Source organism: Arachis ipaensis, chromosome B6 (assembly GCF_059453495.1).
Source record: "Arachis ipaensis isolate K30076 ecotype BB chromosome B6, ASM5945349v1, whole genome shotgun sequence".
NCBI lineage: Eukaryota > Viridiplantae > Streptophyta > Magnoliopsida > Fabales > Fabaceae > Arachis > Arachis ipaensis.
Genome location: NC_142441.1, coordinates 28,825,976 through 28,898,064, shown reverse-complemented (window position 1 = coordinate 28,898,064; position 72,089 = coordinate 28,825,976). Strand labels below are relative to the sequence as shown.

Below are 72,089 nucleotides of genomic sequence, written 5' to 3'. Positions count from 1 at the left end.
AAGCAAAATGGCATAATGTACAACGAACACTGTATACCTAACATGAAGATAATGATAGAAAAAGGAAATGATCTCTTATTCTCTATCGAACACTCTAGAGATCATATGTCAGGGATTTTTGTTTAATTATCAGTTACTCAAATGTGTGATTTCATCCAGAAACAAATTAGTGCAAGAAAAAGAATTCTACTACCTCCTGTGGTGCAGTGTAGAAGATGTAGAAACAGTGATAATTCCTCTATGAGTCTGACAGCTGACAAACACGCGATCTTTCCAGAAGATATGTTCTGATAGTAGCTCCTAAAATTCTTCCCCTCTGATCAAATTAGTGCAAGAAAAAGAATTCTACTACCTCCTGTGGTGCAGTGTAGAACATGTAGAAACAGTGATAATTCCTCTATGAGTCTGACAGCTGACAAACACGCGATCTTTCCAGAAGATATGTTCTGATAGTAGCTCCTAAAATTCTTCCCCTCTGATCAAATTAAATCTCCACAAACTTACCAAAACGACTGCAGAAATCACAAATTATAGTAAGACAGCATGGCATAAAAATAATGCCATCTAACTAAATAAGAAGAAAACTTACTATTATTTTCCACCTTGAATTATTGTTCCTAACCGTCTTTGCATTCCCAAAACTTCAAGAACAGGATTGGGCTATAAATCACAGAAGAGCAAAAATGTTCATGTTTATGTAATTTTTATGAAAACTAGGTACTAGAAATGATTAACAAAGAAATAAATTTACGATATTCAAATCAGCTTGCAAAACTAAACTCATGAAATTTGATTCTCTTACCTACAAGACTTTTTGCTCAACAATTCTACCTTCAGCAGTAGCAATTCTAAACTCAATTGTATAATAAAATTCTTGTGATGAAGATAAGGAAAGGGTTACTATATTTACCGACAAACAATGTAAAGATCACTTTTCGATAGCTCACTAACTAGTATAGATTTTCCTTGACAAGTATGTGATAAAGGCATTTAGTGAATACAATCTACAGATCAAGATTTCCTCTAACATTGTTTGATTAACAATTCAAGGCTTCTTAGCAGCCAAATCAAAGTAATGCTGAACAATTTGCAATAAAATGAACAATGGTTTCTTAGTGCTTTTTTTATCATAAAATTGGAAGCTCTTTTCTACTAGAAATAATAGAATAATTCAATCAAGCATGAATCATGACTGTAGATTATTCTTTTTCTAATCAATTAATTGGAACTTATTGAAAAACCGATGCTAGATTTTCTGTAATTTGGTAAAAATGTACATTTGATTAAATTTTTACATAAGTACAGAAGCAATAAGACTAAAAATTTCTTTAAGGATCTTTGCATTAAGGTATTAAAAATGATGAATAATTGATGAATCAAATAATTCTTTTAATACAGTAATAATATTGTTACCAAATCTTGCTAATCAACCTTCTATATATTTGCAGAACAAGACAAATATGCTGTTATAACTGAACCAAATCCAATTATATACAAAATTGACAAAAATTTTAGCCTGTAACTCCCAGTCCACGCAATAGTCCTAACATGTCACATCATATCCAAGTGATGTTTTTTTGTTCTAGTTACTAACTGCTAACATTTTGTTTTCTAGTGCAAAAAATTGCTACAATAACTAAATGAATTTAGAAAATGAAGCGAGGAAAGAAAAAGAAGTACCTTAGCAACTGGAGATGCAATTCTGGAATCATCAGTGTCTTGCTCGAGACTCCCAAACTTGAATTGAGCATATCTTAACATTAGGAATTCAATTAATTCATGGTCAATAGATCTTAACAAATATATACAAAATGCGTAAGAAGATTTCAAGAATAATAATGAAGCAGTGAAAATTAGAGAAGAAAGAACACGAAAGGAGGTTCTTCTTCTCCTTCTTCATCAGACACACCTCAAAACAGAGAGTAACAAACCCTAGATATGATCGAGAGAGAAAAATAGAGTTTGTTGAAACAAGAGAGAGATTCAAGGAGCGGAGTGCGAGCGAGATTGAAAGCACGATCGAGATCGAGATCAAGAGCGCGAGTGAAATTGAGAGTGAGAGTGCGAAGGAGAGCAAGATTTGGAGTGAGATTTTCTGTGCTAACAGGTTTCCCGATCTTTCTTCTGTCCCAGCCGTTAGGTTAGGTCTCTAATTTTGATTTTCAGAGAAGCGAATGTTCATTTATTTTCATGCCAATAGGAATAGGTAACACTTTTTAAGTTTTTTTTTTAAATTACATGTATTTACTAACATTTCATTATAAATGTTACTTTATATATAATTTTATAATAATTACTAATATTTTAGCAAATGTTAAGAGATAAATGTTAGTAATAAATATTTAAAATGTAGTAATAAAACGAGTTTCTTAGGCCATTCACAGTTTACTATAATAATGCTAACAAGTTAGAGTTTGATAATTAAATCATACTTTAAGGGTTAACCAAGAGTTAAAAAAATGGAAAGAATTATACTTTGTTATTCTTGGATTCTTAGTAAAAATATATTACTTTATACTATCGGGTCGTTAAGGAGTATTATTAAATGCCAATCTTGATTCGTAAATTTAGTAGGACTAATTTATTACCCGCTTAGTGTTGAACCTATGGAGTCACACATTAATGAGTGTTCTGATCTTTGCTAAGAAATTATTTGATTATTATTTTGATTTGATCAAATAAATAATTATATTAATTTAAATAGAATATTATTATATTCTTTGTCAGTAACTAGAATATAATAATAATAATAATAATAATAATAATAATATAATTAAGAATATTAAAATATTTAGTTATTCTATTTCTAAATTTGAATTCTAGGTTTGGATGAGATCCTAATCGATTCTGTTTCAAATTAAATTGTGATATGATATGATTTGTAAGATTTCAATTTGAAATAAAATAAGATAAGATTCAATTTTGAAATCAATAACAAATCTCATACTATATACATAGGATAAACTGGTAAAGTATATTTTTTGTTGAGTAAAGAGACAAAAATATACATAAAAGAATTTGGGATGGAAAAAAGTGCACACCAAAATCCGTAAATATGAAAGTATATTTCCAAAAGATTGATTTTGAAGGACAAAGTACACCCTAAATTTTACAAACTCACTAATGGCACAACACTTTTGTCCATCAAAAATAATCTTTTAGGTGTACTTTGATATTTATAATTTTTTACTTATATTTTTGTCCACTCCAAACTCCTTTATTTGTACTTTTGTTCATTTACTTTTTTTTTCTCTCAAATTTGGTAAATTTTAAAAATATCTTTAGTTTTATTTTATTTCAATTTTGTTTCAAAAGTTTTTTATTTGTATCAAATATACTCTTAACAGCTAAATTTTTAAAAAATTTAAGATTAATCTAATAATTAATAATGTATAAAAATTATGCTTGATTTGCTTATTTTGAAGGTTGTTCTTCTGAAACTATTATTGAATTTGTCCTAATTTTTTTTGAAAAATTAGTTTTCACGGATATATTTGATGCAAGTAAAAATTTTTGGGATAAAATTAAAACAAAGTAAAACTTAGGGATATTTTTGAAAATTTTACCAAACTTCAAGGATAAAAAATATACTTTACCCATATATATATATGACAAGAGCAAAGGAGAAAAAACAACACAAGTTTTTTTTATTCTTTTATCTCTACATACACAAATACATGTGAGCATAATTTTTAGAGAAAAATTTTATGGTGTGCAAAGAATTGCAAAGAGATTTTTTCAATTTAGATCAAATGTCCATTAGTCAAAAAGTTGATAGCAAAGATTAATTTCAATGTGAATATACATAGCACCTTCGTACTATTGAAAAAGAAAATTATTTTAACTAGTGTACACAGTATTTAGATATATGTTACTAAAATAAAATTTAAGTATAAAATAAATCTTTAAAATTATTTTATTACTTTTGCTATATATTATGAACACATAATAATTCTACAGTTTAAATTATTTTTTCATTGATATATTCAACCTCATCCAATTCCTTTATTTTTTACTATTTTGATTAATTTTGTTTCAACTTTTTAAAAAGTGTATGCATGTTGCTAATTAAAAAAATTAAAAATTATTTTATTTATAAAAAATATCCCTAATTTGATTAGTTTCATATTATCCGAAATAAAAGCAATTAGTATTTAAATGTAATAATGCTAAAAAAATAATATTTAAAATTATCTTATATAACATAATCTTCGTAATTTTTTGTTTATTATTGATCTAAGAAATTACATTATTATTTTTTTTTTATGTAATAGCACCTAAGTATACAATGCATATTAATTAAATTCTTAAAATAATAGTGATGATTTAAAATTTGTAGTGAAGCTTTTGTTTTGGAAAATTATCCCGTATGGCACTTGAAATAGCGGAGTATAATATTCCTTTATACTAACAAGTAGCCTTAATTAAATTTATCGTGTAGTGAAATTTGAAGGACAAAACTAACCCTCTTAATGAAAGTAAAATGTGTTAGATGATAAAAAAAGTGTAGCGTGGCCAAAAAAAAATTTGCTAAATACATACGTATTTTTTTATATATTTTCATATATATAATTATATATTGTGAATATATACCTATATTAGCTATTAAACACATTTTAACAATTTATGTAATTATTTCACGTGAATTTTATTATTATGATATGGATAATAAGGTGAGAAATAAACATTTTAAAATTTATTAAAAAATATTAATAATTTAGATAGATTAATGATGATAATAATTTTCATTGAAAAAAATTTAATGTATCTTATTTATTAAATTATACACATATAAATATAATTATTAAATTGACTCACAATATGATCATTATTTATGGTTATGTTTATTAATATTTGTTAATAATAGAATATTTTAATAACAAAATAATACTGAAAATTTTTTTGGCGTCCAACCATTATGAAAATTACTTCATGTTATCATGTCTTTGAGAATTTTTGTTAAATAGTAATTTTAATTGGCAAATTTAGTTTGATTTGTTTACTACTTGTTTAGTGTTTAAAATTTATAAGTTCATATACTAACAAGTATTTTAATATATTTTAAATTATTATTTAATTATTATTTTGATAATTAAATTATAAAATTTGATTTGATCAAATAAATCATCTAAATGGAATTTGAATTTATTTTAAAGATTATTTGAAAGTTAAAACATTCAAATTCTTTTGTTTATATATCAACTAGTATTTTTACTCGTAATAACATTACAGAAATATAATTTTTTTAAGATTATGGTACACTTTGTTTTGATAGTACAGATTATGTATAGCACAAAAGATTTATAAAATCAAACTACTTTTATAAAAAAAAAGTCCTAGATCAACAAAAGTCTCTGGCTAAGTAGACCAATGTATCTGTAGATAAAAAATCAAATAATAAGATTTTTAGTTATTATTTTTATATGAAAAGTCTAATTTTTTATTAATAATTAATTTTAACATTCGTTATCTAAAATTTAAAATAATTTAACGTGTATACTTTTACATTTAATTAGGTGTTAACTGTTAAGTTTGATGCACAAATAAAAATAATTAATTTTTATATTTGTTATTTAAAAATAATATTTTTTTCTCTATGTATATAAAAATATAATTAGATATTAGCATAAAAAAATTATACTGATAGTTATAAAATTAACTCAAAATTAATTTTTTTAAAACAATTGAATCTTGATTCTAACTTTTAATTATAACATTAGTATTCTCTCCAAATTATATGTAATAAATATTTGAAAGAAGAGAAATGAAAATATAGATTAAAAAGATAAGCGGTAAAAATTTAAAACTAAATAAAAAACTAAAAAACTATATATGTATATAATAACACTAATAATAATATTTTTATTTAAATTATATTATTTTGTTCATTTTGTTTTATGTAGAAGAGAAAAATAGAAAAAGTAGAGAATGAGAGAAAAAAGAGAGGAAGATAAAGATGAAAAATAAGAGTGAAAGTGAGAGTTTGTTAATTTTGAAAGAAAAAATATTTATTTTAATTGTAAAAAAATATCGAATGACATATTTTGATTTGTCAAATTACTAATATAAAATATAAATTATATATAGAATAAAATTAGTAGAGAGAAATAGAAAAATGGAGAGAGGTAGATGAGAGAATTTAGGAAGGAAGTTTATTAATTTTGAAAAAAATATTTTCTCTCAATTTTAATAAGAGAGTGTCATGTGACACATTTGATTATTAAATTAGATACTAATATATGATACATAATATAGGTATATTTTAATTTTAATTTTAATGCAATTAAAGAATGTCATGTTGCACATTTTAATTGTCAAATTAGTAATTAGTCATTGATATTGATAGGGGTGGCAATGTGTAGGGTAGGGTAGGATAGAATTTGGATCCAACCCTAACCCTACCCGCGTGTTGAGATTTTTATATAAACTCAACCCTACCCTACCTGCAAGTTGAGAATTTTTCAACCCTAACCCTACCCGCTCTTAACCCGCGGGTACCCGACCCTTTCCGCGGGTTATAAAAAAGATACAATTTTATTATATAATTTGATGATAATTTAAAATATAACTGATTTTTACGTAAAAAAATATTGAATTACCAATTAATAATTTTTTTTAGTGGCTAAGGATATTTTACATTTAGTGAGAGGTATTTGATTCAACATCTACTTAAAACATATTTTTATATAAGTATATAACATATCCATATATATAGAGTGCGGGTTGGTCGAGTAGGGTTGATGCTCAACCCGCACCCTACCCGACCTGCACGAGAACCCTACACGCACCCAACCTTACCCGCTGCGAATCGGGTTGGGTACCCACGGATATGGTACATATTGCCACCACTAGATATTGATAATGATATATAAAATAAATAGAGTGGTTGAAGGAACGAGAGAAATAGAGGAAGGAAGAGGGAGGATAGGAGAATTCTTTAATTTTAGAAGGAAAGATTTGAATTCAATTGCAATGAGATTGGTTGTAAAATTAGTAAGAAGAAGAGGAAAATTTCTTAATTTTGGAGAAAAAAAATTTGATTCTAATTGCAATGAGAGAGTGATATGTAACACATTTTAGTTGTAAAATTAGAGATATATAATAGATAATAGATATTTTGCTATAAAAAAATTTCAAGCCTTTTATAATTTATTTTTTTCACATTAATCAAGCAATCAAAACTCAATATATAAAATTTTACTTTACTTTATTAAATATTTTTTCTTTCTCCTAATTATCTATCTTTGAACAAATCATAAATCGTACGATATTAAAAACTAAAATTTATTAGATATAGTTAGATATCATGTTTTTTTATTTTTAAAATTTTAATTTGAAGGTAATTTTTTTTTATGAAATCACAACTTTTAATACTTAAGAGGCCAAAATAGGTTTAAAATATATAGTATGTTCGAGGGTTATCCAATTTATACATATTTATGTGAATTTATGAAATTTACTCAAATTCATCCTAACTTATTTAAATCTAAATTACTAATTATTAAATTTATTTATTTTATTAATTTAAATTAGTAAACTTGTAAGAATTTAAAAGTTAACTTGAGAATTTAACAATTTTAGTTTTTAAAAAATAAAATCCGTAAAAACAAATTATGAATATATCAAATAAAAGTTTAAAAAAGAAAATTATCAATTTGGTCTCAAAAATAAAAGATTAACAAAATAATATATGAAAAGAATATTATTTAATTGTTAATATTAAATACATACTTTAATTAAGATAGACTCTTTATTTATAGTGAACAAACTTATATGCTAAAAACAAAAATAAAAAAACATATATTACACGATATATATTGAAAATAGTTTTAAACTTGTAAAAAAATCTTAATAATTAATAAAAATTGTGAGAAAGAGTTGAGATTTACAAGGTAAAAAAAATAGTTCAGATAAAAATAAAAAATACATTTAACGTAAAAAACAATTTTTAGTAGTAGGATCCAAAATATTTTTTTTTCTTTGGTTCAGTTTGTGTATATTCACTTATATAGAAGTGAAATATTTAAGTAAAATATTTTTACATATTTTTCATATATAAAATTGTAAAATATGACTAAAATTTTTAATATATATTTTTGCTATTTTGTTAGTGAAATATGAAAATGATATATAAAATAATAAATTTTAAGATTTTTCACAAATTAAAAATTTTTTAGAGAAATAAAAAAAGAGCAAAATTAAATATTCTAACATTATTTTTTATCGATTTTTTAATAAATTTTTAATTCTATAAAATTCATGATAACATATGTATTTAAGAGTTAATTTAAAAAAATAAAAAATAAAGTTTTATTGTTAAAAATGGTTTAGAAAAAAAATGGCTTGACATAATTTATATAAATTATTGACAGATAGGCTCATTGTATATTACCATGAAACAGTTTCAAATTGGGTAGGTTGGACATTTTCATCAATTTCAAACTGAAAAAAGAAAAAATTCGTTGCAGACTTTTTGTAGACCTTTTATTATTGATATGTACAATATTTTTATTCACTAAATTTTAATCACATGTATTATTTAATATATATCTTAATGGTTGTAAAAATTAAAATACCATATTCCAAGCAAATAGAGTGACATATATGAACATTTTCTGTTTGTTTTACACATGGATATAGTATATAGTAGTGTTACATGAATAATCAATTTTAGTTGTTAGTTCATGCTTTCATATACATCTGTTAAAACATATTATTGTTTACTAAAATTTTCTTACATTAACAATTATCACCGTCATATCCAATAATGATTAAATTGAAATAGCTGTCTAAATAAATAACAAAGTTACACATTATATATTTATCTTTGAAAAGATAGAGATGCACATGCTTCTTTAATATCTCAAAGATTGGCTTTAAATCAAACTTGGACGGTTTGTCTTTCAGTTGCTGGAACATCAAATAATCAAACAAGTGGTTATATTATTTATTTCAATTTGACTGGATAACTAGCTAGAGTATCAACTAATTCTGTCAATTTTAATATAAAATTCAATATAATAAGTTCTATTAACACAAAAATACTATCCCACATACTTTTATTTAGACTAATCCTAACTTATCTTTTTATTTAAATGTGATTCAATCACATTACTCTTCTCTTACTTCTAACTACGCTACTGTCAAATTTCACCCAGTCGCATCGTCGTCTTCCATCATGTTCTGGCGACACCACTGCTACACCAAAAAACCGTGCGCTAACTCGACAGTGTCGCGAACATAGCCCTAGGAAGGCACCCTTCGCACGTCGTTGCTGCCTCCGCAGGACCCATCTCACGTGTCATTGATGCCTCATCATCGTACCAGACTTCTCGAGCCATTGTTGCCCTCGCGATCCCATCCCATCGCTGGCATTACGCAACCGATCCTGCAACGCCAACCCTGTGCTGAACGTGCTCTCCATAAAGCCACTTCCTGCATCCTCCGTTGCCGAAGACCATCACAACATGCATGCCAAGGATCGTTGGTAGTCACTTCACCGCCAATTGCAACGAAATCACCTACAAGATAAGTCCCCTTGTAGTTGAATGTTTTTTAATGCGGGCTTGCAGATGTTCTTTCTCTATTGATAGAAGTTTCTTTACTCTTTAAATGGATGTTTTTTTTATAGTATAGATGGATGTTTCTTATTATAGGATTGCGGATGTTCTTTTTATTTGGTGGATATTTTTTTACTTTTAGTTGCATGTATAAAATTTGGGATGTTTTCTTTTTGTTACTGAATGTTTCTTTTTATATTTTTTTGGGCCCTGCGGTGACACGGCAGTGGCACAACACTTGCACGACGCCTGGTTGATGTCAACAGTCTGGCGACGCAATGTGAGAGCTCCCGACATACACGCAGCGATTACTTCTTCGTACGTGTATAGAGAATGGTTATGTGTTTAGAGAAGAATTAAATCTCTAATTCTAATTATTCAAAATTTTATTTTTTAAAATTAAAAGATTAATTGGTTAATAAGTTGTTTAAATTGGTTGGTGGGTGAGTTGCCCCTATACTTTTTTTACTATTTGTTTTTTTTTAGAAAATTGAACTAACCTGTTTCACTGACTGTATTGATATAAAAATTCTCACTTCTTTAGTCTTTATAATTACGTAGTTTGTGTCTTTATTTTTAGAGTTAAACATCAATCAATAATTATCGAAAAAGAAAATATATAGCGGGGTTATTATTTAGTGGTTTTAATTAATTTACTTAACTAATTCTACCTTTAAAAGGCATCTAATCTAATTAAGATAAAAGGAATAAGTAAAAAGGAGTGAGCAAATATCTAAAATTGGCACTTAAATTTATTGGATTTAAAATGGTTTTTAAGATTTTAATTAATTCAATTTAATAAATTATCAAATTTTTATTTATGACTCTTTGTAGTAGTTGGTTTTATCTTCGTTAGTTTGATTTTAAATGTATACTTACGTAGTTAGACAATAACAAAAGTCACATAATAAAAAATTTCAATAATTATCTGACATAGTTAAATTTTTATATTGAATTAATTTAACTCTATCTCATTACGATAAAAATGATTTAAACCCAAATTTGTCTTCCTTATAAGAACCCTTCTGAAATTTGTTATTGTCATTTTGAGCATGTCAAATATATAGTGACAGTCAAATTTTTTAATAGCTTCACTAAGTCTTGGTCATATGGAAAATGAACATAGGACAATCTAATATGATAATTTAGCATGTTGCTAGCGCGCGGAGATACATTCATAGAAAAAATTTTAAGTATTTAAAAAGGCAATTTACATAATAAAATGAGTGGAGCTCAAATTTATTTGATTATAACAATTGAAAATATTTTACACGTGTGTTCAAATTTATATTTATATAAATTTATACTTTATGCAGATTACACATTTATATGTAAACTGTTATATTTTACGATAGTTTACGTTCAATAAAATTAATGCATAATCTGTTTTATTCTGTTGTTGATTATGAAAATGAAAAATTATATATAATTTGTTATATCTCTACCACAGATTATAAATAAATTAAATGTTAAAATCTACTATTAATTATCACAGTTTATAAATAAATTAGACTAATATATAGATTGTCAAATTCACAATATCAAATGAAAAAATTAACCAAAAAAATCATGTCAATTATTTTTTTTGTTAATTTTTTGATGATATTGTACAATTTTATAATTGTTATTTTTTTATTTTTTTTAAATATTTTTTTATATAATATTTTTTCTAGCAGTCTTAGTATTATTTTTTAGTATTTTATAATTTTTTTTACTATTATTATTTATGGTTATTTTTTTGTTTAATTTACTCTACCTCACGGATTAATAATTCATATAATAAAAATATAATAACAATAGACATGATATACAAGAAAAATAATTATAAAATTAAACAATGTGACCAAAAACTTAATAGAAAAAATAAAAAATAATAATAAAAATTTTTCATCTTTAGATTTTTTTTTGTTATTTTTTTGGTTTGATATTGTGAATTTGTCACTCTATATAGTGGTCTCATCTGCTTATAAACCGCACGACTTTCAGCATCTGCTAGTTTGTTTAGTAGATATACACTAAATATAGTTTTTCATCTTCATAATCTGCAATAGAATATAGCAGATTATGCATTGATTTTGTTAAACATAAACTGTTATAGGGTGTAGTTGTTTATGTGTAAATATGTAATTCGTGATAGAGTGTAACGATTTATATAAATATAAATTTACACATGTATATAAAGCATTTCTAATGGTTATAATAACGTAAATTTGAGTTTTAGTCATTTCATTTATATAAATTGTTCTATTTAAAAATATTAATATTTTAATAATTTTAACTGTTAATTTTAATTATAAAATTTACTTAAAATTAAATAGTTAAAATTTAAAAATACTTTAACATCAATATTTATAAAATACCTAAAATTCTTCCAACCCCATAAAATTAGGTCAATTAATTAAGGTTATTTCCATATAGCCATTTAAAATGTGATGCATGACTATAATTAAACTTCTCAACGAAATTATGAACGAAAAGAGTAGCGAATTAAATTATAACACCTAGCTTGCTTTTCCAATCCTACCAATACCAGTGAAAGGTGTTAATAGCTTCAACTAAGCTTCAACTACTTTAGGGTACTCCACTGTGTTATTCTTCAATTCATTTATTATCAATCAATAAATTACCAACTGTTAGTCTGTTACTGTGCTACATATATTATGACTACATATTTATGGGGCTTCCCATTTCTACAGTCACTGTTCACACTCCATCATTACTTACATTTACACGCATCTATTATTTATTAACTTTGAGGGATATTAATACCCCGTTATACTTTCGGGGTTAACTTCCTTTCTTATATTTTCTTCTTTGTCTTCTTGTGGACATATATGCACTTGTATTATTTTATTGATTTTATTTTATTTTATTAAATTAGAGTATTTTCTAAAGATCTAGAGCCTTTATAGAAATTTATAAATCGCTTACTAAAAGAACCTTTAAAATGATTAAAAAAAATTCAAACTGAAATTTTTTAAAACAATTATGTGGTACATACTAAAATTGACTACTAATACAAAATATATATTAAAAGACACAAAATATATTAAAAATAAATTAAATTATATAATTATACATATATTTATATATAAATATATGATTTGTTAATTTTAGTAGTTATTTTTGGTGTACACTTAATATTTTGGGATAAATACTGTTTTGATTCCTAAAATTTAGAGTCAAAATTAAAATCATCTTTAATTTTTTTCTAGTATAAAATAATTCTCAACGTTATATTTAATGTTAAAATCATCCTTTTAAATATAATAATTTTTTAAATAACAAAAATATTCTTTTGAGTTTGTTTTTTAGAAAAAAAGAGGAGTTAAATCTCAAATTCGTCCCTGAAAGATACCCCGATCTCCATATTAGTCCCCGAAAGATAAAGTTAATCAAAAGAGTCCCCGAAAGATACCCAAGTTAATCACGTTTGTCCTTCCGTCAATTCTCTTAGTGACATGGCTAACGTCTGCTGACGTGTTTCGTTAGCTTCCAACGTGGAAGAGGCCAACGTGTCATAACCGATTGCTGACAAGGTAAGTTTGGCAAAATAGTTCAAAAATCAGTCCCTAATTGTTTGAAACCTAATCCTAATTTCGACGATAAATACGTCGTCTTCAGCAATCAGTGGGCCATATGCCTGGGTTAGTGTTGAAATTGCTGGTTTGGGGCGACGATGGAGGCAGCAAATGGAGGCCGTGGTGATGGTGTGTCGTTCTACTACACTATGCCTCTGCCAACCTACATGTCTTCTTCTTCTTGTTCTTCTTGGATATCATCTGAACTTTGGAGATGGCTCAACTTAACTTTTTCCCTTTTTGATTGTGATGAGTCTTCTCTTGCGTCCTCTTCGTTAGCCTTCCTCTTCTCTCTATTACTATTTTCGTCATCCTCATTAGTCTTTGTCTTCTCTCCGTCACCGTTTTCTTCATCGACAGCCACTGCAGGCTGTTTGGCACTTGAATTATCTTCTGATTCCAACGGATGTTTTTGGATCAGACTGTTCAGCTTTATCTTTGTTGCTAGATGCTCTGTTCTTGGCTGATCTTTCGAATTCCTTCAGAAATGAGCGGACTTCTTCATTGTTAGCAAGATCCAAAGGAGTCTTTCCTGCCCTTGTCTTGGCAATAAAACTCGCCCCTTTCTTGGCCAAGTACCTAACAAGCTCCAGATGGGAACCTTGAGCTGCGTAGTGTAATGAATTCATGCCTTTGCGAGTACAAGCCTTGATGGATGCACCAGCTGCAACTAGAGCCTTAACAACTTCCAAATGCCCCTTCTGAGTGGCAAAGTGTATTGCGGCCATGTCATCCATAGCAGAAGCACCAACATCAGCCTTATTCTTGTACAGATAACTTACTATCTCTGCATGTCCAGCAAATGCTGCTAAATGAAGTCTATGGTCCAAAGCTAATTGTCAAAGAAACAAAGTGAAAATTACACATTAAGCACATAACAAAGTACCAAATCATTTTCAGATAAAACATGCAGCACAACTCTGTTCATGCAACAAAAAGATAAAAAGCATAAACAATAAGTCAACAGAGATTCCAATATAATGGTATTAGGGAAGCTAATCCACGATTCGATGCAGATAGGTCAAAAAGGAAAGGGAAGAAAATCACGGTGCAATGGATTCAATTATCATCAGGAAAGAACAAGTTAAACTTCAAAGCAAACGAATTGAATGGAGAATTTACCGTGGGAACCGAACAGAGTGTCAGGGTTCCTTTAGCAATTAGTAGTGATAATAAATGAGAGGAGGATACGGTGTTCTCGAATGCTTGTCTCTGGAATTAACAGCCAAAGGGTTTGAAGTCAAAATCATCTGAACAGCGACGAGATCACCGGACCTTGCCGCCGTATGGAGCTCGTCGCCGGTGCTTCTTCTCTGTGGGTTGCCTTTACCCATCTCCACACGTTCCTCTCTTGCTGCTTCACTTCACACACTTTAAAACCAACCAACCACAAAATCTCCATTCTGCCCACAAAACGACGCCGAATCATGACTATCAGGGCATTCACTCAAAACGGCGTCGTTTTCCTTCTCTGCCAGCGTGGCAGTTAACGTCACATATCAGCAGACGTTAGCCAAGTCATCAAGCGATTTGACAGAAGGACGAACCTGATTTAGTCGTCTATCTTTCAAGGACTCTTTTGATTAACTTTATTTTTCGGGGACTAATATAGAGATCGGAGTATCTTTCAGAGACGAATTTGAGTATTAACTCAAAAAAAGAGAGAAGAAAATTCTGCTTTCGTAAAAATTGAAATCTTTAAACTCTAACTTTATTAAACTCTAATTTCAGAAATCTGAACCCTAATTTGCTGGTGGTGACGGCGATGATGAATTTGCTTGGTGATGGTGGCAGCGAACATGGATGGGTTGCGAAAGAATTGAACAGCACAACACAGCAACAACAGCATTGCATAGAAAGTTGCAGTGAAAGGGAACAACACAGAAGCGGTGGCACAATAATATGAAAAAGCTACAGCAACAGAGGACAACATAGCGGTGGCGTCACAATGAAAAGGGACGGGAGGCGTGGGTGGTGCTGCCAAAAACGCAAAGAGAGTTTGCTAGTGGTGTGATAGGGGAGAAGAGGGAGCCAAACTGAGTTAAAACAAAAAATGGTCCTTGAAATTGGCATCGTGCACTAAAATCGTCCTTGATATTCCAATTGCACCATTACGTCCTTGAGATTGACAAAAATGTACTATGTTAGTCCCTGACCCATTTTCCATTTACGACATGATGACATGGCTTGATGACGTGGGCTGTTAGTGACACGTGTCACTCCATGATTTAGCCACGTGTAATGGTATAATGATGCGTTGACCAGTGACACGTGGCATCTTGATGTGGATGGTTGTGCCACAATGAGAAAAAATTGGTGAAGGGACTAGTTTGGTGCACGACATTCAATTTCAGGGACTAAAATGAGTCACTTAATGTAAAGTGAGGGACTAATTTGGTGCATCTACAATGATAACATAATGGATGACACGTGGACGAATACTATTGCAACACGTGGCATAACCATTCACATCAGCATGCCACATGTTACTAGTCAACACATCATCGTACCATTACATGTGGCCAAATCATGGAGTAACACGTGTCACTAACATCTCACGTCATCAACCCATGTCATCACGTCGTTAATGGAAAATGGGTTAGGGACTAATGTGGTATATTTTTGTCGATTTCAGGGATATAATTGGTACAATCAGAATCTTAGGGACGATTTTAGTTCACAACGCTAATTTTAGAGACTATTTTAGGGTTTAACTCGAGCCAAACTGCATGAAAAGAGCTGGCAAAAGAGAGGAAGGAAGAAATTGCAGAAGGTTTGGTGACGCAGTGGAGATAGCTCTGGCGGCAATATATATGGTGACTTGGAAGGATCGAAAATGTGAAAATATGGTGGAAAAGTGGTGATTTTAGAAGATGATAGAATGATAGATGATGGATGATGATGAAAGATAGAAGGAAGAATTTTTTTTATTTATCAAATTTTATAAAAAATAAAATTATTAAAAGGATGATTTTAAGCTTTTAACATTAAATATAACGTTTAGATCATTTTGAACAAAAAAAACAAAATTGTAGACGTTTTTAATTTTGATTTCGAATTGTAGAGATTAAAAGAATCGTATTTATCTCTAAATTTTTGTTATTAAAAAAAATATATATTATGAACATTCACCATTCATATTAACTTTTTTTTCGGTTCTATTGATTGATTTGATTCTAATTTATTACCTCATCATTGAAGAAATTTTAATCTTTGTCAAGAAATATATATCTTTCTAGTTTCTAAGTCAACAGTCCACCACATATTGGAACAAACCAATCAACCAAACGATAAGGGACTTTCAGAGTACGACACAGTGGAATGGGGAGTTTGGTTTCATAGCCCTTACAGGACCACTACTATGCAGATCCACGATCGCAGCTAATTAACTACGATGAACAAATTGTTTCACCAATTTTGAGAGAGAAAAAAACATATCTCAAAATTTGAGCACACTTAATTATGTCATTTCTCCAATAATATGATATGGGCATGTTCAGAACAACCATCACGATATCATAATCAATCAACATCATCATCAATTTTCCCCCACATGCTTATGGAGTGTTTTCAGCTATGAATTCGTCACAGTAGTCATGGTAGCCAATGACAATTTTGAAGATCAGTCAGCTTTCATAACCAATGAACATAACCAAAATAAGACCACATGGAAAATTAAAAGAAAACAAAAGAAACACAAAAAGAAATAATAAGAAACAAAAGAAAATAATATATAGACACAAAAAAAAAAAAACCAACATGTTAGAATTGAGAATAAACATTTAAATCACTCCTTAAAAAATTTTAAATTGGACACTTTAATTTTAAAAAACTTTTTAGAATAAATACACAAATTGATCTGCAAAAAATTTTTTGAAGATCGAATTGTTTTATAATAAAATTTATTAAGGACTTATTTGTCCAACACACATATAGAATAATTGATTTAAAATGTCTTAAGAATCAATCTATCCGATGATAGTAATTTTCAAAGACTTTTAGAAAATAAAAATTTGTTCGGAACTAAAATGGTTGATAAAAAATTCTATAAAGATTAACATAAGTATTTATTCAAATTTTTGTTATTATAGAGGTCTTTGAGACAAATTGGTCTCTCTGAAAGGAGGACTAATTTGTCTTTATAAATGTATTTGTTAGGAATCTAATTGTCTTATAATAAAATTTGTTAGAAATTTTTTTGTCTAATACGTATATTAAAAATTTGAGTAATTACTCAAATTAGTCCTTAAGATTCTTAAAATTGGACACTTTACTTCGATCTTTAGATTTCAAAATACACAAAATAGTCTCCAACGTTTACTTCTGTTACACACTACAATCCTTCCGTTAGTCACTAACGATAACTAATAACGTGAAATGTTAACTCGTACAAGTGACCGTTAAGTGTTCATAGATGCTATTCGGACAAATCAATCCCTAAGATGAATTATAAAAAAGTTCCCAAAAAGTAGGAAAAAAATCTTAAAAAATCCTGAAAAATTTTAAAAATTCAAAATAATCCTTTTCGATTGATTTATATATAATTATTTTTAAATTAATAAATTTTAATTTCTAAATTTTTAGTCTATTTATTTTAAATTTGATTATTTATATACAAAAACTTTTTATATATTTTAAAATAAATTATAAATTAATTTTGAAAAGACACTATTTTAAATAAAAATGAAATAAATAAACCTATATTTATTTTTGACCATGCAAGATATTAATTTAATTTAATTTATAGATACCATATTCTATGATCATTTTTTAATGATGAAGAAGAGAATAAGCTAGTATTATTTAAAAAGATAAGAGAACTCTCATTTAACATAAACTTTTTTACATAAACAATTGGAATATTTATGGAAATGTTTACGAAGTCATCACTTTAGAACTTGCATGAAATGGAACCAAGTCATCTATGAAGTTAAATTTGTAAATTTTAGTCAACCACAAGGTCAACATGGATAATTTACAAAATTTCAATGTAAAGCTCCTAATAATTTGCAACGCTTAAAGAATAAATGTCTTTGCAAATCCACGTGTTCTGTTCATATTTTTTAGAAAATTTTGAGATTAACTGGTTATAATATTGTACAAAATAGATATACAATTAAAGTTGTTTGTGCTACTACAGACTACAGTTAGCAATTATGCCACGAAAAAAAAAGATTTTTTTATTTAAAAATATTTTTCTAAGTTTATTTGATATCAATATCTTAGGAGTTTAGGTATATAAATAATGACTTTCATAATTCAATGACATCTTAAATTTAGTTGTTATATTATGATTTCTATATCATCTTGATGTAGGTATCATAGGTTGATGATTAAATAATATAATTTTTTATGACATTTTAATATTAATTAATAAAATTATTTTTAGTATATTTTTTATTATTTTTTGAATTCTTTATTTAATATTTTATTATTTTAATTAATAAAAATATTATAAGATGTTGATTTTTGAAAAAAATTAAAAATATTCAAAGGGATTGTTTTGGAATTTTTAAGATTTTTAGGGACTGTTTTGTTGATTTTTGAAACTCTTCGGAGACTATTTTGTATTTTACTTCGGGACTGAATTGTCCAAATCACACACATGGATACTTAACTTCTATATGTGCAAGTTAATGTTCTACACTAGTAGTCACTATTAGCGACTAATAGAGGGAATTGTATTATCTAACGGAAGTAAATGTTGAGGACTATTTTTTGTATTTTAAAATCTAAGGGATTAAAATGATCAATTTTAAAAATCTCAAGAATTGATTTGGGTAATTACTCTAAAAGGTTTATTAAAAATGATAGAGGGACCAATATGTTGAGTTTAGCGAACTAAACTATGATTAAGATGATGACTAAACATTATTAGGATTATTATTAAATTGTTTGTATGATGTGTTTGTTTAAGTATGCAGAAATTAAATTAAACTGATTCAGGCCAAGAAACATAAACAAGGCCCAATATGGATTCAATAAAGATATTATACTATAAGTCTTAATCCAAAGGCCAAGTGTTGAACCATGTGAAAGAAAGAAACAAATTGGCCCAAACTGAGACCATATCCATCTTAAACCCATTCGATGGTCCAACACCCAAATCCATCCACTTTATTAATTTGGCACCATCATATGAAATTTTATTTCATTTGAATCTATTCTCACATCCACCGAACCAACAAACTCTCTCTTCTCTCTCTTATCTTTTCTTTCTTATCACGTCAATATCTAAAACAAGAAGAAAGGAATAGAAAAGTTCTAGAGCTAGGGCAAAAAGAAGAACAAAAAGGTAGTTTTCAAATTTAAGTAAGAAGAAAAAAATTTATGGGCTACAACAAAAGGGAAGATATCATTCGAATAGAGGATTACAAAAAGGTGACTTCCTCATTTGTGCTTCAACGAAAAGCCGTGAAAAAATCCTCTGTGTCTCAAGTATCGTTCAAGAAACTATGAAAGTTGTGAAGTCAACGATGCTCAGAGGTTCATCAACGGCCAACAAACAAACTTGGGGCCAAAGAAAGAAAGCACGGTCCAGATTCAAGAAGTTTGAAGAAAAAGGATGAAAGAGAAAAGTATGGTTGCATGTCAGTGCTTCTGTCTTCTCTCTATTCTCTGTGAACACCACTGCTGACTCTGATCTTGGGAGAAGAAAAATCAACATATGTTGAAGCAAGGTTTTAACCCTAGGAAGCTTCACTCTTCTATAATAAGGGTGAATGGCCAATGATTGAAGTAAGAGAGAAAGAGCACTAGTTTCGGTCCTCATAGTTCCCTGAGATATTCTTGTTCTTCTCATTCATGGTTTTCATTTTTTAATTCTTTTTCTCGATTTTATCTGTCTGATTTAATCTTTTTCATCGCTCGAATCTCTTCCAAGTTTTCATCTTATTTTAATCGCAATCTGAATTCTTTTCTCGGACAAACTAATGCTGATTTTGATTGAAATCTGAATCGCGCTCTAGTTATCAGATACGAGTTCCTTAATCTCCCTCTCAATTCTGATTCTTGTGCTTCCAATTTGTGTTCTATCATGACCTAGTACTTTTTCCCAATTCTTTTTGGTTCAATATACATTACTGAAATTCAATTGTCACTATTATTTTGGAATATTTATTTGATAGGATGAATTAGGATTATTAGAATACGAAATTGAGCTTGGCAATATCTGGTTTCACTTTTATGCTTCAATCTTTGTAAATAGGTAGAACAATTAGACCATTAATTAACCCTGAAAACCTCTAACAATTTGACGCGTGCACAGATCTGGATCAAGGGTTTAGTGTTGGAAGTGTTGGTGTTTGCTCTTGCCTTCGTATTTGCCTCTGCAGATGATGTTGTTTGCTCAGCGAAGATAACTTTGAGAAGGAGGTTGGTTAGGACAGAAGAGCACTTGTTGAGTTCTATGCTCCTTGGTAATAAAATAATCACCAATCCATTTTTGGTTCCTTTGTTGATTCAATTTTTACCTTATCTAGGGTTTAGTTCAGTATACAGTTCACATAGAATATATTATTGTCCTTTATCTCTTTGATTTTGTAGATTAATAGATGTTTAACTTTATATTCTTTGATTTGATTCCTTTAATATAAGTTATTAGATGATAAGATCTCTGTATAATTGACACTAGAGAGAGTGAGGGTACAAACGATACTTTTTTTGTGCCAATTGAAGGGTAATTCATCATGGCGATCTAGCAAAGATAAGATGCACTTTTTTTCTAATTCTCGATCTGTGTTTTTCATACCACTTTTTTGTTACCATAGGTGTGGACACTGTAAAAAGCTTGCCCCTGAATATGAAAAACTCGGTTCCAGCTTCAAGAAAGCCAAATCTGTTTTAATTGGCAAGGTAAGCAAGAACAAGTGGCGTTTCTCACTTTCTCTATATTCAACACCTTTTTATAAAATACTAGGAACTGTGTATAATTCCTCTGTTCCCCTTACAAATTATTCATACTCAATTAGTCCTTTAAATCATGCTATATCTATAGGGTTGTGGGTGGGACGTTTGAGCAGTCAAGATGTCATTAGCAATCTGTACTATATCTATAGGGTAGCAAGGAAATAAGAGAGCATCAGGCTTACTGCAGGATCATGCTTAGTGCGCTTAGTTTGGTTTAACCCTCCTAGCATTCAGTTGGTTGGGAAAAACTGTCATTCAAGGACCTTGCTTCATCCCTTATCAAGGTTAGTCCAAAAGAGCAGCAAGTCAACCTAAATCTCCTTAACATGACAATGCTTGGAAGTCACGTGTTGACAAATATTAGAAGATATCTCATACCTCTTGCAGAGGACAAAAATTTGATCTTAAGTTTTTTGTCTCTTATTGAGCAGAGTAGTGAAATTTTAAAAGGAAAGACACTTTTTTGTGGCTCTACTTTGTAAGCATAGTTGGAGGTGGCTTCCACACTTCTTAGTAGTTCATTATTTAAACACAAATTGGTTACAATTCACGTCTTACGGCAGCTGGCCAATCTATATAAACCCATTAAAACATCGTTTCAGGTTAGTGACACAACCATTGTCGTCGTTATCCTTTTAATGATATGTTTTATTGTTTAATTGTTTTCATGGACCTTGACTCGTTGCTTGTTAAAAAATAAAATGAAAGTGTTTGGCTGACTAACCACAGTCACTAATTTAGTCATAAATTGATTTGCTGATATGTACTTGTTATTCTGAAAACATGAGATTTTGGTCTTAAAAACCTTCTATATATCTCTCGATCAAATCAAATTAACAAATTCTTAAATTTGATGTCAATTTTTGACATATTGTTTGATTAATTAGTATCTCATTAAATGATTGCTTGATCAGCTTGACAATATTTATTGAGGGGCTAATGTTATGGTGTAGATTTCAAATTTTATCGAGTTAAGCCTCAGAGTGGTCCCTGAAGTTACACTCGTGCTTCATAGTAGTCCCTGAATTTAATAGTTACCTACATTTGTCCCTGAAGTTATACGCCGGGACTCAGTCTCGTCCTTCCGACATATTTCTTCCAGCTGGCATTACCAGAAAGCTGATCTGGATAACTGGGTGACACGCTGGCTACGCTAACGGCTAGCTAACGTGGATGAATAAACTTTGTTGAGTTAATTTGATCCCTAATTTGAAGTTAAAAACCCTAATTCCCAAATGTTCAATCTCCAGTGCCCATTCTCTTCTCTTCTGGTCTCTTCCCTTGGATTGTCTTCAGCATCTTCATAGCCAGACGACAATGGCTAGCACGAGCAACGCAGCTGGGAACTCCAACAACCCACTATCGTTTGGAAGCATTATGAGGAGAATGAACAGAAACAGGGATTCGCATTTGCCAGAATGGTGTGGGTGCGGGTCGAGACCAGTGCTGTGATGGTCAGCGACGGATTCTATTCCAGGGAGACCATTCGTGGGTTGCCCAAACTACAATGTAAGTGGTTGTTGTTATTGTTTGCTGTAATTCTGGATATAAACTTGGTTGATTCACTTTCTTGGGTGCAGACTGTAGGTAAGATGTGGTGTGAGTTGTTTCTGTGGGTAGATAAAATTCTTGGAGAAGATGTGATAACATGTGATGGTAGAACAAGCCCTTCAATTGACAATAAAGAATGGAAGATGAAGATTGTTTGGAAATTTGAAAGGTCAGAGTCTGAAGTTAGGGTTCTAAAAGTAGGTGGAGTTTTGGTATTTGTATTTATGTTGCTGATTACATTAGCTGTTCTTCTCTTAAAGTTAGATAGACAATTTGGCCAATTGTATCTAGCAAGAAACAAATGACATACATATATTGTTTCTGTAGTTGTACCTGTTAGTTTGTTTGAAAGAAATACAAATTAAAGTGTTTGATACTACTGCTTGCATATTTTGGAAATTGGAGAAACAATATGAACTACTAATATATTCATCCAAAATATAATTCTTGTAAATAAAATAAAAATAGACAGTGTTTGGAATGCATCTTAATTGCATATAAGAGGACAAAATAAAACTAAAATTCTGACAGATCAATTCAAGAAAGTTATAATTCATGTTTCATAATGTAAAAAATACATCCAAAATAAGGCATTATAAAACCAAAACAATAGTCCCCAAGTATATCATAGTTGTCAAAACACAAGTCTCATGAGTTTCCAATACTAAAATCCCCCACACTGGGATACTAATTAAGAAAGCATACAGAGTAAATTACTTCAAAACAGATAAACAAAGACACCATCTGTCCCTAAAGATAATAATCTAAGTCATTAATTCTTGGTCTTGGGTAGCTTGAATCCAGGATTAGGCACAAATCTCATTATGCTTGCTGGTAGAGTGCTTGCAGATGGAATGCTTGCAGGTTGAGTGCTTGCTGGTAGAGTGCTTGCAGATGGAATGCTTCCAGATGGAGTGCTTGCAGGTGGGGTGTTGGTTGGTTGGGTGGTAGCAGCTGGTGTACTTGTTGATGGAGTGTTCTTTTTGGGTGTGGACAACTTTTTCTTAGGAGCTAGTTTGGTTAGTCAACAGAAGGGGGTTGCACCTATGTATAAAACATGAAACATTTGAAGTGACTAAGAAAATTTAAAAGAGTATATATATATATATATATATATATATATGGGTAAGTAATAATATGAACCTGTTAAGAGTCATCAGTTTCTGACAAGACAGGCTGACTAAGATCAAGCTGAATCTCAACCTGAGCCTGTGGCACAAGTGGGGCATCACCACCATTTATAGCAATAGTTGGAGCAGAATTATTGACCTCACTTCCATTAGCATCAGTATCAGTAGCTGCTTCTTCGTCAATAGCTCTCTTACGTCAATTCCTCTTGGTGTGACCTATTTCACCACAATAGCGACAATAATGTCCTATTTTATAAACTATTTTCATGGAGGTATTCTGTTTGTTGCCTCTACTTGGCTCCTCATCAGCATCCTTTCTTCTTTTCTTCTTAATTGGCTCTGGTTTCTTCTTGAACTTTGGTGCTTGAGGTCTATTATGTGGTGATTTCTCCCACAGTGTCTGACCAGGAAGTGGATTTATATGGAAGACATAGGTGTTGTTGTATGCTTTCATAGTCAACCAGTGATGACAGAATTCATCTGGCTTTTTATCAGCCTTGGCCAATGCGACACATGCATGCACACATGGCATCCCTACATAGAAATTCACAGCCATACATAAACAAAATTTCAACTATAAATCATGAATAAAATAATAAAAAAATATGCATAAAAAGCTAGTACAATTATGGAATTCGAACATTTGGGAACACATCCTGAACTGCATGGATAAGTCCCTGCATAACCAAAAAGCCAGTACAAAAGTTTATAATCGAGCCTCAAAAAGGTCCCTCATATTGTATTAATGAACTCAGACTGGTCCTTAAAGTTGTGTAAGTGACATCAAAATTGGCCCCTCGACAGAGTAAATAGATACTACCCGTATATAGCAACCATCAACTATGTAGCATCCAATTTATGCAACAACTACTCAGTTGTTCTAAATAGCAGTAAATAGATTTACTACTCAGGACACATATATTAAGATATCTAACAATAAACAACACTAAAGGGATTTACTAATCAGCAGTTATATCTCATAATCTTCGATTACTACCATTAATTAAGATATCTAGCAATAAACAACAAAAATACCTTTTGCATGTCTGAAATAAAACACCAATCATGTTGTTTGTAATCATCCAAGTCTTGATGCAGCAATTTCAGAAACCATCACAAATTCTCCATGTTTTTTATGGATACAATTGCATAAGCAATCACATAAATGTGAATTTTTGCGTCTTGACCAATGGTAGAGAGGATTTGACCACCATGTTGTGTTTTTAGAAATGCTCTATCCAAACCTATAAGTGGTCTGCAACTTTTCTTGAACCCTCTTTTACACCCATCAAGACAAATGTACATCCTATCAAAAGTTGGATCTTCATCAGGATTGGGATGAGGTCTTACACCAATACTAACAGTTGAGCCAGTATTACTTTTCAGCAATGTCAACCCATAATCCCTAACAATACCATACTGGGCAGTAGCATCTCTGTACACTATGGCCCTAGCATCCCCTAGATCCCTTGTTAGTGAAGACTTGTTCAGGTCCAAGTTACACTTGCTCTTAAAGTATTGTGCAACTTCAGAATGTTTAAGATTGGGATATTTTCTTAATTTTCTAACCAGTTTGCAACCTAGCCACTTCCAATTAGCTAGCCACTTCCTGTTAGCTAGCCTGTTCTTAGTCTCTTTAGGACAAGTGTGATCGTCCATAAAGGTCTTGATCTGCCAACAATTACCCTCACTATCCCGGGAAGCATATACAAAGCCAGCTATAGTCCTCTCCCTTACACACAGTCCTCATCCTTACTCTATCATTCTTCTTAAACCAGATCCACTTTTCCTCCTGGATACAGTACTTACAAACAGCCTCCTTAAATTCCATATTTGAATTAAATTTCATTCCAACCTCTAGTTTAAGCTCACTAAACCTTCCTCCTTCCCTAAACACAGGAAACACCTCATTTGAATCAACCTCCTCCAACTCATCCTCAGAATTCAGAGGAGTCTTCATTTTTTCAGAGTGCCAAGACTCTCCACCATCAAAATCATCATAACCTCCATCTTGAGCATCAAAATATGGTGCCATTTCACCAACCTTATAAATTGGTCCAAAAAATAATTCATCATCTTTAGACCTTGAGTCTACACACACAAGACCATCATCCTCAAGTATAACATCTCTCTTTTCTTTAACTTCTTTCTTATCTGTTGTAGTCCTCTTTTTAACATCACTCTTCTTTCCAACTGATCTCTTCACAATCACTTCTTCTTCCTCACTAGAGACCTCATCACCAGCAGGCCTATATGGTTCGTCCTCTACGCTGTTATAACTGTCATGGCTATCTGAGGATTCCTCCTCACTGGACAAGCTCACAAACACAGCTTAGGACTCCTTTCCCTTAACAGATGCTCTTCTAAAAGTTTTAGTTGCAGCTGATCTTGTCAAAGGCCTCCTTACATGTGATGCTGCATTTTTGACTTTTTGAGGACCTTTCTTTTTTAGATTAGACCTTTTGATTTCTTTAAATTTAAATTTGGACCTAGTTAGAGGTTTTGAAGTGGGCTGGGCCATTGATTTTGGTGGTGGGTTAGGCTTGGTACTAGGAGCAGCAGTAGATTGGCTATTATTTTTGGTGGTGGGTTGGGCTTAGTACTAGGAGCAGTTGTAGGGTGTGCCATTGTTTTTGGTGGTGGGGTGGGATTAGTACTGGGAGCAGTTGTGGGGTGTGCCATTATTTTTGGTGGTGGGGTGGGCTTAGTAGTAGGAGCAGCAGTGGGTGCTGCCATTCTTTTTTGTGGTGATTTGGAATTACTAACAGAAGTTGCAGTAGGTTGAGTCTTATGTTTTGGTCCTAAAATACCTTTACCAGCAAGCTTAGTTATGGGGGATTGTTATTGGAGTAGAAATAGTAGTGTGTATTGGGTTTGAAATTGGAATTGGTGGTGATGTCATGGGAATTATTTTGGGACTAGTGGTGTGAGTTGGCTTTGAAATTGGAGTTGATGGTGATGTGGTGAAAATTGTATTGGTTGTGACATTGATGGTGGGGTATGGATGTGGAATAAGTTCTTGTAGCACCATTAGCTCCTTGCCTTTGGATGATGCTGGTTCTGCTTCCTCATTAAACACAGGTTTAGAGACTCCATGTTCATAGTACACATGGATAACTCTCTTGTTCTTCTGAGCAAGGTAACACATCTCCATGAGCTCTTTGTCATGTGTCACAACTCTAAGACCAGTTTGCAATGGCCTATTAAGCACCAGCCACCAACAGTAAGTCACATTGTCATACCCAATCTTCTTGTAGTAGTCTCGGACAAAAAATACATCCAGTGTGTCTTTGTCAAATCTCGGTAACTCAAAAATATGTCCACCATTGTAATTCACACTTCCATCACGCTCTATGATAAATGACCCTCCATGGTGAAATATGATGGTAATCAAAGGATCATTCATTAGAAATTTAAAAAGAAAATTTCATGATCGAACTCATCATCTTCAACCACGTTAACAAATTAGAAACTTCACAACTAAAACATAAATCATATTTTCAACTGTAAATGCAGTAAACCCTAATAGATAAGAAACAAGTTTCCACCATGACAAACAACCCTTATCCAGTCAACAATTTCATTAGCCTAACCATTTAAAAAGTTAGTTACGATCAAACCCTAGCAAACATTGCGAAACACAAATATGCATATCCACACATTACACTCCAAAAATTGTTTCTAACTACTGAAGATATTAAACTAACAACAATACCAAAAAACAGAGCATTCCTATTATCACATAATTTTTTTTCTTTTTTTCCTTACCTCTGTCAGAGAAACCAGCCTTCGGTACAGTCTTTGTCTAATGTAGATGACGAAACCGATCCTCCAGAGCAGTCATCTTCCAACGTAATCGCTGCAGTTACAGCCTTCACACCACCGCCATTGATGAGAAGAAAAGACTATGTTTGTGTTATATTTTGAGTGGGGGGAGACAATACGTTACATTAACGTTTGAGGGAGAATTTTTCAAAAGCAATTTTGGAGTAAAACAACATAGTTTTAGGACATTTACGCACCACCAACAATACTACGTCGTTTTAGCGTCGCCAGCGTGTCACCCAGTTCTCCAGATCAATTTTCCGGTAACGCCAGCTGGAGGAAATGTGCCGGAAGGACGAGACTGAGTCCCGGCGTGCAACTTCAGGGACAAATATGGATAACTATTAAATTCAGGACTACTATGAAATATGAGTGTAACTTCAGAGATCACTTTGAGACTTAACTCAATTTTATCTACATATGTAGATGGACAGGTGTTGAAAAAAGAGAACTAAAAAACCTACAAAGATAGACGTAATAAAGCCTGAAGAGTTGGAGCCCACAAAAACTGAACAAATTTATAAATTGTAATAAACTAGTAATGGACCCACGTGTTTTTAGATTTATTTCTAATGATTCTCATCACCATTTTCTAATGAGATTTATTTGCAGTCATATTAAAAAAAAATTAATTGGATATGAATTTTTTTTTTATAAAAAACACTTCGCTTCAATTATGTAAAAAAATTGATGCACTAAAATGTTTAATTTTAGTGATATACTGAAGTCATTTGCCGTTTATTATATTAATTTTGTGTTTAGAATTTTATTATTAGCGAGTATTAGATTTGTACCTTATACAAAATTAGATGATATTATTAGTGAAAAATTAAGTATTAAATATCTATACATTAGTGTTTTTCAATATGAATTAATTATTTCATAGTTTTCTACTGTTATTGTGTTGTTAGCAAAAGAAAAATAATAATATTTCAATAGATTTATAAGTAAATTTTAATCTTAATTAAATAATTTTCTCGATTAGGTTGTGATAAATAAATAAAGTAATATGAGCAGGAAACGACAATATTTTAAGTATAATATATTGTAGATTGGCCTAATTTATATTGTTATTGTAATTTAATTTTTTTAATATAATTGCAAATAAATTTCATTAAAAAATGGTGATGAGAATCATTAGCAACAAATCCAAAACATGTAGGTTCATTATTACAAGCTTTTTTCAATTTTTGTGGACCCAACTCTTTAATCTTTGTTGCGTTTCTTTCTACATTAGATAAAATTTGAAATCTAAACTATTAGTAGGCTATTTTTAAATGTATAATTTTAGATTATTGCTAATACTTGTATTGCTATATTGATGAAATATTGTTATAGGTTTTTAGTATTTTTTGATGTTTAGATTTGTAATATGGTTTATTACTTTCAAAAAGAATTTGTGTATCAATATTTTGAGTTCATTTTGTAATAATTAATTTCAGTATATTTATATTATACATAATAACTATTGTTGGCAAAAATATATACTTAATTCTAGAAAAAAGATAGTTCGTTACTTCTAAGAAAATGAGTATAATATAACTAAAAAAAGTTATAAGATTTTAGTGGCAATAATAATAGTAAATAAAAGTGAATAATATTATAATTTTAGAATTATTTTTAGTGGCCATATAAATTACCGGTAAAAATGGATTTTGGCGGCAATAGTAATGGCTACTAAAAGTGAATAACATTACAATCTTAGAATTACTTTTGGTGGCCATTTAAATTGCCAAGAAAATAGACGCTAAAAGTTATATACTTTTTGCGGCCATTAAAGCGGTCTTTACCGGCAAATGTTATAATTGCTGTTAAAACCTTTTAGCGACAAAGCATAAGACGGCTAATGTCTAATTGTTGGTAAATGTATTAGTGATTATTTTTATTGCCACTAAAAATAAAATAAATGACCGCTAAAAGTGATTTTTCTTGTAGTGCAAGTTGAGTTAGCACTTTGCACTTGAAAATTAGGATGAGTCCTAATCAAGTTCAGGTTGGGTTAGAATCTAGACTTGTCCCAGATAGGATTGGATAGATCTTAAGAAAAATTGGTGATTGTAATCTGTTGAAAAGATAATGAAATTCTATCATAGTTGTGATGGAGAATGGATGTAGGCTACGTTATACTGGATAGCTGAATCAGGATAAATCTGTATTATCTTTTTTTTTGTCTGATTTAAAATATCTACTTAGTAAAAGATTTATATTAATTTTATCGATTTTAATGATATATTATATTGATTATTGAAATTTTTTAGTACTATTAAAAACACTGATTATATACTTATTATTTTAATAGTAAAAATTTTATTACACTAATTCTCGTAAGATTTTTATTCCTTTTTGAGAGTTTTCTCATGATAAAAATTTTAGTGTCAAGTGTTTTAATTTCTATTATTATATTTACTACCTGAAGTATTTTTAATGTTATCTATTTAATTGTATAAATTATAAAAAAAATTATTTTTGATACTTTTATCATTAGACAGATTTTTATCTGGGTTTTAAAAATTTTCAATATTTTTGTATTCTATGTTTTTGTTGCCCTATTGCCCTGACATGTATTTGAGTCAATTGAATAAGTTTCATTGGTTGAAATAAATTCCAGATTAAAATGTTGCAACCGACTCTATATCAATAATTTAATAACGATGTCGGATTTGATAATGTATTCGGAATTAACTATATAAGAATATGAAAGAGTTATTGTCAGTGAAAATAATAGGGAAAAATAAAAAAGACACACAAATGTATCAATGATTTTAGGCTTTTTTTTTTAATGATAATTTTAGGTTGTTTGAAATGTTCTGATTTTTTTACACAAAATATATCTTTCTTAAAATAAACTTTTTGAATTTATTTTTTAGTAGTTTTATAGAGGAAACCTAACCTACTGGAAATATATTTTATTGAATTTGAAATTCCTAATATTTTTTTAAATGAACTAATAAATTCATCACTAAATCAACCAAAGTTAATTACCACTGCCAATTTTTATTTTATAATTTTTTTGGTTTGATACCAAAAGACTCTGCTGTTTCATCTAAGCCAAAAAGTTAACGTTTCCTTGTTTAAAGGCCCAACAAAATTCCACCGTTGGAATTCCCGGAGATTTTGGGCCCGTCACAAATTTTCTTTTCTAAGCCCAGATTTCCCATACGCAACTAGATATGCCAAACTCTCCAATATTTGGTAGGTAAACAAAATTTTTTAAACCCAACAAAATTTCTAAAAGGCTTTTATTGTTGCACCATAGCAATTGTCTTAGTTCATATTACAATTAGTCAATTACAACAAGAGACATGTGAAAAGAATGCGGTCAGTTTACAGTTTGCTGCACTTTGAATTAATAATTGAAAACGAGAAGGGGTTATTCACCTTCACCTAAAGATATGGAAAGGCAGCATTTTGCCACTTTTAATTAACATTGCTCTAGTCATTGCCACTTGAATAAAAAATTATTAACCAATTAATGAAAACGAAAATGGAAGAAACTAAGAACCTGTTTAGTTTGTATTTTTATTTGAATAATTTTTTATTTTTTTCCCTCACAAAAAAGAAAAAAAAAATAGAGAAAAGAAACCATACATATCCCAAAAGTATTAATTAAAGGAGATAAAATAAGATTAACCTAAATTAATAATGCTAATAGGAGGGAAGTGAGTCAGCATCCAAAGTTAACGGTGTCGGTGATTCACGACCCACAGGCCACTCAATCCCAAAATATGTGTCTTCAAAACTCAAAACTCTTCTGAATCTCCGTTTTCCCCTTTTTCCTTTTCCCCACTCTCGTTCATTTCCAATTCCCATTTCTATCGTGCTTTCCGGATCGGATACATAAAAGACATGGCGGCATCGCGGCGGTTGCGGGAACTGCAATCCCAGGCGGCGAACAAGATCTGCGTCGACTGCTCTCAGAAGAACCCACAGTGGGCCTCCGTCTCCTACGGCGTATTCATGTGCCTCGAGTGCTCCGGCAAGCACCGCGGCCTGGGCGTCCACATCTCCTTCGTCAGATCCGTCACCATGGACTCCTGGTCCGAAATCCAGATCAAGAAGATGGAGGCTGGCGGCAACGACGCCCTCAACGCCTTCCTCTCTCAGTACGGTATTCCAAAGGAAACTGATATTGTCACAAAGTACAACACCAACGCCGCCAAAATCTACCGCGACCGCATCCAGGCCCTCGCCGAAGGCCGTCCCTGGCGCGATCCTCCCGTTGTTAAGGAGGATCTCCGCTCCTCTGCCGGGAAACCTCCCTTGTCGCACACCGGCGGTGGCGGTGGTGGTGGAGGTTGGGATAGCTGGGATAACGATGACGGTTTTGGATCTCGCAATGATATGCGGCGGAATCAGTCGACTGGAGATGTTAGACGGTTCTCTGGTGGCGGCGCCGGTGTAGGTGGTGTGCCGGCGAGGTCGAAATCGACGGAGAATATGTACACGCAGTCGGAATTGGAGGCCTCCGCCGCGAACAAGGAGAGCTTCTTTGCTCGGAAGATGGCGGAGAATGACACGAGGCCTGAGGGGCTCCCGCCATCGCAGGGCGGAAAGTACGTCGGGTTCGGATCGAGCCCTGCCCCTTCGCAGAGGAACATAAACCCTCAAAACGACTATCTCTCTGTCGTTTCGCAGGTGGTTCTCGATTGCAGTGAATTGAGTGTGTTGTTTGTTAATTTGTTTATATTTGAATGGAGATGTGTTTCTCTTTGTGATTAGGGGATTGGTAAATTATCATTGGTTGCTGCATCTGCCGCTCAATCTGCTGCTAGTGTTGTTCAGGCAAGCACCAAGGAAATCACTGCTAAGGTAATTTGATTGTGATGTTTCGGTGTTAATTGCTATCTGGGTTTATATATAATAATTTATGTTTTGAGTTCGTTCAATTGGATCAATAATTTGATTCAATTTGATGGTTAAGGTCTTAGTACCCAGTTTGGAAAGAGACTTGTGATGCATTTACACCTGCGTCACTGATCCGGTGGCATCTTATGAATAAAATTGATCAATGACTTGTGTCGGTAAAATTCTCTTATGCTTGTTGCCTGATGATGGTTTTTGTTCTGGTTTTATTGTATAAGTAACGTGCTTGAGATGACATGGAGTGATGACATAAGTTTGTTAGTGAATATTGACTTGCGGTATCTAAAACGGATTAGAGTGTTGAAATGTCATACCATAAGTGCTTTAAGTAAGAAATGCTATTTTCAATGAATTTTATGTCTATATCTATTATTACTCTTGTTTGTGATATAAGTATATTTACTTAAGGTGAGTAGATTGACATTTTGTGAAATGGTAGATAACTTTTTATGCTTTGCAAGGAATCTGAAATAGTATGTTATAAGGCTTTCACAGACATTCATTAATCTTTCTGTGCGTTAGATTTATGAAGGTTTGGTTTTTCAGGCACAACTTTTATGGAAGGAAATGTGGATATGAAATCTCATTTTGTGGTTTATTTCTTTAATTATGTGCTTTTATGGAAATGTGGAAAATGCCAAATCTTCATTGCTTATCATACTCTTGAGCAATTTTGTTGGCACTTGGCAGCTTAGTTTTTCTTTGCTTGATTAAATACATTCATCTTTCCGTTCAGGTAAAGGATGGTGGGTATGATCACAAGGTCAATGAAACTGTCAATGTTGTTACTCAGAAGACATCTGAGATTGGCCAAAGGACATGGGGCATTATGAAAGGTGTCATGGCATTGGCTACACAGAAGGTGGAGGAGTTCGCTAGAGATAACCCAAATTGGAAGCCTGAAAATTGGCAAGCAAATGATATTGATAGAAATGGTTCCTATCAAGAGTACAATCAAGAGAATAGAGGCTGGAATTCTTCTTCTACCAGGGGAGGACAACCATCATCAGGTAGTCAATCTAATAAGTCTAGTTCTTGGGATGATTGGGATGAGCAAGATTCTAGGAAGCAAGTACCAGCTCGTCCATCTTCACGTGAACAATATGCTGGTACCAAAAACACAAGCTCTTGGGATGATTGGGACCAAAATGATACTAGGAAGCAGGGACCAGCTAAGGTATCAGCTTCTCCATCACCAGTTGCACAGTATGGTGGTACTCACAACACAAGCTCTTGGGATGATTGGGACCAAAAAGATACTAGGAAGCAAGAACCAGCTAAAGTATCTGCTTCTCCGTCATCAGTTGGACAGTATGGAGGTACTCAAAACACCCACACCAGCTCCTGGGATGATTGGGACCAAAAAGATACTAGGAAGGAAGAAGCAGCTAAAGGATCAACTCCTCAGAAAAGTGATGGTTGGGCTGGCTGGGATGATTCTAAAGATGATGGATTTGATAATTTCTATGGGAGTTCAGCTAATAATAAAGCTGCTGGTCATAATGGAAAGGCAGATTCAGCCTGGACGGGAGGAGGCTTTCTCTGAGGTGGGTAAAATTATGCAATATTTCCTTGGACATGTAAGGGATAAAAAGAACTTGCTTAATTGAAAGGAACAAGTGAGGTCTTGACGTTTTATTTGGATTCATTTGCCCTTGGGGTTACTTTTATCCTAGTACTACTATTAACTTGAACAAAACCTCATAATCCTCTTGGTGGGCCATTAGATAACAATTGCATGATTGCATCCACCTATGATTGGGCTCTTTTATTTATTCATTTATGATAAGGTTAAAGTTTTTAATCTTTGTAAATTTCATATTTTATTTTTTGGTCCCTTTAGAATTAAAATTGTTTGGCTTTGCTGTCTGCCAATAGTTTGTCCTTGTTAAATGTTGATGTGTCTTGTCTTTTCACGTCAATATTTAACTTGTCATCCTGACGTTTTATTGACGGTAGGGACCCAGACCAAACAATTTGTAGTTTACCAAACCAAAACCTAGAATCACAAATTTTAAAGGGCCTAAACTTCTATGCAAGCCTTCATTTTGTTATTTTAACCTGCAAGACCGGAGAAATAATTGAAGTTGTAATAGGGGTGGTTCTTGTTTTTTACTTTGGGAAACCAGAATGGGTTGCATGAAGAACATGATTATATTGGAAATCATTGTCTTATTATTTTGATATCTGTTAGGTTCTAGCTATGTTTTCAAGAACATATCCTAAAAGGTTGAACTATAAATTGTGACTTATGTTACTCATTCTGGACCAGGTTTGATCCTATCTTTATCAGTTTCTAAATTTTGTCTCAAGTGACAAAAATGTTATAGCTTACTCTTTGCACTGAAGCCAAGCAGCCCAAGCAGGGGTGTTACTGAACATGATGAATGTGACCAGACTCTGTCATCTATGACTTTTTGGGTCACTACAAGGCCTTTGATGTGCAGCAAGATTTTTCTTTTTTTAATTAAAGTTAGTACACTGTCAAGCAAGTCTTTAAATTTTTTTTTTTTTTTTGCAATTTCCATTTTCTGTGTACCTTTTTGGGAACATTTGTATGATTGGAATGGAAGTACATGTAAAAGTTTCCAAAAGAAGGGGTGAATTGCCCAAATTTAAGGGAACTACTTTCCTGGAAGTGTGATGAAACATAACCGTGACATGAAAAATTTCATATTGTTTTGAATTTGTCTCAATTTTTGCAGTCTTACTAGTTACTAGCTCCATGTTGAGCACTGTTTCATTGCCCTTTACTCCTGATTTATTATCAAGAATGGGAATTTAATTCACATCCGCATTGTAAAATAGGGGTTCATACTCGGTATACACTGATGGACCACACTTCATTACTCAAACATATCCAAGTATAAGGGGTTTATTTTTGATACATATTTATAGGAATGATTCGATCCTTCTGTGGATCACAAGACGCTAGCCATCTTTCTGAGTTCAGTTTCATTAGAAGTTACCAATTGCTGGTCTTGTATAACGAGCACAGAACTTGTAATACCCATTGCTGAGGAGGTTAAGAGATTTCCCATGTGCCCCAGCTCAGCATGCTCGAGTCGAGAATCTTCCATGGATGACTCTGGAAGCTGATTTCCTTTCCCCACTATCAGTAGCTCATACTCCTTAGATTTTCCAATTCTTAAGACCTCCTCTGTTATGCTGCTTGCGTCCTTTTCAATGTACGTCACTGACTCCTCCAACTTTGCTTTGAACTCATTCACTGCCACCTCGTCTAGCTCCTGCATAGGACATTCATCAACTCGTTTTTTTTGGGACACTAATTGACGTACATCGAGTCTCAGTAATTAAACATACTAACATACCTTGTCTGTTTCCCAATCCTCTGCTGACATGAATCTCACCAGAGACAACGTTATTGCTGGATGTTGTGCCATTCTTGCACCCAAATTTAAAGCCATACGATCATCCAATCCACCTATGAAAACTATGCAAACCCTCATGGTTGCATCAGTTGCACCTGGTTGAAGCCATGTACCAACTCCACGGTTGACAAGCACCGCCACCGAGCATGGTGCGGTTTGAAGCACCGTTTGGTTGACTTCCCTCCACCCTTGGCCTATCTCAATTGCTTCTTCATCATCTTCATCTTGTTCCCCTCTCCGCCACCTTTTATGGAATGGAATTATGATCATTCCCACTCCATGCTTCTCCGCAACATGACATATGTCCTCTTGCATCGTTGACAGCGCCGACACTGACCTCAAATGACGCAATCTCACTTGGCCTACACCGTGGTAAGCTTTGAAAGCGGCCACAACTTGGTCGTGCATGGAACTTTCTGATCCTTCGGGGAAGCCGTTCCTGCGGCTGCGTTGAACGGTCAAGATGGAGGTGGATCGGTCTGTGAGCTCGACAAGTTTCATAACGTACAATTTGAGATTGGTGGTGGTGGTGGTGTTTGGTCGAATGGATTCAATGAAGCTTATTAGGGAGGGTATGTTGCAAGTGTGGTGGTCGTGGACGCATGCAAGGATGCTAAGGTCGTCTCGCGGTCCTGCCCGGTTTTGTTTGCTGGGACGCGAGGGTGGGTATATTGCTAAGACTATTGGCGTTGTGATGAAGGTGGTGAAAAGAGCCATTAGCACTAGGATGGCAAACACCTCATCGTTAAGTACCTGCATGCAAAAATTCCAGCTACTTTTTCTTGTCAAATTTCAATATCATTCAAATAATTTTCAATTCACATGAAATTCTATATAAATAATGTATACTATATAAGCTCCTAATCCAACAGCAAATTTCATAAAAAATAGATTTTGATAAAAAAATTTAACGGTATAATTTTAGTTTAATAGATATTTGCTTAGATTTTAGTTGATAAGTATCTTGTAAAAAATATAAAAATAGAAAATTCTTATAAAAATAAATATGATTTTATAAAAACTATAGTTTCACTTTTGTATTTGATTTCTTTTTTGAGGTTCTTGATGACGGAGTAGTTTTTTAATTTGTTAAGAGAACTAATATTTGTACCATCTTTTGTTTAGATTTTAACTTTTTCTTTATATAAAAAAATGATGATCCCTAACTTTTTTTTTTTATCAACTACTTTTAATATCAAAGAAAAAAACATGTACACAAAAATAGGATTGAAAACAATAAACTCAAGCGAACTTGATGTATTAACAACTCAATATGCTAAGTTCATAAGCTTTGAATTTATATAGAATTTGACGTTATATATGTATATAGTTATAATTGTATATTAGATATTATAATTATTTATATTAATACATATATTATGTATTATATACTTTTAATTTACAATAATAATAATAATAATAATAATAATAATAATAATAATAATAATATTATTATTATTATTATTATTATTATTATTATTATTATTTGTTAAATATGTGAATGTGTATTGTTTTTTGTTTGAAAAAATTTTATTTTTTTTAAAGATGCTAAAATGATACTTTATTCATCTCTATTTGTAAAATGTACGTTCTCTTCCCTTATAAATTTTAAAAACTCCTCTTTAATTTATTTTAAATTTTTTGTATTAACTAACGTTAACTTTATCCACTCTTTAAAAAAAAATATTTTTTTACAAAAATACCCTTTAATAAAAATTTTATCTTTTGTGATTAAATTTTATTTACCAAAATAACCTTTAACAAATTATTTTTTTATTGATTAAGTTGTATTTTTACCAAAATATTATTTTAAAATTTTTTTAATGATTAAATTATTTTTTTCCTAACATACTCATCAATAATTTTTTAATTATTAAATTATAATTTTACCAAAATTTTCGTTAACAATTATTTTTGTACTTTACTATTAATTTTTCGATATCAATGTTATTATTTTAACATTAAATTAAAAAAAAATCTTATCACCGCTAATATGTATAACAATTATTATTAATAAATAAGTTGTTTTATAGAACTATTGAAAATTCTTAACTTTATCAAAACTTAAAAACAAGTCGAGATGGATAAATCCCAAACTTAAAAAATTAACATCTCATTCTTTCACATCTTTAAAAAGTAAGTTCTTTAATAATTAAAAAAACATATTGAAGGGTATCTTAGAAAAAATAATTTAATCATTAAAAATTTTTTTAAAAATATTTTGAAAAAATACAATTTAATCAATAAAAAAATAATTTATTAAAAAGTATTTTAATAAATAAAATTTAATCAGAAAAAATAAAATTTTTACTATAAAAAATAATTTATTTTAAAATAAATGAAAAAGTTTAACGTTAGTTAACACAAAAAATTTAAAATAGATTACAGAGGAAGTTTTTTAAAAATTATAAAAAAGAAGATGCATGTACATTTTATAAATAAAGGGAATGGGAATATTATTTTAACATCTCTAAAGAAAAGAGAGCAGAATTTTAACATTTTCTCTTTTTATTTTTATCAACCCTAAATTATAATATATATATATATATATATATATATATATATATATATATATATATCATCTGTCGCTATAAATTTTTAAAAGTCATAATATATGTGATTTTGATATATAAAGATCATTATTACCTGTAATCGATAGATATCAATAAATGTAATTGATATTTTTTATTATACATAAATTATAATTTATTTATATAGAACTATAGATTATCTTTCTATTATTTGAGTTGAGTCAAGTTTTATATAAATTTTTAATAGATAAAATTTAATTTTATAAATAAATTTAATTGTTGGTCCAATTATAGTCAGAGATGGCGGGGAACCGGGCAGCTAAAATGGAGATGGCAGGCGGCTGTTTGAAGCATCCTCTGCATCCTGATATCTCAGTGAAGGTGAAGGCAGGGCTTGGTCTATCTAGGAAAGAGGTATGCGAACGTCTTACCAAAGAGACGGGTACAGCAAGGGGGAAGGAAGCCATAGGAGACCGGGTTGGATTCCTCGAAAACGGGAAAGATATACTAGAGGCTGACGCGATGGGGGTTCTTGTAAGGCTTGATGAGGGAAGTGGCGAGAATGGGATGGATGGTGATATTGGAAATGAAACACAGGTTGCTGAAGGCAGGGGTGAGAATGGGGCAAATGTGGATATTGGCTCTGTACAACAAGAGATCTGTGGTGGGAATGCTATGGACAGAGAAGAGCAAATGCTTGAGAATAAAAGGGCATGGAAACTGGCAGTTGAATTCGGAGCAATGTAATACAATGAAGAAGATGATATAATGGCAATTTTGCAAGAACAAAATGAAGCACTAGATCAAAAAAGGAGGTTGGCAAAGCAGAAAGAAAAGGGTCGAAGATGCAGACCAAAAAAATTCAAAAAGGTGTGTAAAAAAGTTTCATTATGATTTTTAGCTCTTGGAATGTTACGGGACTAGGAGGGGTTGGAAAATTGAGTATGGTTAAAGAGCTAAAAAAGAAACAGAAATTGAATATGTTGGGTTTAGTTGAGTCTAAAATGCAAGTTGTGACTAAGTTTGATGTTGTACGAATCTGGGGGAGCGATGCTGTGGGGTGGGAGTTTGTAGGATCAGAAGGCACGTCGGGGGGTCTATTGTTGATGTGGGATGTCTTGCTATTCAGAATAAATAACTGTTACAAAGGAGAAAGATGGTTATGTGTTGAATGAGTCCTTTTGAAAAATGATTTTCGTTGTGCTTTCTGTTTGGTATATGGTGCTCATACTAGAGCAGAAAAACTTGCTGTGTGGGAGGAACTGAGTTTTATAGCTGGCTTATGTCAAGTCCCGATATGTTATATGGGTGACTTTAACGAGGTCACACAGGTTGAAGAGAGGAAAGGTCAGGACAGATTAACAGCTTCAGCAGAAGATTTTAAGAGTTGGATTCAAGATATGCAGTTAGTGGATTTACCTTTGAACGATCGCAAATATACATGGTTTAGAGGCAGCTCTTGCAGTCGTATTGATAGAGTTCTTGTGAGTGTAGAATGGACAGAGGAGTTTCCAGAGGTTTGGTTAAAAGGGGGATCGAGAGGCCTGTCAAATCACTGTCCAATTATAGTTTAGAACACCACTTGCAGAGGTGGTCCGCGTCCATTTCGAAGTTTAGATTCCTGGTTTACACACGAAGGTTTCCTAAGAATGGTCAGAGAGGAATGTAGAAATCTTGGTGAGGTGCAATTCACAGATAAGCTGAAGGCTCTTACAGTACCTTTGGGAAGATGGCATAAGGACAAATTCAGTGACATGGAAAAGAAAATTCAACATTTTGAGGAGGAGATCAGGAAGGTAGATGAGTTGGCAGGAAATGGAGTATATGATAGTACATCGGAGGCTAGAAGGAAGGCTCTAGTAAGCTGTTGCAAGCAGTGGTATGTGAGAAAAGAAATACACTGGAAGCAGATGTCACGCTCCAAGCATGCGAAGGATATGGATAAAAACACTAGGTACTTCCATAACTTGGCGTCGGCAAGAAGGAGGAACAATAGAATTGATGCCCTGATAATTAACGGAAGGTTAGTAAGGAATCAAGCTCGGATCAAGATTGCTATCAGAGATTTCTATAAACATCTGTATCACCAGGAGAGATCACCGGTAGTGGGATTTAGGGACGGACTGGTAAACGGATTGATGAAGAGGAGTCCATAGCTTTGGAGAGATTACCGACATCGGAGGAGATTAGAGAGGCAGTTTGGGATTGCGAATCTTCCAAGGCTCCAGGAAGTGATGGGTATAACATGAATTTCATCAAGAAGTATTGGGATGAGATTGGTGCAGAGTTTACTAAAGCTATTATGGATTTCTTTCGATCTTCAAGGTTGCCTTCTAACTCCAATATTACTTGGGTGTCTCTTGCACCTAAGTTCACAGGAGCCAAGGAGATTAAGGACCTCCGGCCGATAAGCATGGTAGGCTGTGTATACAAAGTGATCTCCAAAGTGATGGTCAGGAGAATGAGATCAGTCATGCCAGGTCTAGTGGGGGAGACGCAGAGCGCTTTTGTGAAGGGTCAGAAAATACACGATGGGGCACTTATTGCTTGCGAAACAGTGCAATGGCTGAAGACGAAAAGAAAGAAAGCGGCAATCATTAAACTAGACTTTCAGAAGGCTTATGATCGGGTTAAATGGAGCTTTGTGGACATCGTGCTACAGAAGATGGGCTTTGGTTGGAGATGGAGGGAATGGGTGAAGGAGTGTGTTGGCACAGCGTCTATGTCAATCCTGTTAAATGGCTCACCATCTAAACCTTTTAAGATGGAGAGGGTTTGAAACAAGGTGATCCTCTATCTCCGTTCCTGTTTGTTCTAGTTGTTGATGTTCTGCATAGGATGGTAGGGGAGGCAGTCAGGAACAGACGTATTATACCGCTGCTAGTTGGTAAGGACAATATAGAGTTGCCACATCTCCAGTTTGCAGATGACACTATATTGTTCTGTCCGCCAGAAGATGAGACCATCAGAAACTATGCTAGGTTGCTAAGGTGCTTTGAGATGATGTCGGGGTTAACCATTAACTTTGATAAATCAAATCTAATCCCGATCAATTGTGAACAGTAGTGGACGTACAACATGTGCAACTTGATGGGGTGCAAGGAGGCTTACCTTCCAGTCAGATACCTTGGCATCCCTTTAGAAGCAAACCCAAGACTGGTTAGGACTTGAAAACCGATAATTGACAAGGTAGAGGAGAAGCTCAGCCTGTGGAAGGCAAAGGTACTCAATAAAGCGGATAAGCTGGTCCTTATTAAGTGTGTGTTAAATAGCTTGCCGGTTTACTACTTGAGCCTGTACAAGATGCCAAAGGCAGTAGCAGAAAAATTGATATCATTGCAGAGAAGATTCTTGTGGAGTAAGGAGGAAGGTAGGAATGGTCTGGCATTAGTTAAGTGGGAGGTGGTTTAAGCCCCTAAAAAGTTGGGGGGATTGGGGGTAGGTGATGCTGTGGTTAGAAACACTGCACTCCTATCAAGTGGTGGTGGCGTTTTTCAAAAGAAGAATGTCCATTATGGAAGAAGGTGGTATGTTCTTGTTACGATTTGAATCCCAGTGTGATACTATCAGCTCAAACATTACCTACTAGAAGGGGTCCATGGAAGGATATCTGCCAACTGCAGTTCACAGATAATACTGTCAAGGATAAGATGATTGCGGGGTTGTCTATGGAGGTGGGTGACGGAAGGAGGACTCGATTCTGGGAAGATGTCTGGCTACAAAGTGGTCCATTAAAGATGAGTTTTCTGAGACTTTTCTCCATTTCAAACCAAAAAGGATCTGTCATAGGGGATTGTGGGTTCTGGGATGGGTTAGAGTGGATTTGGAATTTTCAGTGGAGGCGAGATTTATACCAATGGGAGTTGAAATTAGTGGATCTTTTACATGAGACTTTAAGGCTTATCAAGCTAACACATGATAAGTAAGACAGAATTTTTTGGAAGCTTGAGAAGGAAGGTATATTTTTAACTAACTCTTTTGTGTAGGTGGTACAGTCAGAATCTCTCACGGAGGATATTACCAGCTACAGCTTCACAAGAACACTATGGAAAGGTTTGGTGCCGCCACGGGTGGAGCTATTTATTTGGTTTACCTTGATAGGAAGGGTAAATACTAAAGAAAGACTGTTTAGATTGGGAATTATTAGTCAAAGTGATAACATGTGCGTTTTGTGTAACAAAGAAGTTGAACATATTCACCATTTATTCTTGGGTTGTGAGTTTACTTGGCAGGTGTGGTGTCAATGGCTATCTGAATTTGGGAGATCGTGGTTTGTTCCGGGCTCACTAAAAGAACACTTTGAGAGTTGGACAGGTGTTGCTAACAGGAAGGTAGAGCGTAACAAGTGGCTCATTTTTTTTTTTTTTTTTTTTTCAGTAATTTGGAACGTTTGGCTAGAGAGAAACAGACGGATTTTTAATAACAAGGAGGGGAGTGCAGAGGTGGTATTTCAGCAATCCTTAAACAGTTTTAGAGAATGAAGTAGTTTAGATCTTTTTTGTTGTTAATGGCAATGCCGGAGATGACATTAAAGAGATTTTTGTGTTTATTTACTTGTTCATGTTGTCTTGCTGGCCTTGTTTGTCGCTCCACTTTATTGTGTTTGAGCTCTCTTATTCCAAAAAAAAAAAAAAAAAAACTTAAATTTCGTATAATTCGATTCATAAAGGTGGTACCATATATATGACATTAGACAACTCATGCATTGAAGTTATTTCATGCCAAAATGCGGTATACTTTAACAAAGAATCCTTTCTAAAATGTGCACAAGAATCATATCACATTAATGTTCTGGAAATCTTATTGAATAATATTGCTTGTGATTCCCTAATTCCGTTAAAGAAATAAAATTCTCTGTAAATCTTATTGAAAAATATTTATTTTGATGTCCTGATAGTCGGAGGATGAGATTCGATAATAATTGTTAAGGATCCTACTTTTGTTATGCGCTTGATATAAAGTTCTTTTAATAATTTTTAAACTAAGATAACAAAGTTGATACTTAATAAAAATTACAAATTTAATATTAATTTTATATATTTATATATAATGGAAATTTGTACTACGAAAATACTTACATTACATTAAATTTTTTATTTTTATGAATGTTAGTAAAACAATTCAATTAGGAATGAGAATCATGAAGCACCAGAATAAGAGGACTGGATAATGCCCACTTCTTTAGATTGATAATACCATTCTATTAAAAAACGTTATCCTCTTCCAAAATTGCTTTCAGTAATCCTTATTCTTTTATTTAAATATATTTTAAAAAATAATTAGTGGTTTACTTTACCAGCCATTAACACAGAGCTAAGAGTCCAAGTCCAACTCATTAAAATGGCATTGTTAATCAAGATAGAAGTGACATTATTCACTCCCCGAATTTCTCATAATGCGGCAATTAATTTGGAATAGGCTTAATAGTCCATGTTTAGCTACCTAAGTATCTATTCCATAATTTAATTATAAAGATGACAATGACAGCATAGGAACACCAATCACTAATGGTGTCACCAACACTAATATGATCCAGAATCCTATGCCCAACACAAATTCAATTCGATTTTTTTATGAAGTGGAAAAAGGATAATGAATTTAAGCATTTTGATGATGAGGAGTGCTATAAGAAAGCAGATTTTATGATATGTAACTATCAATTAATTACAAAGAGTGTTAGAGAATTAGCAAATTTTATAATTTATAACTATTAATTAATTATTATTGGTATTTTTAATGGTATGAGATTTTATCTAATAATATAGAATTATTTATTTTTCTTTTACTGATTAAGTGTTAACCAAATTTTTAATAAAAGTGTTGACTCTCTAAATTTTTTCATTAGTTATTATTAATATTTTTAATAGTGTGATATTATATTTAATGATATAGAATTATTTATTTTTTTATTAGTTAAGTATTGGTTAAATTTTAATAAAAATGGGATGTTTTAAACTTTCTCTTTAGATTATAGAAATTATAATATTATATTATAAAAAGTTTTAGAAAAAATTAAATTTTATTTTATATATATTTCAGGCTCAAATACTAATGCCAAAATTATCACAAGGCATGCATGCACTAACCTTTTTCTCTTTGCCAATGTTGAGAACAATAAGCTCCACCAACCCTTTGGTGTTCATCAAGAATCCAAGAGTAAGAGATTCCCTCACAGGTATCATGCTCATCATGGCCACCGTAAATGTCCCCAAGATTTTTCCGACGCACGCCGTCACTATGACCAGCACCAAAAGCCCCCACTCTTCCATTCCATGCAACTTAGCAACGTCGGTTTTCAACCCGCTCGAGGCGAAGTACAACGGAAGCAACAGCACCGTGACAAAGTCCTCGATCCTCTTTGCGACGCTGCTCGCAAACTCGCCCTTCTTTGGGATCGTGATCCCGAAAACAAAGGCTCCAAAGATTGAGTGTATCCCAATGAGGTCAGTGACAAAGCCTGCTATCATAACCCCCGCGAGGGTTAAACATATGCTCGCTTCGTCAAAGACTTGGCGTTGACGTGACCACTGGCGTGCTACCCAGTTCATAAAGGGTCTAACAAGGACCAATACGAATGCAACAAACGCCACCCCTGAAACCAACATATATTTGTTTTGAATTTCAGATATTTTGATTAATACAGCTGCCTGGTTGATAAAATTTTAATAGTAAAATAAAATAAAAATAGTATGTAATAAAATATCTCACATAAATTTACATAATATAAAGTAAACACTAATAATATAAAAAAAAAATTTAAAAACTCAGCATTTGTATTAAAATTTGGTTAACACTTAACTAGTAAAAAAAAAGAGTAATCCTAAATCATTAAATATAATTTCACACTATTAAAATATTAATAATGGATAATTGATGGTTACAAATTACAAAATTTGCTGGTCTGTTAACACTTCTCTATAAAAAAATTTAAAAATGCTATTTGTACACTAAAATTAGCTATTAAAATCAGCCATCAATATATTTGTGTATAAATACATATGTGGTTTAATTATTTTTAATATATATTTTAACATATATTTTATACTAGTAACTGATTAGCATATAGTTGAAAAAAATTATACCGTCCTTAAATTAATGTATGCGCTTGTAAAATAATGAATTTAAAAATGATTTTTTTATAATAACTAGTAATATATGATTTATTTGTGTAAAAGTATTTTAAATTTATTATGCATGAAAATTAAATTCTAAAATATATACTTATCCACAACTTAATTTGAGTCCGAAGCATTATCAAAAAAGAAATGAGTAATTAGAAAATCTTAATAATGAAAGTAATAATAATTTATATAATAAAAATATAAGTTGGATCACCTGAAATGAGAACCCAAATAGATGTGAGGGGTGAGCTTTTGTGTTGTCCATCGGCCAAGGCGATTGCCAAGGCCAAGAGAACCCAGGCCGCAACATCATTGAAGGCGGCGGCGGCCATGGCAGTTTCTCCTACTTGTGTGGTGAGGAGCTTGAGCTCTGCTAAGATGCGGGCGAGCACAGGAAAAGCGGTAATGGAGAGGGATACTCCCATGAACATGAGGAGCTGGAGGTAGTTATGGCCGGTTCCGAAGTGGATGGCTTTCTGGAGGAGGAAGGTTACTCCCATGGCGAAGAGGAACGGCAGGGATATTCCGGCAACGGCAATGCTAAAAGCTCTCTTGCCGCTGCGGCGAATGGTTCGAATATCAAGCTCAATGCCTACAAGAAAGAGGAAGAAAAGGAGGCCAATGCTGGCCACTGATTCCAGTATGGGAGTGCTCCATGAAGGGAACACCAACTTCGTAAATTGTTTGTTACGTCCAATTCCAGATGGTCCAAGCAAAATTCCACCCTGACATTTAATTTACGTCTTCATTCATTAGTATTTTGTGCAATTTAAGTCATTTAATCAAAATTTTTTTTAACCATATTAAGCGTACATCTAACATATTTTATACAAATATATAATAATTAATTTTAATATACATATAATATTTTTGTTTTTTTCTATAATTATTCTAACCTCGTTGTACATATATAATTGGGTGTTTCTATATACAAATCTAAAATATCTGCACACAAAAATTAAATTAGTTACTAAATTAATAAATATATATATATTTACGTATAAATATATGTATTGTTTAGTTATTTTTAATGTATAATTTTATATCCTGCAGCATGATTGTAAAAAGAAAGATGTTATACTTAAGATTTATTAAAAAAAATGTAAAGCTCGACAGTATTTTCATTTATCCTATTGAAGTCTTTAAGTGGCATGCACTTGAACTGTATGCGTACATGTGTAAGTGTAAGTCATCAAATAAATAAGTAAACTTACGAGAATCTCTGCAACAACTTTGGGTTGACGAAGAGGTTTGAGAAGGAAGGTCAAGCTACGGCTAACGGAAAGGACTAAGATGGTTTGAATGATCAACAACGGAATAGCGTAGTTGAGAGGGTTATCACCCTGCCACGCTCCATCGGAAGCGGTTTTGATGGTAGTGATGTTAGCCATCTTAAGTTTCATTTGTTCAAGTCTATGGGATGGGAACGGCTTTTTATAGTGGAGGGGCTTCAGTTTAGGCTTTAGAGGCTGACGACACTCCAAGAAATTTATATATACCAATACATATATTTAAGAGATAAAAAAACAAATAGTTCCTCGCACTTTTTAATTTAGATGTGGTTGAGGGAATGGTGTAGTACGTAGTTATGGAGTGTATAGGTGCTTTACGTAATTGTGGTATTAGGAACAAAAATTGGACCGTCTGATTTTTTGGAACACAAATCTCAGACCCTCGGATTTCTGTTTTAAAACTTAAAAAAATTTAGGATACACAAGTCGGACCCTCCGATTTGTGTACTAATTTTTTTTACAAAGAAATCGGATGGTCCGCTTTCTTCATCCTTATTTCAGAAAAAAACTGTCCCACATACATGCCTAGCACCCACATTTTCCACAACAAAATACAACACACATATGCTTCTGGTTACGGATCCGGCCCATGAATCCTACGCCCGGAATGGTTCCCGAACTCGGTTACTCGGGTCCGACCCGCTTCGCCCTTCTAAAAGGCCTAGAATTGGCCTACTAGAGCTCCTAACCAACTTTTGAATTCAAACGTCTCCCTTATCTTAGCCAAACAAGATAAGATAAGATAGCTACCATCACCTATAAATAGAGGACCCAGGTCCCTCCAGGTATTCATTCATTCCTCACACCTTTTACCTCTTAGATCCATTCTGACTTGAGCGTCGGAGTGTCTTTGCAGGTACCACCCCCATTGCTCCAGTCAAATAATCTGGCATCCGCCTCAACCTGCAAGTTCTCGATCCATCTCTCAACCCGTACTGGAGGCATCCAGTACATTGGCACCGTCTGTGGGGACTTTGCAACGTTGTGGTAGCATGGCGGATAACCCAGAAGAGCAATCCTCAAACTCACTCACTTGATTTCTTGCTTGTAACTGAGAGCAAAAAGGAATAATGTTTCCTTAACTTGCATCACCTTTGCAGTGATAACACACCTTCGCCCTACTCCAACGGCGAAATCCCAAAGGAACAATGTTTCTTCGACTTGCAATCACCTTCTTAGTGATAACACTCTTTATACACCTTTACCCTACTCCAACATGAAATTCCAAATCCTCCGAGCCCAAAGTCTCGCCTCCCTTTAGTGGGACACCTCCACTTCTTGGACACTCTCATTCACCACTCTCTCATCTGTCTCTCCAAGCGCCATGGCCCTATCTTCTCCCTCTACTTCGGCTCTATGCTCACCGTGGTTGCTTCTTCTTTTGAACTCTTCAAGCTCTTCCTCCAAACCCACGAGGTCACCTCCTTCAACACCAGGTTCCAAACCTGTGCCATCTGCCACCTCACCTTTGACAACTCTGTCGCCATAATCCCTCTTCGGAGCTTACTAAAAATTCATAAGGAAGTTCATCATGAACGACCTCCTTAACGCCACCACCGTGGCCAAGCTCAGACCTCTCAAGAGCCAAGAGATCAAGAAAGTTCTCAAAGTTCTTGCATAGATGCGGGGGATTGCCAAATCGTGGCGGCATGAGGGAGAACCTTGAGGAGCAATCCTCCAGCCAACACCCCAACTCAAACCCACGAAGCCCAACTCCCGAACTCCAAGATAACACTCCTCCCACCCACGGGAGGATAACAAGCGCGGCACATTGCCAACCAACCCCAACCTAACAATAACCAAGAGAAGACAACCGTCCTCCCACTGAAGGCTAGCCACTCGACGGCCTGGGAGAGAAGGCGATACAGATAATCCAAGAGCTGTGCCTCAGGGTGCAAAACCTCAAAGGCCGAGTTACACCCAAAGAATGGTACCACCCGGAGCACGCAAGCCAAGCAACCTCCAGGACCTGATCTCACCGCAATACCAGGAACACCAGGCCGCCTGAGCAACGACACAGCAAACGGCATGACTGCAGCGTTTTCCTAGACCCGAAACACCGGCGCGGAGAAGACGATCGACGGCACCATCGGGAGGCCAAACGAGCAGAAAACATGCACGTGATAATGGAAGCCATCCCTTTCACAGAAAAATTCTTGAGAGCCAAACTCCCGAAGGACTTTAACAAGCCCACTGACATGAAATACGACGGGACCAAAGATCCCTAAGAACACCTAACGGCCTTCGAGGCCAGGATGAACCTGGAAGGAGCCGCTGACATGGTCCGGTGTAAGGCCTTCTCGATAACCTTAGCCGGCCCCGCAATCAAATGGTTCAACGCCCTTCTAAATGGCTCCATAGCCAGCTTTCATGACATCTCCAGAAAATTCATGGCTCAGTGCACCACCAGGATCACCAAAGCAAAACACCCCATCATGTTGCTCGGAATCACCCAAACAGAAGATGAATCCACAAGAAAATACCTCGATAGGTTTAACGATGAGTGCCTAACGGCCGACAAACTCACGGACTCGGTCGTCAGTCTCTGTCTAACCAATGACGTCATAAGTGAAGACTTCTAGAAACACCTCACCACCAAACCAGTTTGGACCACGCACAAAATTCAAAGCATCACAAGGGAATACAGAAACGACGAAGAGGTAAGCCAAGTTGTGGCCGCCAACAAATGGCAACACGGTAACATGGCACCTCGTAGTAACCCACCACCAAGAGATACACCAAAAGAGCACCTCAAACCCGTGAACGCCAACCGACCACCCAGGGTTGGAAAGTTCTCGAACTACACCCCCTACCCGCGCCCATCACTGACATTTGCCACCAAATAGCAGAACGAGACATCCTTACGAAAGCGCGACAACTAAAGTAACGGACAGGTGGCAACAAGCTGCAACTACCACCGATGATATGTGCATAAAATCCAAGATTGCTTCGACCTAAAAGACGCCCTCGAATAAGACATTCGAACGGAAAACTCCCCGAGTTTGTCAAAATCATTCGAGAACCTCGGAGAACTGAAAGAGAAAGATCACAAGAACGTGAAGGACGCAACTCGAAGACGATATGATAGGCATCCCAAGAAAGTCCGGAAACCGACCCCACCATAATCGTAAATGTCATCATTGGAAAGGACGCGCTGAAAAAGTCAAAATCAGCAATAAAAAAGGATTTCAAAGTCCTAGCCGTAAGAAACCAAGCACCAATCTCCTCGGTTCTAGCAGCAATCACATTTTTTCCCGATAACTGCCAACGCGGCACTTCGGCGAAAGATGCCCCATTCATCATCTCGGCAAAAGTCGGAACCAGACTTGTGAAAAGAATACTGGTCGACACCAGAGCTGATTCCAACATCCTCTTTAGAGTAGCCTTCGACAAGCAGGGTCTTTGAAACAAAAATCTGCAAACCCACCATAACCGGGTTACCAGACTCGGAGACAAGTTTCTCAAACTGGATGATCCATAGTGTTACCACTAACCATCGGAACCAGAAGCCAGAGGAAGACCATCCTCTCTGAGTTTGTGGTCCTCAAGGACTCCACTGCTTGCAACATCATCCTCGGAAAAAAGATGATCAACAACCTATCCGCCATCATCTTCACCAAGATCCTAATCATGAAGTCTCAGGCCGATAATGGCACTATCAAAATAATACACGGGGATCGGAAAGTCGCAGTAGAGTGTGAGAACACCAGCTCGGCCCTTCGCAAGAGATCTCGAGACGCGGCAGGCATCTTCCTCGCCGACCTCGATGCACGCTAAGACCAAAGTCCACGCAGAACCATAGCAGGAAATGACAAAGAAGCAGAGTGGGACCTTGTAGACAAGGTCAGGAGCATAGCACACCTACGGAAGCTAGCCCTAAAACAGAGAATAAGCCTAAGGTACAATAACAGTATGGTACGACGAGACTTTGGACCAGGAGACCTCGTCTTACGACAAAACGACATCGGTCCACCCACTCCCGGAGAAGGGAAGCTCACGCCCAACTGGGAGGGTCCCTACTAAATCAAGACGGCAATCGAAAAAGGAGCCTACAGGCTCGAAAGACTAGACGGGACCAAGCTCCCAAGATCCTGAAATTTCACTAACTTACGGTGCACTATATGTAGAAACATCCTTCCAAAACAACAAGATCGAGGTCGTTTAAGACTATCTCTTTACCCTTTATATTTTGCCTTTTTCACTTGCATTTATTGCTTAAGTTGTTTAATCATATATTTTCTTACTGGACACTCTTTTCTACCCACATCGGGAGGTTTTAACGAGGCCAAAACTACAAATAAAATTCATAATTTCAAAAGCATTGCCCCGTCCGAAGGCACGAACCAAATGCGGCTATCCCCGAGGATCGATCACCCCGAGGCCAACAAAACGGATATCCAAATAATAAAACGGATATCCAAATAAGTAAACGGCTACCCGGGAATCGATCACCTCGAAGCCAATAAAACGGATATCCAAATAACAAAACGGATATCCAAATAAGTAAATGGCTACAGGGAATCGATCACCCAGAGGCCAACAAAACGGATATCCAAATAACAAAATGGATATCCAAATAGGTAAACGGCTACCCGGGAATCGATCACCTCGAAGCCAATAAAATGGATATCCAAATAACAAAACGGATATCCAAACAACAAAAATAGTGACTCGTGAATCGATCACCCGCAAAGCTAACAAAACGAAAATCCAAATAAGCTAAATAAACAAAGTCTTGAAATCGGCCCACCAAGAGGCCTAAAATAAGTTCACAATAACGGCCCAAAAAAGGCCACACAAAACAAGCATGAGCTCACGGTCTTCCAACTCGCGGAAAGCCAGACTGACCAACATCCTACCAATTGATGCAGGATGATGTCACGCCCTTTCTAGGCCCCTCATAGTCTCCTAAAATACAGAGAATCGGACTCTCCAACGATTTAGCATTGAGACCAAAAAAACATACTCTCATGCTCTGGGGGCAACTGTTCCAGACCCAATCTCCGGGCCCTTCTTCGGAACGGTTATCAAACCCGGCATGTGATGAGACGCCCAAACAACGTGCTCCTCGCCTGACCATGAAACGGCCAGGAACTCCCCAAATCCTCTACCTCGACTGGAAAAACCAAATAAAGATCTCCTTGCCAAACCACAAATGGCGAGGAAAAGGTTCCTCCAGCGATGAGACCGAGCACCCTCACTCTCTCGCTCCGGGGGCAACTATTACGGATCCGGCCCATGGATCCTACGCCCAGAATGGTCCCCGAACCTGGTTACCCGGGACCGACCCACTTCAGAAGGCCCAGAACCGGCCCACTAGAGCTCCTAACCAACTTTTGAATTCAAACGTCTCCCTTATCTTAGCCAAAAAAAATAAGATAAGATAGCTACCATCACCTATAAATAGAGGACCCAGGTCCCTCCAGGTATTCATTCATTCCTCACACCTTCTACCTCTTAGATCCATTCTAACTTGAGTGTCGGAGTGTCTTTGCAGGTACCACCCCATTGCTCCAGTCAAATAATCCGGCATCCGCCTCGACCTGCAAGTTCTCGATCCATCTCTCAACCCGTACCGGAGGCATCCAGTACACTTCTCATATTCAAAAAAATCAGCCTAGTTCCTCAACTTTATAAACTCAAAAATAAATAAATTTTTAATTAATTAAAAATATAAAAATGCCCATCATTTTTAAAATATTAGATATTTAAATTTTTTTTATTTAAAATATGTGAGGATATATATATATATATATTCAAAGATACTTAAATGTCTCGCACTTTAAAAGGTGAAAGACGTTTTTATATTTTTAATTAATAAAAAATATTCATTATTTTTAAAATACGAAATATTTAAATATTTTTATTTAAAATATATGAGAATAAATAAAATTTTTTAAAAATATTTAAATATCTCACATTTTAAAGAGTGAAAGACATTTTTATATTTTTAATTAGTCAAAAATTTATTTATCTCCAAATTAAAATATTAGAGACCTAATTATATACCACCTCATTTATATGTCCCTCTCTAAGATTCATAAATAGTCTTTTCATTATTTTTATCATAATTATTAGAATTGAATCATAATTATTCCAACTAAATTATTAAGGTCAGACAGGAAGTGGGGTTAATTAATAATAAAACTTTTTAGGTCCTTTACTTAAAAAAAGATTTAATTAAAAATTATTCTATATAAAAAAATTTAATTAAAAAATTACAATTAAGACTTAAAATTTATTCATTTACAAGATATATATATATATATATATATATATATATTCAAAGATACTTAAATGTCTCGCACTTTAAAAGGTGAAAGACGTTTTTATATTTTTAATTAATAAAAAATATTCATTATTTTTAAAATACGAAATATTTAAATATTTTTATTTAAAATATATGAGAATAAATAAAATTTTTTAAAAATATTTAAATATCTCACATTTTAAAGAGTGAAAGACATTTTTATATTTTTAATTAGTCAAAAATTTATTTATCTCCAAATTAAAATATTAGAGACCTAATTATATACCACCTCATTTATATGTCCCTCTCTAAGATTCATAAATAGTCTTTTCATTATTTTTATCATAATTATTAGAATTGAATCATAATTATTTCAACTAAATTATTAAGGTCAGACAGGAAGTGGGGTTAATTAATAATAAAACTTTTTAGGTCCTTTACTTAAAAAAAGATTTAATTAAAAATTATTCTATATAAAAAAATTTAATTAAAAAATTACAATTAAGACTTAAAATTTATTCATTTACAAGATATATATATATATATATATATATATATATATATATATATATATATATATATCATAATACTTAAACATAAATATATCAAAACTAATTTCAAATATTATAAAGATAGATAGCTGTATTTAAAATTTACAGATATTTGTTAGTTTTTTTTTAAATGTTTTTTGCAAAATTAGTAAGAAAATGTTAAAATGTATTCATCATTCATGCAAATAATTTGAAATACAAGTATAACTTATGAACGAAATAATAATAATATTACTATAATTGAAATGAATTAAAATTTATAACTTATAAATAAGTGTACTTGATATTTTTTATTTAAAGTCATTTATTATTAAATATGTATTAAAATAAAGTAGTTATAATTTCTTTTTTAATGTAAATTATTCAATTACTACAAAAAATTTATTTGTCATTTTATTTTGAAGTCTTATTTTAATAATTTTTATTACTGAAAAAGCTTTCTTTGTTACTAAATATTGCGAATTAATCTATCAATCAAATGATAAGTTCTTGTTTGTTCTGTTTCCTTCCATCTTTGACATAATTCAAAAAGTAGTGTTCCAACATCTTTTAAATGATTTGGTATATTAAATTCATAATATTACAATTGAAGATTCAAAAGACTCTTTTTATGATTAGAAAAATCAAAGGGATAAAATTTTCCAACTAGCTTCCATATATTTTGAATATTAAACAACTTAAAATTGTCTTTAGAATAAAAAATAATACTTAAAAGTTAAAAACTTTATACTTTTTTCATTGAATCTACTATTTAACTGTTGTATTTGAGAGTCAATTGTTACCTATGAAGCACGGACACTTTGCTGAATTGTCGTATCCGTGTGTCAAACACATTTCGGACACGACACTTACCGACACTCGTCCGACACGTGTGTCTGCTGTGTCTAACCGTGTCTTAATAAAAAATAAAAAATTCTTCTCCAGACACGCCTGGACACACCTAAATATCATCATGTGTCAGCGTATCCAATCTTATTCTTAACATATATTCTTAAAATAAATTTAGATATAGTATATATTATTATTTATTAAAACAAAAATATTTTAAAAATTTGATATAATTAAAATAAGACATTAAAAATAATTAAAAATTTTAATTTATATTTGAATATCAATAAAATATTAAAATATCATTACGATTTATCTAAAAAATACTTTATATTTTATATGTATGCGTGTTCCCGTGTCATGTAAGATTTTAAAATTCGCGTGTCGGCGTGTTCCGTGTCGTGTCGTGTCCCGTGTCCGTGTCAGTGTCCGTGCATCATAGATTGTTACCAAAAACACATCTATTCGATAATGGTGCTCAACTTGTGTCTTTGGTTGGCAGGATCGACCTCTTCCGACCATTTATTGTATACTTATGTCAGGGATGTCAATTTTATACTTCTCACAAAACTTTTAACAGTCTCAAAAAAAATTCTACCATTGATTATCCTTCAACTTTTGAAGAAATAGTTTTAATGTGAAAACATGTATTGCATTCAAATTATCTTAGAATTTTTATTGTAATACTTGGCACAAAATATTTATAATTCTCATAATTTTTTTTATCAAATGTTGAAAAGATAAATTCAAACGAAAATAGAACTTTGTTAATACCATAAGTCTCACCTCTTTAAGCAAATGTTGCACCTTTATCAATGTTATTAAGAATAGTATAAAAGTGAAAACTGCATCTTGTATCTCAGAATAGTATGAAAGTGAAAACTGCATCTTGTATCTCCGGCTCTTTGCAAAATGTACAATTGGTTTGAACCTTAACATGACTATTTTGGACCTCATCATTATTAGCAATCAACTTTATATTTTCAATTTCTTGAGTTTTTTATAGTTGATCATGTTGTTTGCAAAATGTATCAATAATATTGATAATAGTAGTCAATTGTGTAAAATATTCATGAATTTGAATTACTACTTCTCTTGAAACAACCACTAGTGCTAACAATTTATGAGCAAAACAATGAATATAATATGTTTGTCAACAATCATTGAAAAATAAAATTTGTAAACTATTCTATTCATCTCACATATTACTAGCACCATTATATCTCTAATCTCGAATAATTTCAATTCAGAGATTATAAATAGAAAGCACAAACACAAAATCTTTTTTTTGGAAGTCAATGCACTAGTGTCACTAACATGCACAATATTAAAGAAATATTCACGAACAAAATCTCAAAACAATAGCAATCTAATATTTTATGTAAAAATAAAAAATTTTAAAAATAAACCCTAATCGTCAAATAATAATCGACTAATATATTTTAGTAAAATTTTAACACAAAAACGTAAATCTCTAAAAAATATATACTAACAACTTTCAAATAAATATTTCTATTTTAAAAAAAAATATTTAAAATAAAACTAAAATTACTAAAAATATGTACTAATAACTAATTATAATATACACTAATAACAATTAACTAACACTAACACTAATACTATTATTACAGCTACAAGTCTACAACAACAAAATCATATTCTTTAACTATTCCTAATCAACTAACAACTAATTTACTAGTGCTACTCAACAACAAAATAATATTTAAAAATTACAAATTATTTTTTTATATTACTTTCAGCATAAACAAATAATAGCAATAACTAAGTACTAATAATAACAATATACAACACATAAAATACTTACCTGTATATGACTGCTCCCTGCCATTTTGTTCCAAGTTGTGGAGTGAGGAGGAAACTTGAAAGTGGTGTTCTTCAACAGAACGGGGACGAAGGAAGAAGGAATGAGGAAGAGAATGCTGCTGCCTCCAGGTTCACGTGTGGGAAAAGAGAGAGTTGTCACGTGTCGTCTATACAGAACAAAACATCATCGACATTTTTTAGTTATCGGCGTCGGCGTTTTTAGTGCCTTAGTAGCCACTTTCCATAACGGCGTTAAACACGTCGGTCGGCTCATTTTGATGATATACACTTCTAAAGGCCCAATATGAACTTGAGCGTTTACCGTCCAAAAAAAAAATTGATCGTTTGACAATTGGCCCACGAGAGAGACCATTTATTTTTACTTGGGGGCCACTCTTAAATTTGGTTTTTTTTTATATAGATACAATTATTATTTAGGAGGAGGAGGGCAGCTAAGGTTTAGCTCAAATGATAAATCATGTGCCTCTTAATATGTTGCATCCAGGTTCGATCCTTGGGGTATGCACCAAGTTAAATATATAAATTATAATAAAAAATTTATTTAAATAATAAAATAAATAATACTTTTATAATATAATATAATAAAATTATAATACAATAGATTATTAACTGATAATTAAATTATATATAAATTATAATTTAAATAATGCATTCATATAATATATCTAATTATTAGCATATTATAATTACATACTGTTGTTGGTATTATATTGTTTACATATACAATACTATTGATCTATATGTAGTTATTATTCTTTTATACGGCTATTATTCACATGTTTTCGTTATGCTGGTGTTTGCTTGCTCGGATTCTTGACGGATCGGGGGTTGAGATGGTAACGGAGTAGGTGCGAAAGAGAGTTGGGACCTGAGCGCAAGCTTGGATGATAGAGTTTGGTTATGACGTTAGTTAGACGGCGGGTGGAGCTACCTGTAAGGACACTCCGAAACTTAAGTCAGTATTTATACAAAAACGATTAATTAGAGTAGGAATAGTGACGTACCTCTAGAGAGGGGTAGGTCCCTCCCTTTTATACTCTATACCCGGGTAGGACCTTTGTAATCAGGCCCATCATTCTAGAAGCTTTCGAAAGTTGTCCAGGTTCTTTGTGGAATGGGAGTGACGTGCGGGTCACCTCCTGGCTTAGGTTGGCGGACCCGTCGGGTTGGTGAGTCGTAACTTGACTCGGCTTTTTAGTGGGCAAGGTCGGAGCAGTCCCCCCAACATGCCAACCGTGAGGATGGAAGCTCTTGGTTGGCGCATTCGATTCACTCGTATCTGCCTCGATCGTGTCCTCCTGAGTTCGGGAGTCCATCGATGGAGTCCGTGCTCCCAACGGGCGAGTTGGCCCCGTCTGTTGCTTGGGGCGTTGCTTTGATTTTCGTGTCGAGCATTTAATGCTCATTATGATTGATTTGAAAGTCAAGGGAAAAGTCCACTTTACCCCTGACTTTTCGCGCTTTCCTCCGACGGTTACTATTTTGCATTCCCTTTTTACCTTGCTAACCAAACCTTTCGTTCCTTATTCTGTCATATGTTCTCCACTTCACTCTCCTCATTCATGATTCCATTATTCATTCGCTGCGTGTTCTATTGCGTTTGTCCAGGATTCATCCTAATTCGTTCTTCAATTTACTACTGGTGAGTCTCAAATGCTTTCATCTCTTCATTATAGATGGTTGTTATTTTGTTTTTGTTGTTACTGCCATTACTGCACACCATACGTTACTTCTGGCTGTTCTTGCTTGGGTTGGGTGCGTCATTGTTAAGTAGTTCACAGGGGGTTACCATTAGGTGTTTGAAACTTGAGTCTAGGCCTCAATTATCCTTGGATTAGTGTAGAACAAGGTCATAGCAGAACATAGCCTTAGTTTCAGTTTCCTCCGATTTTTTGACCTCCTGAGTTTAACTTAAGTGGTGCCCCACTGTAGGTATGGCGCATCGTCCTGTTGCGAGAGCTCCTGTAGACCGTTATATTTGGGTTATATCTGACGCCAAGGACACGGCCTCCAAGATAATCCAGGAAGAGCTTAGGAGTTTCGTAGCGCCGGGTTACTGTATGGTGGCGTGAGCATCTTATACCCTTTTTCTTATCATTTTCTAGTTGTTTTATTTAGATTTTATTTAATTTTACTTGATTTTGGTGCAAAAATATACTTTAGACGCTACTTTGAGTTTTGTTGATGCCTTTATTATTTCAGGTAAATTTCGGAGCAATTTGGCGGAGTTTGGAGCAAAAAGGAAGAAAGCTGTCAGCACCCACCTTGGGCGCTAAACGCCCAAACTGGCGTTTAGCACTAGCAGGGGACTCAAGGCCAGCAACGTTGCAACTCCCCCTTGGGCGTTTAATGCCCAATTTGGCATTAAATGCCGGCAGTAGTTCGAATCACCTTCTCATTGGGCTTCCAAGTGGATTTAGCATTAATTAGTTTTATTTTATTTTCTTTTTGTAATTTTTATTTACAAGCAATATTTTTTAGTCTTAGGATTTATTATTTTATTTTATTTCCATTTCAAAAAAGGTTAGTATAAAAGGAAAAAGATCACTTAGGATTAGCATCTTTGATCTTCTTTCTTCCGCACGTTTTTCAGAACCCTATTTTCTCTGTAAGTTATAAGCAACTAAACCTCTTGGTTAAGGTTAGGAGTTCTGTTTATTTCTATGGATTTGAACTATTATTCTTCTATTTTAATTAATGTTTTGATTCAATTCTAAGGATTATTTTTGTTCTTAATCTTATGAATTGGGTGGAACGAGAGTATGACCCTTTTCTACATGAGTTCTTGTGATTCTCGAGAGAGTTATGTCGCTTGAACTATAGCTTGAAAACAAATTCCTCCTAAATTGCTAATTATGTGAACTAATTAGGATATGTGACATATAATCCTGTTAGCTTTGGATAACTAGGATTTTGGTGGTCATAAACTAGTTTTTGAACTTAACCTTCTAACCGGAATTAAGTGACCACGAGAGTGGCGGTTAATGAAGGTTAGAGGAGGCTAAATCACTAAGAAATTAGGGTTTAGACATTTATAGTTTGCCATGGAATGAATCATGCATTGTTAAAATAGTTGATAAGAACTTTTAATCCGAAAAAGTAAACATTTTCGATACCTTAATTGTTTTCTCATATTGTTTTTACACCAAACCATTATTTGCTTTCTTTATTTCCCTGTTTATTGTTTATGCGAATTGCAACTCACCAAGCCCATTTTTGATTCGCCTAACTAAATCAACCTGACAACCATTGTTTGCTCAGTCCGACAATCCTCGTGGAAACAACCCTCACTCACTTGAGATATTACTTGGATGACCCAGTGCACTTGCCGGTTAAACTTTGCGAGTTCTTAATTCGCGCACCATGTTTTTGGCGTCGTTGCTGGGGATTGTTTGTGATTGACAACTACCAGTTGTCTTGTTGCTTATATTAGGTATTTTTATTATTTTTTGTTTATTTACTTTTTCTTTTAATTTTCAACTTTTAACTTTATTTTCTCTTAATTTTAGATTTTTTTGTCTTGTTTATTTTCTCTTAATTTCTGGTTTTATGTTTGGTGTCCCGTTAGTGTTTTTCTTTTCTTTTAATTTCAAAATTTTTAGAGTATTTTCCTTTTTTTCATTATTTTCAAAAACTTTTACAAGGTTTCTTTTTCTCTTTGTATTTTTCGAAAATTTTAAATTGTTTTCTCATTCCTATTTTCAAAATTTTTAGTTTAATTATTTACTTTAATTTATTTTATTTCTTTTTTTTAAGGATATCTCACCGAGAGCTCTCTATACTTTGGCATAGAGACTCTCACTTTTTCTATGTCTCTTGTTTGTTTATGAGCAGGAACAGGGACAAATAACCCTTTCTTGAGTTTGATTTTGAACCTGAGAGGACCTTGAGGCAACGTTTGCAACAAACTAGAGCTTACAAAGCCGAAGAGGATCTCAAGGAAACCTTTGAGAAGGAAGCTGAATAGCTCAGTATGGACACTAATGGAGGAAATTCGAATGCTAATGAGCATACAAGGAGGACTCTGAGCTCTTACACTGCCCCCACTCCTGACTTTTATGGGCGTAGTATTTCAGTACTTGCCATTGGTGCTAATAATTTTGAGCTGAAGCCGCAGTTGATCACTCTAGTGCAACAGAATTGCCAGTTTTATGGACTCCCGCAGGAGGACCCACCCCAATTTATTGATCTCTAATTTTCTGCAGATCTGTGATACTGTAAAGATGAATGGAGTGAATCCTGAGGTTTACAAGTTCATGCTCTTTCCATTTGCTGTGAGGGATAGAGCAAAACAGTGACTTGATTCTCAATCCAAGGAGATCCTGGACACGTGGGACAAGGTGATCATCAGATTTTTGACTAAATTTTTTCCACCTCAGAAGTTAACTAAGCTTAGGGTGGATGTCCAGACCTTCAGGCAGAAAGATGGAGAGTCATTTTATGAAGCCTGGGAGAGATTCAAGCTAACGATCAGGAAGTGTCCTCCTGAAATATTTTTTGAATGGACTAGGCTACAGATCTTTTATGATGGCCTCTCTGAAATGGCCAAGATGTCATTGGATAACTCTGTAGGTGGTTAGTTACACATGAAAAGGACACCTGAAGAGGCGAATGAGCTTATAGAGATGGTTGCCAACAACCAGTATCTTTTCACTTCTGAAAGGAACCATGTGAACATTGGGACTACTCAAATGAAAGGAGTCATGGAGGTGGACACATTGGATGCTATCTTAGCTCAGAACAAGATCTTGTCCCAATAGATTAGCATGATCTCTCAGCACTTGATCGAGATGCAAGTTTCAGCTGTCAACACTCAAGATGCATCTTATGACATGACTGGGAGCTACATCCAAGAGGACGCTAGTGGCTATGCTCAACCCACCACTAAGCAAGTAAATTACATGGAAAATTCCTTTAGAAATCCCAATAATGATCTCTATGCGAATACTATCAATCAGGGATGGAGGAATCACCCTAACTTTGGATGGAGGAAGCAACCACAAAAGCTCCAACAAGGATTTAACAACAACCAGGGTGGAACCAATCAAAACAGGTTTAACAACTTTTAGTTCCAGCCCTCTCAGAAGCAGCAAGGACCCTCTCAGAGACAAAAAAAAAAAAAAATTCTAACTTAGTCACAATAATCTCTGAACTTTCCAAGACCATTCACAGCTTTGTGCAAGAGACAAGAGCTTCAATTCGGAATTTGGAAGTACAAGTGGGTCAGTTAAGTAAGAGGATATCTGAGAGACCTCTCAACACTCTTTCCAGCAACACAGAGGTGAATCCACGAGAAGAGTGCAAGGCCCTCATCATGGGCAAGGAGGCCGATCATGGAGAGACGTATGCTACTGAGAAATTGAAGGAGAAAAAGGCTCAAGAGGAGACTGGAAGCACAAAGTTGCACACCCTAGTGGTGGCACAAGAGCCTGAAGTGCAACACCCTCAGAAATTGTAAGAGGAGACCAAGGATGAGCAGCTCACTCAATTCTTAGAAATCTTTAAAAAGTTACAAATTAATATTCTTTTTGCTGAGGTGTTGGAGAAGATGCCTCCCTATATGGCCTGTTTGAAAAGTGTACTCTCTGAGAAGAAGGCTTTGAAGGGAGATGAAACTGTGGTGTTGACCAAGGAGTGCAGTGCACTGGTCCAGAAGAAGCTACCCGAGAAAATGCCAGACCCCGGAAGCTTCCTGATTTCCTGTACTATAGGGACCATCACATTTGAGAAGGCATTGTGTGATCTTGGTTCAAGCATAAATCTAATGCCTCTCTCTATGTTGAAGAGGCTGGGGATTTAAGAGGCAAAGCTCACAAGAATTATACTAGAGATGGCTGACAAGTCCCGAAAGGAAGCATACGGATCGGTGGAAAATGTCCTAGTAAAGGTTGAAGACCTTTACCTCCCTGAAGAATTTGTGATACTTGATATGAGAGAGGATACAGACAACTCCATCATCCTAGGAAGGCCATTCCTAGCCACCAGAAGAGCCTTCATTGATGTAGAGAGAGGAGAGTTATGCCTAAGGATGCATGGTGCGGAATTTATAACCCACAAACTAACCAGCAAGTGCACCGGGTTGTACCAAGTAATACCTTAGGTGAGTGAGGGTCGATTCCACGAGGATTGGTGGATTAAACAATAATGGGTAAGTGATTTACTTAGTTAGACGAACAGAAAAGAGTGTTGAGAGTTCAATTGCATCGAACAATAATTCAGAGAATCAGAAAATTAGTGTAAATAATATGGGAGAAAACAATTAAGGCTTCAGAGTTATCTATCTTCCGGATTGACTTTTCTTACTAACTATTTTAATCATGCAAGAATCAATTCATGGCAAACTATATGTGACTAAACCTTAATTCCTTAAACCTTTTTAGTCTCCTTTAACCTTCATCAACCGCCAATTCCTTGGTCACTTAATTCCAATTAGAGGGTGAAGTTCAATTCTAGTTTATATGCCACAGAAACACTAATTACCTAAATATAAGAGGATTATATGTCACTATCCTATAAGTCCAGATAATTAGAAATTTAGGAGAAATTATTTTCAAGCTGTTATTTAAGTAAAGAGCTTTTCTAAGTTATACAAGAACTCAATTAGAACAAGGGTCATACTTCTGTTCCACCCAAATTCATAAGATAAAGAACGAAAATAATTCTTGAAATTGAAATCAATACATGAATTAAAATAGAAAAATAATAGTATCAATCCATACAATAGACAGAGCTCCTAACCTTAACAGTGGATGTTTTGCTGCTCATGGTTCAGAGAGAAAAACTAGGATTCAGAAAACTGTAAATTGCGGAATGAGGTCAAAGAGAAGCGAAGAGAAGAGCCCGAAAGGCTGATTCTTTTCTCTTTTATATCTAATCCTAATTAATGTAAATTATATTTCCTAAAACTAAATAATATCTTTTCCTATTTTTAATTAAAATAAGAGTTTTAATCAGAATAAAAATGAATCTTTGAATGCTCTTTGTCATGCGTGGAGACCATTGAACTTGGCATGCTTGGACTGGCTGAGGCAGCATGAATTGGAGCTGATGTGAGTGTTGCTGCGCCTAACTTGAGAAGGGATTGCGCCTAACTTGAGAAATCTCAAGTTAGGTGCCACCTTGGTAGACTCCTTAGATGCCCCTTGCTTTGTCCTGGTGCCTAACTTGAGATTTCTTGGCTGCTTTGGATTAATGGATGTAGTTGATTTTGGCGCCTAACTTGAGAAACCTCAAGTTAGGCACCACCCTTGTAGAATTGATAAAGAAGAAGTCTGGACTATTATACATCATTAGAAATCTCTGAAAGTTAGCTTTCCAACGCCACTAGAATCACATCACTGGGACTTCTGTAGCTCGAGTTATTCTAGTTAGAGTACAGAGAGGTCAGTGTTGACAGCATCATTCACTTTCTTCTCTTTTTCTACAGAAACTCCATCAAATCCATCCGAATGCTACCTGAAATAAACAGAGTTGCAAACGACTGAAAGTAGCATCCATAGTGGCTAAAAGATAATTAATTCTTGATTAAACTCAACAATTTGAATGCAAATTCATTAGGAAAAGATAGGAAAGATGCTCACGCATCACAACACCAAACTTGAATTGTTACTTGTCCTCAAGCAACCCAAAACTAATACAGGGTTAAGATGTGAATTTGCATGAGAAGTGAGAGTTCAATTAGGCTCATGTCTCTTCTTGATGTGGGGTTTACAACTGCCATCCTGAATAGTTCTGGCATCTCACTCTCCTTTGAATAAGAAGAATGTCATTGTCATTCAGAATTAGAATCAGGATAATATTATGAATTCTCTAATCTTTTATACTTCAGTTTAATCCTTGAACACAACAAATTTCTTTTAATTCTCTTTTCCTTGGTGCTTTGCACCTCGAGCCTAGCCGTGACTTTAAATGTTTTTTCTCAAGCTTCACTTGACACAAAAACACCACAAACACTTAACTGAAAAACTCTCTTTAAGTTCTGGTTTTTCTTTTAGTTACTCCCAAACAGTGGTGCTCAAAGCCTTTGGCATACTCTGTTAAATGCATTTGATCTTGACTCTTAGTGCTCTGTCTCAAAGGTTACTTGACACATTTACACCACAAGCATATGACTAGGAAAACAACTCTTTAAGCTTTTAATCATGTCTGACCTCCCTAGTCATTGATGCTCAGAGTCTTGGACCTTGCTTTTTATTTTTCTTTTGCTGTTTCTTTTGCTTCAAGGATTAAGCTTTCACTACTTCAGAGAATTCATAATAGTTCTCTAAATTCCTATTCTTTATACATCAACATCATTTGATTCGAATTCAAATATGCACTATTTATGTCATGCATTCAGAATCACAAGGAATACCACCACGTTTAAGTAAATAAGACCATTCTTTGTTATAAACTCTATTTCTCATGCAATACATCTTTTTCTTCTTTTTCTTTTGAATTCAAGCTCAGTGAGCAATACGTGAGACATTTTTTCAGAATTAAAAGCAATTAACAGAATTAAAATAGCAAATCAAACTAGAACTTAAGGATTGAAATAACAAAGGATCATGTAGAACCCAAGTAAAATAGCAAAAAACAAGAATATAACATAATAAGAATAGGAGAAAATATAGAATGAAAGGAACTCAACCACCTCAGTTATCCTAGTGGCCGTCTCATTCTTCTGGTTGTGCTCCTTTGTGAAGATGATTTGCCTCCCTTTGGTGCCATTAAAATAAACAGAAAAGCCACAAGCGAAGCGACAATACCAAACTTAGAAGTTTGCTTGTCCTCAAGCAACGAAAAGCTGAAAACAGGGAGGGGTATAAAAAGACGTACGGAGGAGTAAAAACAAATATGATTGCAAAAGAATAATAAAATGATAAAAGGACAAGACAAGAGAGGTTAAAATAATTAAAATATATATAAATATATATTTTATTGTGTATCGTTTTAATTTTTTTAATTTTTTTATTATATATATATATAGTTAGTATATATATATATATATATATATATATATATATATATATATAAGAGAGAATTGACGGTCGGAATATTGACGGTTTAGAAATTCACAAATGAAGTCTCGTTGTAAAGTATAGTTTCTAAACCAACAATAATCTTTTCATACAAACATTTGTTTGTCACAAGTACAAACCCCTAAAATCTATAAACCGAAGTATTTAAACCTCGGGTCGTTCTCCCTAGGAATTGCAATAAAGTGTCTTGTTATTGGTTATGAGGTATGTTTTGGGGTTTTTGGGATAAGAGGCATGAAATATAAATGGCAAAGGAAATAAACTAACAAAACTGTCTTGGCAAGGTTTGGTGGTGAAGGATCTCTATCCTAATTACTAACCACAACATGAGAATTGGCAAGGATCAATCCTATTAAGTCATCTCCTAACTAATAGTAGAGGAAAGTCAAATGAGCTATATCAATCCAAGTCCATAAGTCCTAGTTCTCCACCAAATCAATTAGTGAGATCTAGAGTTAATGGCTCCCAATCATCAATCACTTGGACATTAGTAACTCAAGAGTTCCTAAGTTACCTTCCCAAGCCAAGAGCATAAAATTTTACTCTAAAATCCTTCCAAGCATTTTATCAAACACTTGGAAGGCACAAAAGGAAAATATAGTAAAATTGGAAGGAAAGTGAATCTACACTACTCAATTGCAAGGAATTAAACAACAACAAATCAAATGAACAATAAAGGAACATGAAAACATAAATTGCATTAAAAGGAAAAGGAAAGAACAAAAGTGCATCAACATAAAAGTAGAGAATTACAAGAATTAAATGCTAAACTAGAGAGAAGAGATGTAGAAGAAGAAGAATTATAAAAGAAAAGTAAATCTAAGCATGAAATTAATCTAGATCTAAGAATTCCTAATCTAGATCTAACCTACTCCTAATTCTAGAGAGAAGAGAGAGCTTTTCTCTCTAGAAACTAACTAACGCATGATAAAACTAAAATAAAACTCACTAACTACCTAGATGTTCCATCCCTCTTCAATCCTTGGGTTAAATAGCATCAGAAATGAGTTGGATTGGGCCCCAAAATACACCAGAAATCGCTGGCCACGGGTTGCACTTTAGTGGGTCACGTGCACATCGGTGCGTACGTGTACCGTGTGCATGCGCGCCCCTATGTGCAGTGCAACTATGACAAATATTATATCATTTCGAAGCCCCAGATGTTAGCTTTCCAACGCAACTGAAACTGCATCATTTAGATCTTTGTAGCTCAAGTTATGGTCGATTAAGTGCGAAGAGGTCGGCTTGACAGCTTTTGCAATTCCTTCATTTCTCTGTGAGTTCTCCATTTTTACATGCTTTTCCTTTATTCCCTTGATCCAATCTTTGCCTCCTAAATATGAAATCACTTAACAAACATATCAAGGCATCTAATGGAATCAAGGTGAATTAAATTTAGCTATTTTGAGACCCAAAAAACATGTTTTCACTCTTAAGCACAATTAAAGGAGAATAACAAAAATCATGCTATTTCATTGGATAAATGTGGGAGAAGGCGATAAAATCCTCTAAATTCAATACAAGATAAACCTTCTAAATGGGGTTTATCAAACATGTATATATAAGAGAGGGAGGGGTACGTGTATATATAACAAAATCAAACCAACAGAAATCAAACTAAAGGATACGAACACATCGGTTTGCCTCCCGACAAGCGCTTCTTTAACGTCACTAGCTTGCCGGTCAGCTCCTCTAAGGAGGAGGATCATAGGGGCTCAACTCTTCACCCCTCACTATGAACTTCTTTCTTATGCTCCCATTGATCAACTCTATATGTGATGAGTGATATTAGTGTCGATCTAGAATTTCTCAAAATAGAATATGTTCGTTGCAAGTATCGCAAAATCAACAACTAACTCTCAACATCAAAGTTTAGTATTTTCAAATTCAAAATATATAAACCGAGAGTCTTTCATTCTCGGGTCGTTCTCCCTAGGATGCAATCAAAGTGTTTCTCTTTTGGTTGTGGAGGCAAAAAGAGGTTTTTATAATCAAAGAACGAAAGATTAGAAGAACTTGAGAAATGAAAGAACTAAAGAATGAGCAAAATTGGTGTTTAATGCAATTAACAAGGAAGCAAGGTCAAAACTAGTGAAAATGTTATAAATGCAAAAAAAGAGCCTTGACTTGGAAATGAGAGTCCAAGGAATCCTATCATCGCCCTAACCACAACTATGGTAATTATCATGAGTTAGTCTTACTTAGTTAACCCCAAACATCGAGGAGTAAGTCAAGCAAGCATAATTGACCTTAATCCATAAGTCCTAACCAACTTACCAAACTAGTTGATAAAAGGCTAGCTTCAATGGAAATAAGAGTCAACTAACTCCCCAAGAATTACCACTAAATGTCGGATATTATGACTCTAGTATCCTAGGAATTCAAATCACAAGTCAAGGTGTGAAAATCTACTCAAAATCCATAATTGGCATTTTCACAAACACCTTGTGTACATAAAAGTAAAGCATGGAAAATTGCAAAGTAAAATAGAAAACTATAACCAACTATCAACAAAACCAAATATAAACAAGCAATTAAGCATAAAAGAAGCATGATCTTCTCTCCTAAAAGAGCAATGCTACACTACTCCTACTCCTACTCCTAATTACTCTCCAAAACTCTCTAAGTGAGCTCTTTCTTCTATATGTGTTGATTCTCCCCTCATATAGCATCCAAAATGGCAGCCAAGCCTTCCAAAAATGGGCCAAGAGGCCTCAGAATTTGAGAAACACGTGCTTCATTAATGAAATCACGTGCAGGGACCTGTGCGGACGCACAGATGTGTGCGGCCACACACTTGGCTGAATGTTGACCTATGCGTACGCACAGGTACTTGTGCGCACACACACTTCGCTGTGTGTGCTTTTTCTTATTTTCTTCATGTTTTCTCCCTTGTACATGCTTTCTTCCACTTTTGGCTATCCATTCTTGCCTCCAAGGTCTGAAAGCACTCAGCAAATATGTCATGACATCAAATGGAATAAAAGTGGAATTAAAATGCTCATTTCAAGCTTAAAATTGCATGTTTCACATTTAGGATCAAATTGGGGACAAAACACAAAAGTATGCTATTTTAGTGCTTAAGTGTGAGTTCATGTGCTAGAATCCATCCAAATTGAGTCAAAATATACCATCAAATATGGACTCATCGATTCCCCAACACTTAAACAATAGCATGTCCTCATGCTAAACCAACAAAGAGAATGATCAAAAGGGGAAACAACTTATTAAATGCAACTATCTATATGCATGCAAGTATGTATATACTATATATATCTATATATCTATCTATAGTATCTATATGAAGTTAGTGAAATAAACAATCAAATTCCCAAGTAAGTATATAGACATATAGGGCTAAGCAAAGAAGTAGCTCAATGCAACCAAAATCTAAAGAATTGATTTAACTCATTAAAAAGAAGCAACTTGTAAGAATGCATGATAAGAGGTATGGAAATATAGAGTTGAGTAATTGAACCCTCACTAGGTGTGTATACACTCTAATCACTCGGTGTCTAGGGTCAATTCACTCAAATCTCTTTCTAATCATGCTTTCAACGTTTTGCTTCTCATCTAACAATCAACAACAAGTGATGCATGAATGCAATTATCATGAGGACTTCATACGGTTGTAATGGGGTTAGGGTCAAGGTGGGATAGATATGGCTAAGTGGACTAAAATGGTTTGAATCCTTGATTAGTTTAAGTATCCAACTTAACCTTCCTCAATCCAATAACAAAAATATGCAACCTAACTTCCCATCATTTTTTTTTCATGAACACTCATGTATGCTTTATCATCCACATCACATATGCATTTCTTATTCACTTTTCTTAGGGGTAGCTTTCATCCCCTTTTGATGATGATTTTTTTTAAGGAGTAAGATAAATGCATATGGTTTAATAGCTCATACATGAATTCACCCATTTTTCAAAATTTTCAATGAAATACCCAAATTAGACATTCTCATTCATTACCAATGTTTCCCAAAATTCTCCCACACTTAAATGACGCACATACCTTAACCTAAGCTAATCAAAGATTCAATTCAAGGTAAATCATGGTTTTCCGCCTTAAGATCGTGATGTGCTAATATCAAGAACAAAGGGGATTAAAAAGCTGAAAAGGGGTTAACAAGGGTAGATGCAAGGGGTAGGTTATATGGGTACAGTAAGCTTTTAATCAAAGATGGCCTCAATCATACTCAATGCAATTCAAAACATCAACATTGGAAATAGAGAATCAAGCAAAACCACGATTACAATTATAGAAGAGATATATCACACAATAAACAAAATTAGTGGTTAAAAGGTGTAACCACTCATTATAGCCCAAAACTCACAAGGCATTTGTTCTTTACTCTTCTATGTTCCAAAATAATCATTCAAGCAAGTTTGAAAATAAATTTCAAATCAATTCAATAGAATGCCTTTGAAACCAAATTCATGGAAATTTTCATTGTTTTTCACCAAAATTATTTCCTGTATGTATGTATGATGTGATGGATGCAATTTTTCAAAGTTTTCTAGTTCTTTTCCTAATTTTTAACAAGCAAAAAGTAACATGAACAATTAGGATAAAAAATGAACTAGGCATATGCTATTCACATCATCCAATCATAATCCATATCTATACTATATACGAAGCAATATAAAGATGCAATATGTATATATATATACCAAAACGAAAATGCAATACTAAAGATAACTAGAAACAACTAATATATATACCAACAGTACTAAACAGTAGTGCATAAGTCAAAATACTACAAATATCCACAAAAGTATAAAACTTAAAATAAACTAAATGACAAGTGTTAAGGAGAGAATGTTTACACCCAAAAATCGTAGATCCTCCCCCACACTTAAATCATGCACAGTCCTCCGTGCTCAAAAGAATCAATAGGGGGGAATCAACCATGAGAAGCTCCACCATGAGATGGTGGTGGGCGGTGATGACGTTGATAAACAATGATGGCTCAGGATGTCTCTGGGGTGGTCTCAACTGTCGGCTCCTCGACTGCCTGGCTAGCTATCTCTGCCGCCATCTCTACTATCTGCTCAGCTCCAGCTGTCGGCTCCTCAACTCTCTGATCTACTGCCTCTTCAACCATGGGCTCCGCCGGTCTCTGCTCAGGGGGATTGACTGTTTGGCCAGCTTCAGCTGCTGGCTCTTCCGGTGACGGCTTCTCAGGCTCGGCCTCAGGCTCTGGTGTATCTAGAAGAGGTGGCTCAGGATCTTTACCCTCAAACTTTGCCACTATCCAGTGGAAGCGGCGAGTGTTGTAGCGCTCGAAACAGTAGAGGAGCTAAATGATTTCCCGACCTAGCTCATAGGGTGTCTGAAGTTGGGGTGTGGGTGCGGGAGCTGCGGGAGGAACTGAGGGCTCTGCTGCTGATGGAGGCTCAGTCGTCTTCCTTTTCTTCTGTGGTGGTCCGTTATAGTCACCGTATGGCAGGAATGGTTGCTTGCTGATGAAGACAGACGTCCGGTCCATTGGGCGTCTCTCCACTCCAGATAAAGCAGCTAATCTGGTGATCATCGATGGGAAGGGAATGTTGTATTTTTGTTGTTGGTTTACCTTCCACATCGACTCTCTGATAAGGGGAAGAACAGAGATCTTCTTCCTCTCTAGAATAGCCCAAAGCAAAACTGCCACACGGACTCTAATGTGCGTGGCATGCGTGCTTGGTAGAATGTAGTTGGCAATGATCTGCTGCCAGATCCTTGCCTCAGGATTTAGATTAGTGCACATGATGCTCAATGGGACTACCTTGTCTCCCTTGCTGCACTCCCATGTGGCCTCAGGTAGGCCAATCTTTTGCAGAACCACATCCAAAGAAAGCTTGCCCGTTGTCACGTCTTTCACTATCTGAGTGAAAGCATCCCTAGCTGGAGGAATATGCAGAATATCCAAGAGGGCCTCTAAAGCAGTATCAGAGGTGTCTAGTGTGACACCTCTTAGAAAAACAGTTGGGGCATCCCTCTTTAGGGAATTCCAGTAGAATTTCTTGACCTGGTGATCATTAACTTCCACTAGGTCAAATTCTACGAATTTCCAATGGTAAAAATTTAGTTGATTCAGGATCTGGTCCGCATATTTCTCGGGCAAGTTTAGCTTTCTCTCGTAGTGAAAGGCTCACTTTTCCAGTTTCTTATATTATTCTTGGGCTTCAGCGTTAATGAATGTGTCCGGTTGGTTACTCGGAGGCATAGGAGGAGGATGAGTCAAGGGGTTAGCTTTCTCCTTCCCTTTGCGAGCCATCCTGAAAAAGGCAAAAATAGAGTACAACTCAGGAGAAACAGATAAAAATCACAGAAAGAAAAAGAATATAATCAAACAGTTCAAGTAAGAGCCAATGGGATAAACAAACACTCAATTAAGGAAAAACATGGATAAAGCGGTTGAGTGCGCAAAAGGAAATCCATTTTCCCAAAATCAAGTAACCTAAGTAACAAATGAAGGAATGAACAACAATTAAAGCATACATAGACTTAGGTGTACAATGCAAGTGAATTGGTTCAAACTTGGTTATTGTCTTAGTGTATTCAAAGTATAAGATTCAATCAAAATTCAGCACTAAGAGAATAACCGATTTGACAATTAGAAGCTTGCTTATTCATGTTGACAGAGTGGTAAAATGATCATGTAACCATACTCTTGTTCAAAAAGCAACACTTGATCAAAATCAGATTGCATTGCTCAAAAGGATTTGTAAGGAACAAGTTAAGGTACATGATCAACAAAGTTAAAGACATATGGATAAGCACTCAGTCAATTCACTCAACAAACAATGTATGTACTGTTGCCAATGGCACCAAACATATTTTAAAATGTAC

The 72,089-nt window shown here is 33.9% G+C and overlaps 3 protein-coding genes and 1 pseudogene across 5 annotated transcripts; 1 reads left to right on the top strand and 3 right to left on the bottom strand.

Annotated features, from left to right (window-relative positions):
* Positions 1–13,527: 13,527 nt before the first annotated feature.
* On the bottom strand, positions 13,528–14,487 carry LOC107648126 (uncharacterized). The gene is made up of 2 exons (XM_088491927.1): positions 14,333–14,487; positions 13,528–13,960 (listed from the first exon to the last, which is right to left on the bottom strand). The coding sequence occupies exons 1-2, from the start codon at positions 14,473–14,475 to the stop codon at positions 13,528–13,530; spliced, it is 576 nt and encodes a 191-aa protein (XP_088348053.1). The 5' UTR covers positions 14,476–14,487.
* A 16,478-nt stretch (positions 14,488–30,965) lies between these two features.
* Positions 30,966–35,114, top strand: LOC107648168 (putative ADP-ribosylation factor GTPase-activating protein AGD6). 2 transcript variants are annotated; one of them, XM_016352148.3, is made up of 4 exons: positions 30,966–32,190; positions 32,275–32,364; positions 33,155–33,965; positions 34,691–35,114. In XM_016352148.3, exons 1-3 carry the CDS (start codon positions 31,402–31,404, stop codon positions 33,962–33,964), a joined length of 1,689 nt encoding a protein of 562 aa, XP_016207634.1. In that variant the 5' UTR covers positions 30,966–31,401; the 3' UTR covers position 33,965; positions 34,691–35,114. The 2 variants fall into 2 exon arrangements, with proteins under 2 accessions (XP_016207634.1, XP_088346156.1); XM_088490030.1 differs by lacking the exon at positions 34,691–35,114 and having other exon boundaries at positions 31,188–32,190; positions 33,155–34,117.
* Positions 35,115–35,236: 122 nt separating this feature from the next.
* LOC107648167 (cation/H(+) antiporter 20) lies at positions 35,237–56,362 on the bottom strand. 2 transcript variants are annotated; one of them, XM_088490029.1, is made up of 5 exons: positions 56,209–56,362; positions 45,677–46,187; positions 44,428–44,933; positions 35,751–36,563; positions 35,237–35,666 (listed from the first exon to the last, which is right to left on the bottom strand). In XM_088490029.1, exons 1-5 carry the CDS (start codon positions 56,230–56,232, stop codon positions 35,340–35,342), a joined length of 2,181 nt encoding a protein of 726 aa, XP_088346155.1. In that variant the 5' UTR covers positions 56,233–56,362; the 3' UTR covers positions 35,237–35,339. The 2 variants fall into 2 exon arrangements, with proteins under 2 accessions (XP_088346155.1, XP_016207632.1); XM_016352146.2 differs by lacking the exon at positions 56,209–56,362 and adding an exon at positions 46,677–46,939.
* A 13,799-nt stretch (positions 56,363–70,161) lies between these two features.
* The window catches only part of LOC148554992 (uncharacterized), a 2,201-nt pseudogene continuing 273 nt past the window's right edge, over positions 70,162–72,089 (bottom strand).

Bases quoted from the DNA above. Each gene is read 5' to 3' on its own strand.
- LOC107648126 (XM_088491927.1), bottom strand. From the start codon at position 14,475: ATGGGTAAAGGCAACCCACAGAGAAGAAGCACCGGCGACGAGCTCCAT. The intron at 13,961-14,332 runs GTATCCTCCTCT...TTTGGACCATAG, and splicing joins GACAAGCATTCGAGAACACC to ACTTCATTTAGCAGCATTTG.
- LOC107648168 (XM_016352148.3), top strand. From the start codon at position 31,402: ATGGCGGCATCGCGGCGGTTGCGGGAACTGCAATCCCAGGCGGCGAAC. The intron at 32,191-32,274 runs GTGGTTCTCGAT...CTTTGTGATTAG, and splicing joins ATCTCTCTGTCGTTTCGCAG to GGGATTGGTAAATTATCATT. The intron at 32,365-33,154 runs GTAATTTGATTG...CTTTCCGTTCAG, and splicing joins CCAAGGAAATCACTGCTAAG to GTAAAGGATGGTGGGTATGA.
- LOC107648167 (XM_016352146.2), bottom strand. From the start codon at position 46,865: ATGAAACTTAAGATGGCTAACATCACTACCATCAAAACCGCTTCCGAT. The intron at 44,934-45,676 runs GTGATCCAACTT...TGTTGGTTTCAG, and splicing joins TATTTGGGTTCTCATTTCAG to GGGTGGCGTTTGTTGCATTC. The intron at 36,564-44,427 runs GTTAGTGCATGC...TTTTGCATGCAG, and splicing joins ACATTGGCAAAGAGAAAAAG to GTACTTAACGATGAGGTGTT.